The 68,943-nt window shown below is 55.7% G+C and overlaps 2 protein-coding genes and 2 long non-coding RNA genes across 4 annotated transcripts; 2 read left to right on the top strand and 2 right to left on the bottom strand.

Annotated features, from left to right (window-relative positions):
• Window positions 1–2,333: 2,333 nt before the first annotated feature.
• Window positions 2,334–3,665, bottom strand: LOC123806019. The gene is made up of 2 exons (XR_006783409.1): window positions 3,245–3,665; window positions 2,334–3,149 (listed from the first exon to the last, which is right to left on the bottom strand). It is a non-coding gene; the product is annotated as an uncharacterized LOC123806019 (long non-coding RNA).
• Window positions 3,666–13,988: 10,323 nt separating this feature from the next.
• On the bottom strand, window positions 13,989–30,480 carry SALL1 (spalt like transcription factor 1). The gene is made up of 4 exons (XM_045818838.1): window positions 30,446–30,480; window positions 29,314–29,406; window positions 16,702–20,153; window positions 13,989–15,595 (listed from the first exon to the last, which is right to left on the bottom strand). The coding sequence occupies exons 2-4, from the start codon at window positions 29,387–29,389 to the stop codon at window positions 15,155–15,157; spliced, it is 3,969 nt and encodes a 1,322-aa protein (XP_045674794.1). The 5' UTR covers window positions 29,390–29,406; window positions 30,446–30,480; the 3' UTR covers window positions 13,989–15,154.
• On the top strand, window positions 30,057–61,931 carry LOC123806137. The gene is made up of 5 exons (XM_045819146.1): window positions 30,057–30,060; window positions 30,171–30,324; window positions 59,158–59,239; window positions 61,271–61,419; window positions 61,551–61,931. Exons 1-5 carry the CDS (start codon window positions 30,057–30,059, stop codon window positions 61,894–61,896), a joined length of 735 nt encoding a protein of 244 aa, XP_045675102.1. The 3' UTR covers window positions 61,897–61,931.
• Window positions 36,899–55,810, top strand: LOC123805940. Its single transcript, XR_006783396.1, has 5 exons — window positions 36,899–37,158; window positions 37,658–37,893; window positions 54,263–54,392; window positions 55,316–55,424; window positions 55,697–55,810. It is a non-coding gene; the product is annotated as an uncharacterized LOC123805940 (long non-coding RNA).
• Window positions 61,932–68,943: the final 7,012 nt, after the last annotated feature.

Genomic DNA, 68,943 nt, shown 5'->3' with positions numbered 1-68,943 from the left:
ATGATGTAATAGGAACACGGCGGGAGGCAGAGCTGGGACGGTCACGTCCCCCGAGCTGTCCTGCATCAGGGGTGCGGCCATGTGCTTCGCATGATTTACCTCCTTGGAATTGCCTTCCGTCCCGCCTGCCTGGGATAGGACAAATCTTTCAGCACGCAAATCTACTCCAGGCAAGAGCCTTGTTTGACTTGGTTCCTCGGCATGCGTGAAGCAAGCTGTGGTGGGAAGAACCTAGGAAACGGGAAAATGGGACAACCCTGCGTGCTGGTTCCCAGTCTTTCGATTACCAAGGTCTGTGACCCGGTTACGTCCCCCCTGTTGAAGGCCTGTTTCTTTCAGCAGCAGGCAAAACCCTTCTAGGGCTAAAGACGCTGGAATCGTAGTCCTGTCAACTCCATTGATAAGGACGTTTCCCTTTGTTTTAAGGACTCCGACTCACAGAACTCGTCATCTGCAGGTGAGGAAGAAGTGTCAGCCACAAGCTGGACTATCCGGTCCACCGGGAGACCTAGTGGCAGTGACTGAAACAACTTAAAAAAAAAAAAAGGCCCTGGCTGGTGTGCTTCAGTGGATTGAGCACCAGACTGCAAACCATAGGGTCGCTGGTTCAGTTCCCAGTCAGGGCACATGCCTGGGTTGCTGGCCAGGTCTCCAGTAGGGGGCACTTGAGAGGCAATCCCACACTGATGTTTCTCTCCCTGTCCTTCTCCTTGCTCCCTGTCTAAAAAAGCAAGGGGCAATTCCAACCCTCTTACTTAGAACTGAAAAAAGCCAGCTGGAACCAGGACATGATCCCTTCTGTTACGAGGGTGGACCCCACTTACATTCTCATTCTTGGGGGGAACGTGGGTGTCATATTCCTGGGGCATCTCCCTGGTATCTGGCAGGTAGGGAGATGCTGCCGAAGGACTTGTTTGATCAAAGACAAAATTGATCCACCTACTAACTGATGGCGGACCCATCGATCCACCAGAATTGATCATGCATCATCAGACAAATGGGGTAAAGAAAATGCGGTGTCTGTATACAGTGGACTACTGCTCGGTTATACGGCAGAAGGGAATCTTACCATTTGCGACAACATGGGTGGATCTAGAGAGCATGATGCTAAGGGAAGTAGACAGAGAAAGACAAATGCCGTATGACTTTACTGGCCTGCACAATCTAAAAAACAAAGTAGATGAACAACAAAACAGAAACTCACAGACACAGACAATAAACGGATGATCACCAGATGGGAAGAGGTTGGGGGGATGGGTAAAAAAAACTGAAGAGATTAAGAATTACAAATTGCCAGTTTAAAAACATGCCTTGGCAGGTGTGGCTCAGGGGATTGAGCGCCGGCCTGCGAACCAAAGGGTCACTGGTTCGATTCCCAGTCAGGGCACATGCCTGGGTTGCGGGCCAGGTCCCCAGTTAGGAGGCGTGTGAGAGGCAACCACACGCTGATGTTTCTCGCCCTCTCTTTCTGCCTCCCTTCCCCTCTCTAACAGTAAATAAATAAAACCTTAAAAATATAAAGAGATAAAAACAGTCACGGGGATGTACACACAGCACAGGGAACATGGTCGGTGTAACCATAACAACTGTGTGGTGTCAGGTGGGCACCAGACTTATCGGGGGTTGCTTCGTACGGCACAGAAATGTCTGATCGTTCATACCTTATAAACCTTAATATTGTACACCCACTGTCCTCGGAAAGTAAATTGAAAAGATTACAACCTGCAGACTAGATTGTACAACATGCTAGATGCTCAAATCTGGAGGAAAGGTTGTAACCTGGAAGTCCCCCACGCCCAGAAAAGGATACATTCATTAAACTAATAAATCAAGATCTGACCCCTCGGGGCTTTGACTCGAGCTGAGGCATCGTGTCGAGCCGTTTTACAGTTCGGACGTATGTTTGTCTGTGTTTTAAACTTGACTCCCTTTCTCGCCACCTGTTCGACACATGTCCTTTCCAGTCCAAAAGGCTGGAGCCTTGGGTTCATCTGAACAGATGCAAATCCCACTGGCCACACGGCCTAGTTTATAGCAACCTCTGGTGTGTGCATGCACGCGTGTGCATGAGTGCACGCGTGTGTGTATGTGTCCTGTCCGTGCCGCCACCTGCGTGTCAGGTGCCTCTGTGTCCCTCTGTGTCCGCGGATGTGTCTCTCTCGCCAGCGGGGAGCGGACCTGCCTCTCCACAGCTTGCACATTCTGAAAGCCTCGGCCACATCCTCTCCAGCAGCTGAATCAATATTTTAATGAAAAATTAAAAAGAAAACGAGTACAGTACTTGGACACCAAAGGTTGCTGACCAAGAGCAGAAACATAAAGGATGGCACATCACCTAGAAGAGAGACCGGAGAATTGACCTCCCATCCATCTCTTTTATTCCCGTGCTCATTTTACAGCCAACATACTCTCCTTCAGCCCGTGATTGCTTATTTTAAATTGTCTCCCAGTCGCGGGGCCCTGTCTCCCCGGTCTCCCCCCACCCCCACCCGCCCCTGGCCTCCCAAATGATAGAGTCTGTGCCGTCAGCTGCTGTAGCGGAGGAGGGTCCGGACTGGCTGCTCGTGTTCGGCCAGCCCTGGGGAGAGGAGATGAGGAGAGGGGACAGTGTCTTCCTCCTGGAAGACAATCTGACGGCAAAGGGACCTCCATGACCCCTCCCCGCGGGTCCCTGGCTCTGCAGATGAGCCGCGCGAAACACCGCAGCGGCCGGGTTGTCGACGCATGCGCACACAGCAGTGATCCGGGGCCGAAGCGCCCATGGATCTCGGGCCCCGAAGCCTGACCTTAGCCCACGCTCGCCCCCTCCGTGCCGAGTCCCTGTTAACTGCAGACCACATTTCCATCGTCACAGCTTGGAAAGCGACCTCTGGTTCTGCCGGGTTATGTCTCTTCCCCAGCACCGACCGGGGAAGGATTTTTGTGTGACCTTTTAAATCCCCGAAACACAAGTCGATGCGTTTCCAAGTTAAACAGCTCTTCCATTCACAGCAAACCCCAGGACGAGTGTGGGCGGAAGACGAGAAGCAGCGAACATGCCCCGTGTTCTGCGTGTGCCCGTGGCATTCGGACTGTCTGCAGGGAAGCATCGTGACCGTCTGTCTCCACGCCAGCTGTCTCCACGAAGGTCACGTCCCCAAGAGGGAAACCTGGGATGAAAGAGACGAGCATGGTTCTCACCAGAAGGGACGGGGGAGCTTTCAGGGACTTTGCTTGCTGAACCGGAATTCCTCAACAAGCTCACCCATCGCCAGAGCCGCAGGGAAGTAACATCCCGGATCGGGGAGAGGTACAGAGGAGAGGATGCCAAATTTAGCCAAATTTAACTAAGTACTCATCAGAATGCGTCGTCATCCAAGTCCCCTTTGGAATTTAGAAACTATTTCTGTATCCGCTGAATCACTTCTCTGCCTGAGGAACTGTTCTCTCCCGAGCCCGACCAGTCGCCGGGGACGATGCAGTCACGTGGTCTCCGGGCCTCCCAGCGCTCATGGGCGTGTGGTCCCAACGGGGACCAACTCCAGAACCATCCCATTCATCCTGGGAGCTTCACTTAAAAAATTATCATCTCCCTGGCTGGCGTAGCTCAGTGGATTGAGCTCGGGCTGCAAACCGAAGTGTCACAGGTTCGATTCCCAGTCAGGGTACATGCCTGGGTTGCAGGCCGTGACCCCCAGCAACCGCACATTGATGTTTCTCTCTCTTTCTCACTCCCTTCCCTCTCTAAAAAATAAATAAGTAAATAAATAAATAAATAAAATCTTAAAAAAAATAAAAATTATCATCTCTACATTCAAATTATTATTATTTAAAAATTTCGAACGCAGTTAAAAAAAAAAAAACAACCAGAAAGTCATTCCAGATTCCACTAACTGGAGTTCTGACTATGCCAACACAGGATTCCAGGGCAAAGTCCTGCCCTTGAATGGCGGAATGCTCATTTGAATTTTAAGTGGATGTTGAATATTAACCCCGACACTGTCCTGGATGGCAGGTTTCTCAATCTCAGCACTATTGACGTTGTGGCCGGAGAGTTCTTTGTCGTGGGGGGCCGTCCCGTGGGCCGCACGCAGGACGTGTTACAGCAACTCTGGCCTCGACCCAAACAAAATTGTCTCCTGACAGAGCTGAGCGTCTCCTGGGGCCCAAATCATCCCCAGCTGAGAACCACGGTTCCTCTTAAGGGGAAAAGCCATTTAGTAGATGTTTCTATTGCACTTAAAAAAAAAAAAAACAGAAAGCACAAAGTTAAAGCGCTTTTCTGGGCTGTCGAGTAAAAGAAATAAAGAAAATAAATTATGTATTTCCATCCATTGAGTGGAATAGTAAACAACCATTAAAATATGGTTTTAAAGATACTTTATAGGCAGGAGAAAATGCTCATCTCATAATGGGAAACTGAAATAAATGAAGACACATGCCTTTCAAAATATTCTCAAGAGAAAAACACAAAAATAAAACCATTGGTATCTATGGGTGGTAGGATGATGCAGTATGTGTTGTATTATTTAAATACTTCTCTTTTCCTAAACTGCCTACCATGACCACATAGTCTTTATAATTTTAGAGGAGACACGGGAAAAGGACAAGACTCTTGCCTCACAGAGCACACACACACAAAGCTGCACACACTGTGCCCCGTCTACTCCTAACCGGACTCCCCCCACAGCCTGAAGGAAGCGTGGCTACTCCTGTTCCACTCACCTGACCCTCCCAGCTCATTAGACCCTCTGCCAGGACCCAGAGACCCCGTGGCAGCCCTCCTCCTGACCCCGCCTCGTGCTGTGGGGTCCCTTCTCTGAGGCGTTCATCTCTTTACCTTGAAGGTCTCTGCGTTCTGTCATCCCACCCCAACTCTCCTTCACCGAAGCAAGGAGAGGATGGGAAGTTGCCTCCACCCCTAACCCAATGTACTTCTGCCTCTCAGCCTCCTGTGTCTCGCCTGCAAAAGGAGCTGATTGGACCACGTCTTGGGAGAGACGTCAAACGCAGATGGCGGCTGGCGGGCTGGTGGACGGGGGGCAGGTGGTTCGGGCGAGAATGCCCGTGGACGCTGGTCGGTTCCATCCGAAGGGGACGGCCACGCCCTCGTGCCCGCCCGTTGTTGACATGTGAGAAGGCAAGAGCCTTAGATCCTCCAACATTAAAAAAAAAAAAACACAAAACCCAGGAAATGGGAAATTCGAACTTTTATATGAGATCTCCTGACTTTCGAAGGTTGGCAGCGCTTTCACATTCGCTCACTATGCCTGGTGAGCCCAGTGAAACACGTGGGCCGGCCGAGCCTGGCCCGGGAGCCCCGACCCGGTGACCGCAGGCCTCCAGGAGTCTCTCTCAGCTCTGAGAGCCACGGCTTTCCTGGGGCCTTAAATCTGCTCGAAAACACCCGAAGCTCCTCTCCCACCCTTTCTTTTCCCCTCCGGTCCTCTTCGCAGCCCACCCCAGTGACCGTGGCAGCCTCCTCCCAACCCTCGGTCTCTGCCCACCTGGCCCTTCTTTTGGACATCGGGCCTTTGGGAGTACAACTCACGTAGGAAGCGGTCATGGGAGTGGGCCCTAACTCACTAGGACGAGTGGCCCTGAGGGGAGAGAGGAGACAGAGGCAGGCGCGCAGAGGGAAGACGACGTGAAGACACACAAGAAGAACGCCGGGGGGTAACAGAGGAAGAGCTTGCAGGGACGTGTCCGCAAGCCAAGGGCTGCCGGTCGCGTCGGAGACCGAGAGAGAGACGTGGGCAGACCCTCCCCTGGAGCTGCCGGAGGGGCCGGGGCTCCACCCACAAGACTTCCACAAGAGGACGTGTTTTCTCCCGTGTGGCAGCAGCCCTAGGACCTAAGGCTCCGGCCGGATCAGCAGCCCCATCCGCCTCGTCCTTCTGTCCTGCCCCATGGCTCGTCCAGACCGTGAAAACCTGACCCTCCTCTCGGATTTCCTAAATTCCCTAACATTTTAATGATTTCTCTAAACACGTCTTGATTTTCCAAAGATTTTCCAGTCTAGCTTTGCGTGCATTAAGAAAACGTGAATCTCATCGATCTTCTTCGCGGGGAGACAAAAACAGACCCGCAGCTCTTGTCTGCAAACTATTTCTTCTCTGCGATGATCCAGACGCAACATTCCCCCCGCCACAAAGGACCCTGTGGCTCGCCGTCTGTGAAAGGCACAGGAAAAACAGGTGATTCGTTTTCCCACGAGAGAGGGGAAGCGGACGGGGATAGAGCCCCCGACATCGCACAGTGGCTGGATCACTCTCGCCGTGGAAACGATACAACAATAATTTGATCTCTCAGCATTGGCACGGTCTTCACAGAGCAGATAAGCATTGTCAAGGGCAGGACGTGACCAGGGCTCGCTGAAGGAAGGTACTGGAATGAGTGTGTGGACTCTCCATGAGTGCGGGTCCCTGCTAGTTCCGTCCACACTGCACGCTGAGCATGAAGGCCCCTGGATTCTGGAAGGTTCTTCTGTGGGGAGGAGGTGCTGGGAGAGCAGATCTCTTGCCTGGGAATCCGGGAGGATCCTGCCTCTCTGGAGACCTAGCCACTGCGTAGGGAACAAGGGACAGGACTGTCATTCGGGAGTTTAGTTACAGAGAGCCTGGCTGTGCCCAGTCTTCCCAAGGTCGCAAAGACTTTCTCAGAAAGACAGGGGACAGGGTAAAAGTCTACCACGCTGGTTAAGAGCTGAGCACCGCGGCTCCAGAGCCTGGTCACCATGGGTGTGTCCTCAGGCACCTCCTTTAACCTTTCTGTCCCTTAGTTTCCTTAGCCATAAAATAGGTGCAGCGGCAGCACCCACCTCATGGGGGCGCTACAGGGATTGACTGAGTTAATGCTGGCCAAGCATCTGGAACGTCGTCTGACACAGTGTCATGGATCATCGCATCTGCTTGAAGTGGTTAGCTGTGGCTCCAGGGGCGCTAAATAAGGAATCATCTGCAAGCTCAGCCCCTTCAAGCGACGCCCACCTATTCCCCTAGGTCCGTGGGTGCGCTCTGCTCAGTGGGGCTCAGGCGTCTGCCGCTGGCTAGGGCCTGGCTGGGGCTTGGCTGATCTCAGCTGGCTGTGGCTCTGGTGACTGTGTTCCTTGTGGCTGTTATTCCTTTCTTGAGACCAGTGGCATGGTCTCGTGGTGATGAGAGAAAGCACAAGGGCGCAAGTAGAAACAAGCAGGCATCTTGAGGCCAGGGCATGAGGCTGGCACACCAGGGAACCTGCCTCCTGCTATTGGCCAAAGCAAGTCACGTGCTCATACCCCAAGGGGCAGGAAGTACACGCTGCCCCCGGGGCAGCTGCTTGTTACCAGGCAAAGACGATGGAGAGGAAAGGGCTGAAGGACTGACTGCGATGACGTGAGCCGCCATCGTCACTCTTAGTGTAATTCGCATCAGCAGTATTGGACGCGAATGCAGGGGGAGACCCTCTCTCTCTCCTGACCTTCGGCTGACCTTGGGGCAGGCACTTCTGCCCCCAGATTGAGAGGAATAACTCTCAATAACTCAGACCCTGCCCTCACACTAACTTCTGTCCATCCAAAGACGTTCCTTCCTGGCTCCCCTGGCTCTGGAGGTTTGGGTGGAAATGCGTGTGTGCACCTGTGCGTGTTAGTTAGACTCTGATCTCTGTTCAAGTCCGCAGACGACCCCGCCATCTGAGCGGGGTGTCGCACAGGGCCCTTCCAGGGGCAACTGATCACCAGGGACCACATACTCTTAGGCTATGGTGAGCCCCATCGTGAGCCCGGTGACTGAGGGTGCTTAGAAATGGCAGGATTTGGGAGGGAGGCTAACTTAGTTAGCTAAGAGCTGGGGCTCGATTACCCATGGGGGGAAGCTCTTAAAGGGAAAGCGCAGCTTGGCCCAGTCATTAAACTTTCCTACTCAGGTTTTGTTTTTGTGTGTTTAAGGAGAAACCCCCTCTACGGCAAAATGCTATTCAAATCCTCCAGGTGCAAGCAGTGCAGGGGAGCCCCCTCCCTAGTCTGTCTTTCCTTGCCGCTAGTCTGTCTTTCCTCGCCGAAGCAGCGACTGCATCCTGGGTGGACGGTTGCGGAGTGAACGGGAACTCTGTGTGGTGTGTGTTCGCCGCCGCCGCGTTCCCCGCTCCCAGACCTGCCTGCCAGCCCCTCTGCAAAGCCCCTGCGTTTGTGATTTCAGCTGAGGAACAGCGGGAGACACATCCTTTTCAGGGCCTTTGTCAGTGGCTTTCAGACTTTTTGGTGGCAACTCGTGCTGAGAAGTACATTTATCATTGTGGCCTGGTGTGCAACAGGTGTGTGTGTGCGTACACACGCATACAGCTGTAACAAGAACCTCAGAAGGCACCGTTGACCATTACTACAGAGTGTGAGGGCCTCTGATAGGTTCTGTTCTGTCCCATTGAAAGAGTTGTGCCGGGCATGTCCTCCCAGACTGGTTTCCTAACACGCTGACAGGCCCCAGCCCAGCGTCTGGAAAGCTCTGGGCCAGGCCCAAAGGGCTCGTTGGCAAGTGGGGGGGCGGCGGCGAAGGGGCCAGGAAACAAAACTCTGTAAGACCCACAGACCTCAGACTTGCCTAGAGCGAAGCACGATGGGTTAGGAGAAAAGCAAGAAAGGACGTAGCTCCGGGGAAAATCGGGATGTGTCCGTGCTGCTCTGCTGTGGGGCGCATCCCCGAATAGACACGGGCCCTGAGGATTCCTCCTGCACGGGATAGCAAGACTGCTGGAGAGCATCGAACCCAGTGTTCCCGCTCCCTGGTAAAAATAAATATACTTCACTTTTCAAAAGGGAGTAACTTCCATGAAATTAACAGAGAAGCACAGGTTTCCCCATGATCCAGAGGGAGAGCTTTCCCGGGGAACCTCTCGAAAGTGCGATGCTGCAAATGGAAGTTACCTGCCTTTGGCTCACCCGGCAAAACGGCAGCCAAGCCGACGTCCAGGCGCTTGCAGGCGCAGCTCAGAGCCGCGGGGCCTGAGCCTGCGACGTCGGTGTGGTCCCTGGGGGGGGGGGTGCTCAGGGCACTGCGGCCTCTCGGAGAGCTCCTTGCATAGAAAACGGTGGACGATGTCTTTGCTTTTTTGCCTTTTTGTAATAGTGAAAAGGCTTTTTGGATTTCCTTCGGCTGAGGCATTATTGTAGGTCTTTTGTAAAGCAAAGCAGTGCAAAGCGGACTTCTGGAAAGCAGGGGATACTGGCGGCAGGGGAGGTGGTGTCCCCGTCGAGTGGAATTGTGCACGTGGTAAGGCTCCTGTGGAGCTACTGGGAGATGAAGGAAATCGACCCTTCCGTGGTCCAAACAGGGAAACTGGTCCGTGGACCAGGCCAGGTAGGGTTGCACCTCCGGGCTGGCCCTGGAGCAGGTGACAGCTCCAGGTTTCCTGGCGTCCAACGGCTCCTTCTCTGCTCTCTGGGGTCTCAGTTGTGCCACCTGGTGAACGACAGTGGCCCGCAGTTCTGAGGACTGTTACGCAGTGAGATACGTAGAGGCACCTGAATACATTCTGAAGACAGACGCAACTCTGCCGGCCGACTAGTGTCCCCCTTCCTGTCCCTCCCTCAGGAGAGGGTCTGCCGTGCTGACACCTTACCCAGGTTTACAGGTGACCATCTGGGCCTCATCCTGACTGTGGCTGTGAGGACATGACCTCTGGCCTCTCGGCATCCAGGCCCCAACAGACGGATGACGCTGTGTCATCGGGCTTCAGCTGCCCTGGGGAAGCCAGATGGGGCCCCACCCTGGACCTAACAAGGAAAGGGCGACTTGTGCCACCGTTTCCAGACCCCCTGGCAGAACATGAGTAAAAAGCCGATCCCAGCACCGCCCTCTGTGAGCGAGCAACCCACGGTCCCACACGGAAGGTGGCCTGTCGCCGGTGGTGTTTATAAGAGCTTGCTGCAATCCCCCACCCCCATTGCTCCGGCTTTAGAGAGGGCGGGGGCCCAGCGGACAGGCGGTCCCTGGGTCTTTGCTAAACCCGAGCTCAGACGGACGCAGGAGCACGAGCAGAGCCAACTCACATGTTTAAACAGTTAAGAGGAAACCGGGCTCCGCAAGGAACGGCAACCCTGGATTTAGCCGGGGTGAATTTTCCTTCCCAGGGATTTCCCGTCCCTTTTCTGGATGTTTCTATCTATCACACGTTCCCTGGCAGTTGGTTTTAAGGCCATCAACTGTGCGGTGAAAGAAAGCCTTACACAGACGGTCCTCCGGCTGAGCTGCTCACGCATCACGGCTGCTGAACGGGGTCGACCCAGAGCCAGGCTTAGAGGACCAGCCCCCGTCTCTGCCCGTCTTTGGTGGAAGGAGAGCCCATGCCTGTAGACGGGGCTTAAGGAACACCCAGGCCCAGAAAGGCCAGCACACACCCCAAGGACTGCCTGGGGGGCGGGGACAATAGCACTGGTGGGGGGGTAGGTCCTTAAGGAATGTAAAGTAAGTGAACCCAACAGTCGACCTCCTGCAAGTTCTTAGACTGCAGTTAAAATTTAACAATTTTTTTTTATGTAAATCATCTGGTATGCTCAATTGCATGGGGTGGGGGGCGGGGGGGCACACAAAGAGGGAACAATGGGCTGGGATTAGATAATTTACTTAGTGCGAAAATTCCAGGAAGTGCGTGTTGATCTGGGCCTGGATCTTGTTACTTTTTAGTTCAAATCTAAATCTTTATCTTCCTCGTGCAGTTGAGAGGACATTTTTTTTTACGTAGTCATTTTTACAGTTGTAATTTTTACCCCCTTTCATCAAATAGAGCCTGTTAGATTAGTAGCTCTTAGCACAGAGATGAAAATATTGGTGGAGCCCATTGGGCCCCTGGGTTGTTTATCCTAACGGAGCAGGCTTTGATCTGAACAGATTTCCTGGGGTCTGGAGGAGATGACCTAATTCCTGTCTTATCCGTCTCCACTTTCTGTGAATCTCAGATTGCGCTTTGCTGTGGAGCCCTTTGAAATTCCCTTTACATTTTTTCCCACTTTGTTACCCCCTCCGACGGCGGTTTCATTTGGGGCAGAACGTGTAACTCCCAGTAAAGACTCCGATGCTTTATTTTTCTAACAGAACTGCAAAGTTGTAACAGAGTGGCAGCTTTTTTTTTTTTTTAAGTTCTCCTGTTCTTGACATTTCACGACACGCCAACAACAATAAGCAAATAATCTCCTGCTCAAAATTTATGTGGACGGCACATCATTTAGGGTTTTCTGCAGGGACACACTTTTTTTTTCCCCCCTTAACTTAAAAAGTTTGTCCCCTCGCCCCCCATCAAAGTCAGGTGACTGAAGCCCCCCCCGTCCAATGTCGATTGAGATAGGAAAACTCAAAGCTCGGGGAGCCTCAGGAATCTCCCACCGGCCTGCATCTGTGGGAACCTGTAACTCCACCGCCCCCCCCGCACCCTCCCCAGCCACTGGCATGAGGGGTCTTGGGCGGCTTGAGTCTGTCATTGGTCTCTTCCCCTTTTTCCTCCCTGGGTCCTCATCATTCACAAAACTCCTCTTCTGAGGATCTGTTCTAGAAAGAAGGAAGCCCTCTGGGTGTGCGTAGGGGTGGGGGTGAGGAGCACTGGGGAGGGAGGGGCTGGAGAGAAAAACCACCAAGAATGCGGGGAAGGAAAGACACAGGAAGAGAAGGGACAAGAGGGGGACCGACAGCGGCCCAGTGAGACAGAGAAAAAGAAAAGCAGTTACTAAAAAAACCCAGAATTAAAAAACAAAACAAAAACAAAAATGGACACATGGCTCACATTTGTAAATTCTTTGTGATGGGCACAAGGGGGGTGGTTCCATGATTTGTTGCACTTTTCTGTGTCTTTATAATTCATGTTTTTAAAGGAGAAACTGGGGGACAGGTCACCAAGATGAATATTTTCAGCTCAGACACTGTTGTGAACCTCGCTGCACTCCTTCCAGGCCGGCACAGCCCGGGACGCTCGGCTCCTGGGGATCCCAGCGCTCCTTGGAGGCACCTGAACTTTCGCAAGGGGAAAAGACAGACAGGCAAGCGAGGCGAGGCTGGGCGGGAGGCAGTGAGGGGGTGGGGGAGGTGCCTTACGTCGTCTGCCTTAAAATAAGCTCCGTCGCTTTATAAATATAACCATTTCTCTCCTTCAGAGGAGCCCGGCCGAAAGGCTGAGTGTCCTTGTCACACGGCGGGAGGAGGCAGGGCGGAGGGTGATTTCTGGCTTTGGAAATGCGCAGGTGACGGCCAGCGGATGAGAAAGGTCCCCCGGTAGCTGGCTAGGCAGGGACAAAAGACGCGAGGGCGCAGAGCGGCAGGCGGAGACCCCGACGCTCCGACCTTCCTAAAGGCTGCGAGTGCCTCGAAAGTCTAATTGCCCCCCTTCGCTTCGCTTTCAGAAAACCCGAGAAGGGAGAGAGGTTGGTGGTTAGCGGAAAAAGAAACTCGCCTGGCCCCCGCCCCGGACCGCCCGCCTGGCGGAAATGGACGCGCAGCCCGCGGGGGCGCAGGGCCGCGACACTGCGCCCGCTGGAGTGCGTGCGCGGGAGCCCGGGAGGTGGGGAGCGCGCGCGCTGCGGCGACAGAGGGGCGGGAGAGCGGGGTACAGCTGCTGACCCTGCCCTCGGGGTTCGGCCCACTGGGCTTTTGGAAAGGCGGAGGAGGGGCAGGGCTCGGGCTGTGAGCCTGCTTCCTTCGGTGTGGCCAGTGGCCCTCTGACCTCCCCCCCAGCCCCCAGCAGGTCTCCAGTCTCCGTTCCGGGCGCAGGGGCTACTTCTGAGAGAAGCGTCCGGACCCTTACCACGTGGGTGTGGGCACTGGGTCCACGTTGCGCCCAGGCATGGGAAAGGGCTGGACGCCCCCTTAGGATCGCGTCGATCAAGAGCTTCTAGCCAGAATTCCGGCCTTCTCTCCCTCCGCTCCTCCCCACTCTTGAGCAAAAAGGCGGCTTGGCCCGGCCTGGAGAGGCTCAATGGAGAAACGCCGCCCCTTGAATGTCTGCGTGCAGCAACGTCCCAGACTCTGCAGCCATGCACGCCCCCATCCCTGCCCTCTCCTGGTTCAGGGGTGCCCACAGCCGCACCGCCCGGGGCCTGGGCTCAGCGCCCACCTTCCAGGAGGCCGGCCTCACCCCCAGCTGAGCTGGGGCTTCGGGCGCCCCCTGGGCGTGCAGACACCGGGTCCCCAACGCTTCTCCCTGCCGTGGGAGGTGCGTGGGTGCAGAACCCTCCGCTGCTGGTGGTTCGCCACCTCCGTGGCGGAAAGAAGTGCGCCTACCCCTCTGGACAGGGACCTTCACCCAGTCTCCTTTGCTCCCCCGAGAGAGGGCTCAGGACGAACACATGAGCCTGTGGAACTGAAGGGAGAGAGGGAGAATCAGCCTGAATTTTGATGATGCAACATTCACGTCGGTTCCACAAATCCTTGGTAATGGACTTTTCCTTTCAAAAAAAAAAAAACAAACCAAACCAAAACAAAAAAAAACACGCACGTGTTTCAACGCCTACATGACTAATTGAATAAAGCACACGTTGTTGACCTCTCTGGGCTGCGGCGGGTTCCGAGTCAGGTTATGTAACCCCTCTGCCTCCGGCACTGTGCAGCAACGCTGCTTCCTGCGGCCCGAAAAAAGGCAGCTGTGTCCAGGGAAGTGAAACCAGAACAGCTGGACTGAAGCTGGTCTGAATGGGCACCAGTGTCCCCCTTAGGGACACAGACCTGTGTGGGCAAAGCCTCCAGGAACAGCTCTGCATTCTATTTCCCCCTCTTTTTTTTTCTTGGGTGGGGGTTTGTGGGAAGAGTGGCCAAACAAGGAATAGTTATTGGAAAAATATCTAGATCCCTGAAATAAAAAAATAGAAAGAAAAACCACAGGCCCGTGCAAACCCGTTTCTGCTGTGCCTTTTACAATTCCTTACGTAGAGAGAAACATACACATTCACATATATAATTTACGGGTGTCTGGGGAGAGGTTAAAATACATTTCAGGGCCTGGCTAAATAGAAACTGCACTTTAAAAACACAGACACAGTATTTTGTTTTATCTGTTGCAAAAAAAAATGTATTTGATTACTTGAGTAAAATTACAGTATCTCTGTTGTTAGTAAGTATTAAATGTTAAAGAAATTTGACCCCCCCAGCTTTCCTTTCAACTTTCCAAGAAAGTGCATGTAACAGTCCAATTTTTTTTTCTTCTTCCATACCTAATACAAAATAAACCAACGCTATACCTGCTCTCTTGATCAAGAAGCATTTGCTCTTGGAAGGAACATATGTACATTTTGATGAACGTGATATTTCTGACTATGTATACGAGAGCATCTACCGTTTCCTCACTGAAGGTTGTTCAAGATGCTATACGTAGCAGCACTGTGAAATTCCAGCACACGTTTGCTATTGCGAATATACCTACAAGGCAAAATGTTACGTCTCAGTTTCCACTACCAAAACAACACTTGTATTTTCTCTAAAGAGTTCTGCGTGCTTATTACTGTACAGAAACCTATGGACATTGAGGACGACTCAAGTAGAAAGCACAATACAAATAGCAGTTCGGAACGGAAATGGTTAAATCTACAAAAAAAAAAGCGCAGGTTGAGTTTTAGAATTAAAAAACAAAACAAAAAACAAAACAAAACAAAACAAAACAAAAAAACCCAAACCTTTCAAAGAACCACACTCAATCAGTCTGTACTTTTTTAGTCCTTTTCCTTAATTCTGTTTCGAAAGATCAGACCATGTGTTTGCTGAGAAAACGTTCCAGCAGGATCAAAGTGTACGTTTATATACAGACTTTATTAGAGATCTAATATATCACGGAGGCATTGCATCAACACCAGATTCATATTAAACTGGATATAGAAAATAAGTTAATGCCGATTAAGACCGCCTAGCAGGGCAACTTGTGATTGCCATAAATGTTACAGCAAGTTTACGCACTCCTAGTCCATTAGTATTTAGTCCCAAATACAGAAGACCAAAGTTAACGCTTGCATTCGGTTTGCAAAGCAAGGGTTATACCACTAATAAATAAGCTTTCTTAGAACTCTAGAAGTTGAACAAGGTACAAAAAGAATGTCTTCGTGATGTGGTTGGTCGGTGATCCGGGGGTGGGGGGCAACCAGAAGGTAGGGAGGGGGTGTGGGGCCGAGGAGGGGGAGGCAACTGAGGGCCTGGGTCCGGACAGGGACGCTCCTTCTCTGGGAAGAGTCGCTTTAACTTGTGACGATCTCCTTGCTGTCCTCCACGAAGCGGGTGAACCGGAAGCTGGTGGCGTTCTCGCTGCCTGCCATCTTCTCCAGGCCGGCCAGCGGGGCGCTGGGCTCCGAGCTGGGGAGCTTCTCCAGGTTGCCCGTCAGCCCGCTCAGGGGCGAGCTGCTCCCGCTGCCCAGGCTCCCGGGCACCGGGGGGAGGCCCCCGTTCTGGATGACGGAGATCTCGTTGGCCTTCATGGCCAGCCCGTTGGAGAGCGCCGCGGCGTACTGGTTCCAGAAACCGGACGGATCTCCGCTCCCGGACCGGGCCGCCAGGTCCTTCTGGAACAGCTCCGGGAACTTGACGGGGTTGCCTCCCAGAAACGTCATGGGGCCGTCCACGGAGAGCCGCCGGCCCCGGCGCGCGGGGGTGCTGTTCCACATGTGTGTGCCCATGTGCACCTGAGAGGGGGGAGGGCGAGACAGAACAGGGAGAGAGAGGGAGGGAGAAGCTTAATAGGTGACTCGGTTTCAGCGCAGATCCCGACAACACTCAGCAAAGCAAGTGGCCTCGGTGTCTATTCTCATTACGGGCCAGACGGCGGAACGGGGCGGGAACCGGACCGTCCACTCTGAAGCCAGTAATGACCTGTTCACTGCCTGTCACCCAGGGCCGCCTCGGCTCTCCCTGGGCCGAGACGCCTTACTTACTCCTTTTTTATTACCCGCATTTAGCTTATGATGGCCTCCCGCGAGCCAGTCAGTCGCAGATAGCTCCTTGCAGGGTTAGAATTGTTATGTCCACTCTCATTGCCATGGTAAGTATTGTATCTGACACCCTTTACCCTATAAATGTCCTTTTCAGACGGGAAGAAGGGACCCCTCGCTGATTGCCCATCGGAGAGCCCGTGCGTGGAGAGAAAGGCCAGAAAGTAATTATTCATCTCACATTACTGGCAGCAATCTCGAGAGGAATGCTCTGTCAACAGAAAAATGTACACAGTCAGAGTGCTCAACTGTTGCTCTAGAACTTAAGCATATTTGCTTTATTTCCAACACATATCAGTGGGACGTGTTGTCTAATCAATTATCATAAGGCCCATTAGCCGAGGAGTGACGTGATTGTTTTCGGAGAAACAGGCCGCGCTGGCCTGCATGGTTATGGAGAGGAGATGCATGGGCTGGGGAGAACTGTAATTATTAAGTGATCCGGGCAGCCCACAGGCCCCACGGCGGCTTTAATCAATACCCCATGGCAACGCCGGGCTGTCTTCCTTGGGAGGTGACGCCATTCATTTGGTGCACTTAGCGAGACAACGGAGACGGGCCGCTGTGTCGCTTAGGCACCAAAGTATTTATTCAACGCGCGCTGACCTGCAACCAGCCACGGCCCGGCCCGGTCCCTGACGGGGTCTTGACCCACCGTGTCACCACGGCCTGCCGCGGGCAGCAGCTTCCTTGCAGAGCTCTGTCTCCCGGGGCGTTTGGGCCGCTGAGCCTGGGGTCGGGGCTGAGAGGGGAGGCTGGGGGGGGGGGCGGGGAGAAGGCCCGGGTAGGCAGAGAGGTACCTTGAGATTGCCTTTTGTGGTGAAAGCTCTTCCACAAATAGTACAAGCAAAGGGCTTCTCTCCAGTGTGAGTTCTCTCGTGGATCTGCAGGGCACTGGACGAGGAGAAGGTTTTGCCGCACGTGTTGCAGTAGTGCTGTTTGGGCGTTCTCCTGGGCAGGGCCGGCAGCAGAACCGGGGACGTGGTGGAGGACGACAGCGGCCCCGGGGGCACGTGACTGGCCGCGGGGGCGTCCTTGCTGTCCTGAGGGGTCACGTGCACGAAGCCGTTGACCTCTGTTTTGATGAGAGATGACAGGGAGTTGGCGGGGATCACCGCCGAGTTCTGATTGGGGCCGAGGTTGGAACTGGGCTCGAAGAGCTGGGACGGGAGGTCTCGCATCTGATGTGTCAACATGTGCTGCTTCAAATTACCCTTGGTGGAAAAGCCGCGGTTGCAGACTGTGCAAATAAACGGTCTCTCTTTGGTATGACTTCTGTAGTGGATGTCCAAGGCACTCTGACAAGCAAAGGTTTTGCCGCAAATGTCGCAAGCAGTGTTTTTAAATTTACCCCGGTCTCTGAAAGGGAAGAGGATCCCCAGAGCATCTTCTTTGATGATCTTCTCTGGGTGGCTCGATGTCAAATCCAAGGCCCCGCCGTTCACCGGGGTGGGGGACAGACCGTTGGCGAACTCGCCGGGGACCGCCCTCGGCGGCTTCTCCTCCACGCCGGGCGACTTGTGGGATTCCTGGGTGCTGTTGGAAGGGGACAGGGCCTGCATGGAAGAGGTGGACTCGGACATGGTCGGGCTGCCGGCGCTCTGGCTCTCCACGTCGCCCCCCACGGAGGACGAGTCGTTGGTCAGGACGTCCCCTTCCACGGACCCGTTCTCCACCGACTTCAGGCTGGCCTGCAGCTGCTCCGCCAGGCCGGCGTTGATCATCTTCATCTGATTCTCCAAGGCGGCGATGCTGGACATCTCCAGGGGCAACGGCGAGGAAGACAGGCTGTCCTGGGACGCGTCCGCCGACCTGGGCGTGTCGGGGATGCTGCCCTCGGGACAGTCCTCCATGTTTTCGTCGGAGAAGTTGTCTAAGTCGTCGAAGTTCTTCTCGTCGAAGGAGCCCGTGTCCGACTCCATGGACTCGGGGTAGCCGTCGGGGACGGGGGTGTTGGGGATCTGGCCGCCCATGTGCATGCGGATGTGCTGCTGTAGCACCACGGCGTTGGTGAACTTCTTCTGGCAGATGGGGCAGGAGTGCTGCACCCGCAGCGGGGGCATGGCGCGGTGGACGCTGTAGTGGGTCTTCAGGTTCCCTTTCGTGGTGAAAGCCCGGCCGCAGATCTTGCACTTGAAGGGCCTCTCCCCGGTGTGTGTCCGGTAGTGCATCTTCAGGGCGCTCTGGCAGCTGAGGACCCGGTGGCAGATGATGCACTCGTTGGGGTCGGTGGCCTTCTTGTCGATGTTCTCCACCAGCTGCTGCAGCTTGGACGTCTCCGAAGCCTGGGCTGCTGAGTCCAACAGTCCCCCGAAAGGAAACTTCGCCTTGAACTGCTCGGACATGAGCGGCAGCAAGGGGTTGGTGAACGCGGCGGCGCTGGTGGGGCCGCCGTCCACCGCCGCCGCCGCCGCCGGGGAGCTCAGGGTGCCGCTGCCCGTTGCCGTGGCCGAGCTGGTGACCACGCCGCTCTCTTCGCTTTTGCCACCAGAGGGTGGCACGGCGGACCCTTCCGCTTCCTCTGAGAGCCCACCCAGGTTTCGTGTGGCGGGGTCTGGGGCCCCAGAGTCACTTTTGACAGAGCCCGGGGGGCTGGCGGTGCCGTGGCCGATGGGGATGGGGGCTGGCTCTTCGGTCTTGATGAAGGAGGCGAGGCTCGGGAGGGTCGGGGGCAGCGGCAGGCCCACCGAGGTGGTGAGCGTGGGCAGGACCGGCTTGGTGTCCAGCCAGCTGGTGACTGGCTTCTCCGGGGGGATGGACATGCCGTAGGGGATGCCGGTACTGGTGGGGATGTTGTCCAGATGCTCAGGCACGGGGTAAGGGTTCATCTGGATGTGAGGGTACTTCTCTTTGTGGCGCTGAAAGTGGACTTTGAGGTTGCCCTTGGTGGAGAACCTGTTGCCGCAGATGTTGCACTTGAACGGCCTCTCGCCCGTGTGGGAGCGCAGGTGGATCTGCAAGGCACTGTCGCTCCCGAAGACCTTCGCGCAGAACCTGCACTTGTGTTTGAAGAACGCCTCGTCGGAAGCGCTTTTCGCTTCGAAGGCGGTGACATTTGGTGGCTTGCTTTTTCTTTGCTGGACCAAGGCAGACACGGGGTTTAAATCCTCCGCGGTTGTTCCGACGCTGGGCAGAGGGCTGGGGAACACGGAGTTAGCAGGGGCCGGCTGAGGTAGAAGTGGATTAGACGCAGGACTCAATAAGCTGCTTATTGCGAAAGCTGGTGAAGAGGATGCCGAGACCACCGGGCTGCTGGCGTGGGGGGCGCCAGCGCTCGAAGCCGCTTTTTCCGAGGACGGGGTGGTGACTGCCGTCGCCAAGATGTTGACGCTGGGGGAAGAGCCGCCGTGGGATGGGAGGACGGCGCTGCCAGAGCTGCTCTGAGGTAGCTGGACCGGGGGTAACTGTTTCACGCCGCCAATGCTGGCAGACTGGCTGGCCAGGCTCTGTGCTAATCCAGCTGCAGCTGCCAGCTGCTGAGATAAATGGGAACTTAGTGTGGACAAGGGGTTGGCAGATGTTCGTAAAGTACCTTGAGAAGGACTCGAAGATGTTGGCAAGTCTGCGTTCTGAGAGGCCAACAGCAATATTTGGTGACGAATCTGTTCGATCAGCTGCAGCTGGTGGATCTGCTGCTGCTGCAGCGCCAAGAGCTGCTCCATGAGCGCCGGGACGGCCAGCTTGCCGCCCGAGGCCCCGCCGCACCTCGCTTCCTGGGAGAACTGGGCCACCGCCACCTTGGTGCTCTGCAGGTTCTCGATGATGACGTTGCTGTTGATCACGGAGAAGTTGCCCAGTGTCGTCAGGTCCCCGAGTTGAGGTAGAGAGGTTGTGATCGCTGAGGTACCTGTGGAGGAGCCGCCGGTGCAGCTGGGGGGGCCACCGGCGTGGCCGCCACCCAGGCCGCCGCCGCCACCGCCGCCCTTGCCGGCCCCCGGGGCCGCCACCTCCATGGGCTCGTCCCCGTCGTGGAGCCCGTGGTGTTCCGGAAGCTCGCCGCACTCTACTCGGTCTGTCTTGTTCGCCGTGTCCCGCGTCTGGTCGCCGGGGTTCTCGGGAGGGGGGCTGGGGGAGAAGGTCTCGCGTGGGGAGGCCGGACTCTCATTGACGATGAGAACTAGTTGGTTTTTAGTACAGCTCTTCTTGTGGAGCAGAAGATCAGATAACTCGAAGAACTCGGCGCAGCACCGACCACAGACGTGGGCGTCCTTGCTCTTGGTGCCACGGTTCGGCTGTCCCTTCTCTGTGTGTCCTGCAAGCATCAAACGGTGCAGGGTTAGGGAGGGGGCCGGGACGCACAGCCACCGTGGCTTCAAAACGCAAGACGGGGTGGGGTGGGCTGGGGGGTGATCAATTGCTTCCCACCTGCGAAACTCAAAAAACTGTCACCCCAGAAAACCAGTCAATAGTACCTAAGAGTGTTCATAATTACAGCTCAAGGATATCGGAGGAACCCCTGTCCACCTGGTATCTCAGAGAGTCGTGGCCTTCAGATAATCCATCAAAATATAAAATGCTATGAGCGGAAGACAGGGGTGCATAATGAAATTCCATAGCTAACCATCGATTTCCAATACTCTGCACACCTTATTGTGTGCTCATCCACAGAGGGTCCAGCAACCACTCGGAGGACTTATTAGGCCCCCGAGTTTCTGTCAACCTTATTCCTTTTCAACCGATTCAGAGATATCTGTGACAGCCCGGGCTGTCACTGAACTAATTTGTAGTCATTCGGGTTCCAGTCAGTTGTTGACAAGGGTCGGGGGGATGTGTGTCACCCGGCGGAAGACTGACAACTCGGAGATCACCTCCAGCCCCTACCTAGAACCCAAGCTAAGTCAGAGCCGCGACACACACACACACACTTGAGTCACACCAGTAACAAGTCCTCCCCGCGGTTTCGCAAGACCCAGTTGGATACAAAAGAGAAAGCAACACACCCACCCACCCACCCACCCACCCACACACTGAAGAGAAACGCAACAATCATAACCCCTCACGAAGCCTGCCTGGCGTCTATATATCACCCTGCGGCATGTTTATTTTTAAAATTAAAGAATGCAACCCTGGCTACCACTCCACTGATCAAGGAATATATATCACCAAGGCTCCAAATGGCAACATTATGCCTCTAAATATTTCATCAAAAGTGCTCCTTCTATCTGTAAAGCTGGCGCAAGATTTACATTCCCGATTAAACACCAACTTAAAGAAAGATGTGCGGTGGAGGGGGAGCGGAGAAATAATTCTTGGTTTAGAGTTTTGCAAAAGCTCCGCCTTCCTCCTCGTCTTTAAAAACAGTTTGCTCTTAACTGTTACCGATGGTTTAACAGATTGTCCTGAACTTTTCATTATAAAAATCCTTTCATTTTGTGTTTGTTTCCACTGGTTGCTCAGATTTCTTCTCCCTAAGATCCATTTGTAAATTCAACAGAAAAATCTCCAGCTCGGAGCTCTCGTCCTATTCAAAGGCGGGCTGGCGTCCCATTGTCTCCCAGCATGGGGAACACCAACTCCTGTTGTACCGATGGTGTGTGGCCATCTCTGAAGGCTGTGGAAGAAAAAAAACTGTTTAATTCAAGGATTACCTCCCTGCATGCTTTTCTGCAGGACTGAGTCAGATAATAGTTAGTTTCCATGACTTCCAAATTGCATCTCCCAGAAAACTTGCAGGGGGAGAGGGAGGAAAAAAAAAAAACCCTAATTGTAAATCTGAATAAATGCAAAATCAAAATGCTGCTTTTTTTCCCCCCCCCCGGAAAACTTAAAGAGTCAACTCGAGAGAGCCAGGCATTTGCCTTTTTGCAGGACGCATCCCCAAGCAACAACAACAAGAAGCCTAGAGTCGTTTTTGTATTCCAGAAAAGATAATTAATACCCAGAGACGAACTTCTGAAAATTCCTCGAGTCTGTTCGCCTTGAGTGGTGCCGAAGCTGATGAGAAACGCTGGTCAAGTGAATGCACACTTTCTTCCCTGGGAATGTTATTTGAGTAGCTAAGTTATACTTAACAAGCTAGCATTCCTAATACCCACCTTTTAATCTCCAGGAGGGTAGGGTGCAAAATGCATTCACAATACCGAACGAATCTCAGTGGTAGCAGAAAATACCAATAATGATTCTGTTCTAATTTAATGTTTAATCATCCTAATTGGCCCCGGAATCCTGTGCACAGTGGAGGTGCTGTGTGGAGCTGTCTCTCTGCCTCTCTCTCTCTCTCTCTCTCTCTCTCTCCCTGCCTTAAAATAATGTAAACAAAATATTAAACAAAAATTCGCTAAAGTTATGTTGCTTAACTTGGGACAAAAATAATGTGACAAAAATTCTGTTTAAAGCTTCGTATTTTGACAACCGATCTTAAATGATGCATCCATTTCAGATGCTTATTTTAAACGAGGAAATGCAATCCCTAATATATTCAACAGAAATGTTATTTCTTTCTCTTTGCACATTTCCATATGTAATGGTTATGTTTCCATCTACTTTTACAGCCAATTATGAAGGAACAAAAGCTATTCTGTTTGTTCACACATTTTCAACAAAATGCATTAAAACTATTATGTCAGCATGTTCTATTAAGCTCTGCATTCAGTGGAAAATACTTTTCAACCAGCTCACATTTATCAAAACATAAAGCCACTTTAAAACACAGTTTTGCTTGGTCAGCTGGGCTTAGACAAATAATGACAGATTCAGAACTAAATAACTAGCCAGGGAAATCAGAAAACTGACTTCATCAATTGTACACATTACAATGTAGTCGCTTCAAATATTTAGCACATCTGTGCTCACGATTAAAGGGCATTTTAATTCTTTGTAACTTGCAAACATCTGATATTCTCATAATATGGAGAGAAAATAAAAAGGTTACTCCCAGGACTTAGCCGATTATTACTTTCCTGTGCTCAAGGTCTGCATGTGTGCTGCCTCGAGACCCACTTGAGAATTTCCCAGTCTTTCAACCTGAACATTTTTATATTTAAGGTGGTGCTAACTGGATGGAAAATATAGGTGCCTAAAATAAGTGCCTGCTTGCTTCTAAGGAGTACGCTGTGTCCAAGAGCTGCCCGGATTTTAGCTTACATTTTCGCAACATTTTAATAAGCTGACATTTGATCTCATTGTAGAGTCAACTAATTTAATTTCCTGATGTTTATGAACACGGAAAAAAAATTTCCTGGTATCTATTTTGATTTATTTCAAAAGCAGGTGTTGCTACACTGTACCAGTTCTTAACTTTAAATCTATCTGCATGCTGAACAGGATTCCAATGGAACAGCTTTTTAAAAAAAGATAAAACATGAGGACTAGTTTGAATCCTTTCACTATGAAAGGGAACATTTTAAGTCTGAACAAGATGCACGCACGCACGCAGACAAACTAACACGTTCTAATTCATTTTCCCAAGTGTCTGTTACCTTGTATGTTGCTGAATAATCGGCACAGGATTGCAACTGGTGACCCCATGATAGGAAATATGGTTAGTAGCCTTGTTCCCTGCTCTGTGGAGAAAATAACATGCCAATTCCTTTTGTATGGATTTTACATGCAAATTAAAAGTAATTCTGTAATCCTGGTCAGATAAGAAGATTTAAGAAGTAGAGGTTTTTTTTAAGTATGCACGCACAAAAAGATATTTGAAATTTTCTAGGTTCTTTTTTTTTTTTTTTTGAGAGGGGGATGATCTTCCAGCTTCATCCAATTTACACGAAAATCCCCAATGTTTCAGCTCCTGTTGTACTATTTAGGAACTTGACGCCTAATTCAAATGTGTCAGCTTTTCATCATCTGAACCCAACGCTGGAGAATGGAAAGCAGAAAACTGAAGTGTTTCAGGATATCTGTGTCCTGAGAAAACAAAAATAAAACTCTGCCCCACACAGAAAGGTTTAGCCAGCAGGGGGAAAAAGGCAGACCCAAATCAAACAACACTCTCCTGCTACATTTGGGCTTTTTTTTTTTTTTTTTTGAGCCCCTCCGAAAGAGCCTTCCCTTTACTTCCCCTTAAGTTAACTTCACATTCTCATTTTTAATAGAACCTCTCCTGAGCCTATAATTTTAACAGGCTCTTCCTTCCCATGGGCCAACGCAGAAATAGGCTCTCACACACATTTTTGATGGATTGGTCTTTTATTTTTTTTCTCTCCTTTCCCCTTTTCTTTCTTTTTTCCTTTTTTTTTTCTTTTTTTGCACAGACCTGGGAAAAGCCTGAACATGAATGTCCAGCTTAAAATTCCCAAGAAATTTTCAACACTGCAACACATGCTGTGCATATTTTCGGTCACGTCTTAAGTTTCCTCTCTGGGATATGCAACCAAATGACAAATTTCCTGGCACCTTGCAAGTTTCCTCCGTGTTCCGACCCAGATCAGTGCCTTCTCCCGGGGAAGAATACAAGTGAAATCTTTGACAAAAAAAAAATTACATGACCCTCCCTTTGCAAACAGGGACTCGAGCCCACCTAACACACACAGGGAGTGAAAAGGGGGAAAATGTCTTCTCCTCGGCTGAACCGACCTCAACGCTAGATGGGGTTCCAGTTGCAAGGGTTTGCTCAAAAACTTCTTTGTGGCTTTCCTATTCCATTGACGCGTAAAAGACAGACTCCTCAAGGCGAGACCTAAACTTCGACTACATAAACATTGGCAAAGGCACAAGAAACTAAATCCCTGTTGTTTGAGGGTAAAACGGAGCTATGGGAACTACTTGTCAATCTTCCCCTTTGGGGGTCTGGCATCTGAGGGTGACCGGGGAGTGGGGTTAGGAAAAGAAGCCAAGCTGATAAGGTGAAACTAAAATAAACGACGAACTTCCTGCTAAGTGACTAGCAAGGCTCAATTTGGGGGTCACTGGGAAGATCCTGAAGGACATATTATGATCTGGACCTTGTCACCTTTGCATGGGAGGAGGCTGGCAGAGGTTAAAACAGCCCCGACACATCTTAGGTTTTTCTGAAGCCTGGCCCCACAAACTTTTTTTTTTTTCCTTTTGTGGGGGAGGGGTGGCGGTTCTTAGGATAATTTACCATCTCCTTGGCTAACCGGCTACATCACTTCGGTTGGGGTAATCTAAGAATATTTTGGAAGACACGGCTAGCTGCACGAGGGCACGTCTTGGAAAAACCGAGTTAGTTAAGACTGCAGGAGGAATTTGGTTCTGGCTGTGACATAGAGCTGGGCTTCTAACAACTTCAAAAAAAAATACAACAAAACAAAACAAACTTAGGGAGCGACTCGCCTACCAATTCCTTGCCCAGTTTCCCAGGGAGATTTCCACATTAAAAACCACCACCACCACCACCACCAAACCCAGGCTGGAGGCTTCCGCCTTCCAAAGGACTGTTGGTAGAGGTCACTCACTACCTGCAAACAGAGAAAGGAACGGAACCAAGTCCCCCAAGAATGACCTATAAACTGGCATTGCACCTCTGAATGTGAGGAGGAACCAGATGGACACAGAACCCCCAAACAGGTAGAATCCCCCAGAGTCCCTCACGCCCTCCATACCCTTTGCTTGGGTGTTTGTTTTTCAGCTTTTAGGGAATCTCTGCAGCCAGCCCACCAGAAGCAAATCCCCCCCCCAACAACCTGCATTTTCTCACCCAGAATTTTCCATTCTGCCAGAAACTTAAAAACAAGCCTCATTCAACAGAGATTCTTCGCAACTGCCCTGTCTCACAGGTGTCGGGTTTTTTTTTTTTTTCCAGAAAAGACCAGTTCTTTGGCATTCTCTCTAACCTTCTGGGCCCAGAAATCCATGGGAAGCCACGAAGCTGCTCCCAGCGAGGAAATTACTTTGGTAAATAATAGAATTTCCTTATTAATATAAATAAGAGGGATTTTTGTGATACTTTATATGACAGCCAATGTTTTATCTGCGGCTCATGAAGGTTTTCTCTCCCAATATTATCCTTGTCTTGAAAAAAAAAAAACAACAGCACCAGAAAGCACCAAAATATTTTTCTTAATAAATGAATGGAGATTGAATGGGCCATCCATGTAGTTACAGGAATCTTAAAAACAACCACCCAAGGAGGAAAAACCCAACACACACACACACACAAACACACACACACACACACACCCAAATTTCTAGTAAATAACCCATGTGCAAAATCATTAGATCACAATATTCCCTGTCCTCACAATTCTTTACCCCGGTCAACACTTTTTCCAAGGCAGTCGGCCCCCCACAAGTAATTCAAGACTTGTTGAATATCACTGAAGAGACCAGTCATATTGGTCATACTCTTGGTTTCATGAGAAACAGGAAAATTCCCAGGTTCACTTGAGGCTGCTTCAGCTGCTCCCCTAACGTAAAATTGAAATGGGAACACGGTTAAGATGGATCAGAGAATCCTGTTCTCTTGAACTTGTTCCAATGAAGTTATCGGTGTGGCTGTCCAGCAAAGCCGGTTGTTTCTTCGTACGCACGCACACACACACTCAAACACACGCGAACACACACAGGCACAGCCCACAGCCTGGGGAGCCGCTCGGCTCCTGGAAGGGGGGGCCCACGAACTTTTCCAGCCCCCACGCTGGGCCGCTGAAGTCACACAACGTGGAGGATGAGCCTGCGAGCAGGGCACCGGCCGGATTTAACCGAGAAGTCTCCACAGTGCGCGCGCCGTGGTAGAAGGCCATTTCAAGACATAAGTAAAAGCCACCACACTGTTCGAGGGAAGGGTTGTCTTCCAAAAAATGTAACCACCTTTTTTTTATATACGAAAAAAAAAACACATAAAGGCCCTAAATGGGGGAAAACACCAATGACACCACAACAAAACCCCAACGAGCCTTGGAAGCGTTTGTGACGCGTGGGGAGAAACACGGAGATGGCTAAACCCTCCGCAGAAACGGTGGTGACTTTCTCAAGGTAACTGGGAGACGTGTCACAAACCCTCGGCTCCACGGATCTGCCAGCTGCCCCCGGATGAAAGGAGCTGCAGTGTGTAAGGCCCTCCTGTAAGGCAGACCTTGAGCAGGATTAGTTGTGTACTAATATTATTACAACACACTAAATCCTGTAACCCTGTTACAAAATCTACCCTCTGGGCAGCTTCTCCCAAACTTATTGTTCAACCATGTGAAAACGGTCATAACCTAAAGCCATTACTACCGAAGGAAAAGGGGGGGGGTGGGGAGAGGTGAGAAAGGGCCTGGCAGGGGGGGTTCCCAGCCCCTCACTTGACTGCTCCTTAGGACAATGAACCAGCTTTTGGGGGTAAAAGGAAAGAACGTAAAAGAAAAGAGAGAGAGAGAGAGAGAGAAAAGAAAGGAAACTTGTTTCAGTTACTTAATTAACTTACCTCCAAGCTCAAATAAACTTAAAAAAAAAAAAGAGGTCCTAATAAATAATAATAGGAAGAGGCAGTGAACCCCTTTTATACCATGGCTTTATGAGAAGCCTTAACTATTAAAGATTTAGGATTCCGAAGGCGACGGAAGGAAAGGCAGAGAGATCAGGCTATAGCATCACTTTTCCGCGAAGCCCGAGTCCTTTTTTTTTTTTTTTTGAAAATGTGTAAAACCAGTACAAATTTACAAACTTACTAAAACACTCTTTTTTCTCCTCCTGTCTGCTCGGTGTTTCCTACGTACCTACCGCTAACTTGCACGGCAGCGCGGAGGGTCTCACCTGAAACTTTAGGGAGGATGAGTTTGGGGGCGAGCACCCAGAAACCCGCGGAGAACACCCGCAAAAAATATTCGCAGCTGCTGCCGCGGCCTGAGGTCATTTCACCTCGATTTACCTCGCGGACCCGGCACGGCTGGGGACGGATAGGGGGGGTTCGGAGCTCTTCTCTGGGGACGGGGAACTCCCAGAGACACTGAGTAAGGAAGACTTGGCGCTTGAGAAAATACTGGGGCGAGGGCGACAAACAGGGTAAACAATTCTCCAGATCGGTCTCCGTGCTCCCCAGTTCCTTGCAGGGAGCCCCAGGATGGATGGGGGCTCCCCGTCCCGGCAGCTAGCCTGGGTGAAGGCGGCCGGAGCCCCCCCCCGGCTTCTCCGCGCGGGTCGCTGCGCCCCGGCTCCGCCGAGGAGCAGGCCTCTGGGGAAGGGACGGGCAGCGTGGGGCCCGGGCGGCAGCGGAGTTCGGTGGCCAGAGGTGTGGATCTGGGAGCAGCTTCCGAGCCCCGCCGAGGCCCAGCTCCCTCGTGCACGCCGCACAACGCCGCTCGGGCGTGAGCGTCCCGAGAGACACCCCGAGCCCCGGAGGCCGCCCGGGGCTGCCCCTCGCCTCGTCCGCACCGCCGCGACCGGCGGGAGCTGAGCCCGGGCGCCGCTCCATCGCCTCCGGCGCGCGGCCTGGGAGCTCGGAGGGCCCTGAAGTGAAACATCTTCAGGGGCAAGAAGGGAATCGAGGTGTCCTCCGCCCGCACCCCGAATTACCTGCCCCGTCTCTCTCTCTCTCTCTCTCGGCCTCGGCTCCTCGCACCAACTTTGCCCTGGACTTGCTCGCTCCCTCCGGGACCCCGCAGCTGTCGCCTGCACTGGAGGCGGCGAGTGCCTCTCTGACTCAGGGGGAGACTCTGCTGGCTGGAGAGCCCCCCGGCCCTGGGAAATGACCACTGCGACTCCCGGGAGGTCGGAGTACCACTATCTCGGGGGACGCACACCGCATCGAAACATTTCTTGGGGCGGGGGTGCGTGTGTTGGGAGAACAGCGGGCAAACTTGGGGAGCCCGACCCTTTCCCCGTCCGCCGGCACCATCTCGGGAGCGACCGGCAGCGAAGGGCCCCCTTCACCCCGCCGCGACCCCGGCGAGTCCGGCGCGGGCGCCCCGACACAGGTCCCCATCTTCTCGCAGCTCTGAACCCCCCAAGGCGCCCCATTCGGCAGCGCGGGCCCAGGTGGAGTGGGGGGGGGGCGCGGGGATCTCCTCAGCCCGGAGTTCAGCGCGGAGCACGGAGTCAACTTCCTTCCCGCCGGCAGCAGGGCCGGGCGGCGGAGGCCTGGCCGGGGGCCCCGGGCGCCGCGCGGGGAGCGCAGGAGCCCCGCGCAGCCGGTGCAGAGGGCCTCTGCCGGCCCCCGCGCCCCGCCGGACACCCGAGCCCCGACCGCGGCTCGGCGCGTCCCCGGCTCCGGTCCCCGGAAAAGCCGGGACGGAGCAGCAAGGCCGGCGTGCCCTCTCTCCGCCCCCAGGAGGACCCAGCAACTCCGGGAACGTCCTGCCGGGAGAAGTGTTTGCTTTCTCCGGGGTGGCGGGAAGCCCAGCGCAGGCAAATTGAAAATTAGAAAGAAAAAAGAAATGCGCCGAGTCGCCCGGGCCGGCGGGGCCGCGGCGGGGGCGGCGAGGACGATGGGCGCGGGGGCCCGCTGCGTGTGCGTGGGTCCGGGTGTACTTGAGTGTGAGTGCGTGTGTGTGCGTGTGTGTGTCCACGGCGCGGGCCGGAGCACTCACCATCTCGCCGGGGGAGCGAGGCCACTTCGGGGTCGGATTGGAAATGTTGAGGCTTCGCTTGCTTCCTCCGCGACATGCTGGCTCAAACATCAGCTGGGGCAGAATAAAAAATTACTAAAAAAAAATCTTCTCAAAATTACGGAAATCGAGCGGCGGCAGCGGCGGAGGCTCCCCCCGCCCGCCGGCCCGCCCGCCCCCTCCCCGGCTCCCCGGCCCCGGGCGCAGCGCGCATGTGTCCTGCTATAATTATGATTATCAATAATGCATTGCGATTAATCATAGAGGGGCTCTTTGAAAGGCGATTGGCACCGGGCCAGCGCTATTCAAACCCGCTCGCCTTAATCAATTAGTTCGTGATTTGCTGCAGACCCCTGTCTCTCCGCGAGCCGGCCCAATAAGCCGGCCGCGGGGCTGGCTCTGCGAGCCGCGCCGCCCGACGCTCGGTTAACCCTCTTCGCGACCGCCGGGGACTCCGCGGCCCGGCCGCCGGGGGCCGGCCTCCTCGCCTCGCCTCTGCGCCCTGGGCGCCCCTGCCCGCGCCCCCCTCCCTCCCTCTCGCTGCCTCCCCCCCATCCCAGGCTGGGCCGACCCAAATTAGCATGCCCTCCCCGGAATGAAGCCTCCAGGGCGGGGGGTGGGGCCGGGCAGCGGGGGCTGGGGACCCGGGCTGCGGGCGCTCAGCGAACTTCCCAACTTGGGCGCTAGGCGCGCCGGCTCGCGGGGGGAGGGAGTCCCGTGGCGGGATGGGTTGGGGGTGGGGGTGGGGGGGGAGGAAGTCCCGTTTCGTGAGTGTTTCTTCGTTTCTTTAAGAGCTACCAGAAAGCAGCCCACCCCCACCCCCATAAAAAAAAAATAAGCGAGTGGGGAAGAGCCAGCCCCACGCCGGTCCGCCTCCCGCCCGCGGCCCGGCCTCCCGCCCGCTCGCCGGCTGGCTAGGCGCTCCTTCGCCCCGAGTTCTCCATCCCCTGGACCCCGGGCTCGCGGGGGCGCGGAGAAGAGGACCGAGGAAAGGTTTGGGGACGTGATGGGTTTGGGCCTTGGGGGGAGGGGCTGCTCTCCCGCCACCCCGGTTCTCCTCAAAGGGCCCCCGACCCTTCAGCCTCTCGCTTGCTCCCTCTCTCCTTTTCTCTACCTTGGCCATTCCCAGGACAATTAGGGCTGAAGTTTTCGGGAGCAGCCACCCCGAGCCCGTGGGATAAGGGGCGGCCCGGCTCCGCCCAGGAACCCTCCCGACCTTCCCCCCCCGGCCGCCCCGGTTGGCTGCAGGGCGCGTCACTCCGCGGGGAGGCGGCGGCGGCGGTGGCGCCGCGGAGCCCGGGGCGGGCGAAGAGCAGGGACCAGCCTGGGATCCGAGTTCAGCTCCCGCCGGGGGGAGGGGAGGGGCCGCCGCGTACCCTGTGAGCTACCACCCGCCCCTGGCCGAGGGAGGCGAGGCCCTGCCCGGCCGGGCCCTGGGCTAGACCAGTCCCCAGGACCCCCGGGCTCGTCGCCCTGGGGGAGGGGGCCGCGCCCCGGGCTGCTGGTGACTAGGTGGCCTCGCCGAGTCGGGAGTGAGTGAGGGGGGAGGGGTCCCTGTCCACAGCTGTCTGGCCCCGCGGAAGCTCGCCTGCACCTCGGGCGCTTGCCGAGCGCGGCACCCAAACTTTTCGTACGAGCTCCATCCCCCCCCCAAGGTGGGGAGGCAGCTTCCCTTCCCGCGCCCCCGAGCCCGGAATCGGGAGCCCGGGCCCCGCACTCCCTCCGCTGGGTTCGGGCGCCCGCGAACCTGACTCAGTCCTCGGCTCAGCCCCGCTCTTCCCCCTCGCTCCTCAGGGTCTCCTCGCTCCAGGGTTCCCGAAGTCCTGCGCCCGACAAACTAAACTTCGGTTGAGTGATGGGGAGGAGGGGGGTGCAGATACACAATCCCTACCCTATCTCGCGATCGGGAAAGGAGAGGGCTCATAAGGACGCCCCAATTCGTGAGCGCCCTTCAGTCTGGGTAGCGCCACAGCCGGTTCGCGCGAAGTGGGCGCCCGTCTTGCGAGCAGAGTTTCGGGTGCACCGGACCATCGCGGCGCTCCCCCGAGAAAGGACTCGATTTCTCGTTTTCTCCCAGCTTCTTCGGTCTCTCTCTCTCTCTTTTTTAATCAAACCTTTTGTGTGAGGATGAATGTTTCTGTTTTCCTTCTGCCGACCCCCAGGGTTTTTTTTTTTCTCTCTTGCTGTAACTTCTTTCTTTCTTTCCCCTCGTGCACCCTTTCGTCACCTTTTTCTCTTGTCCCTCTTATTTTTCCTCTCTTCTGCCCTCGCCCAGTGCCACACACACACACACACACACACACACACACGCAGGCACCTTCTCCGCCTCGCTCTCCCTTTCTCCCCAGGTCCTGTTGGTTACAGTAGATTTTGATAAAAAGACAAACGAAGCTATCAGTGGGGCTGATGTTGAAGAATGAAGATAATAATGTTTCCATAGGTGGTGCTTCAAATGCCATTATTTCTCACTGAATATTTAAAGAGATCCCTCAGCCAAGATGGATCTGCGTGCTCCTGGGGTGCGAGCCGCTCGCTCACCCCAGACCCCCGGGGAAGCGCCCAGGAGCACGTGTGACTCGCGCACCCACCCCGCCTGCCCCCCGGGTCCTTCCTGAACACACCAACCGCACTCTCCCAGGTACACCGACGCGTCCCGAGGCACTTGCACACTCGTTTCTCGAGCCAGCCCGCGTGCGGAGCCTCCCGCATCGGTCTCTAACAACCTTGGCGTCTTGAAAGTCCGGGCCTCGGGCCACCGCGTGTTGCCAGGAACCCAGCGGAGCTGGCGACCCTGCAAACCCTTCTGCCCCCGCGACGCGCCGCGTGCGCCGCGGGAAGCTCCCGGGAATAGCTTCACACGTGTTTGTGACTTGCTCTGTGTGTGACTAAGGGGTGGTTGGGGGGAAGGCTTTCCTCCCCCCGCCGGCACAAACAACCAAACGAACGCACGTGCAAAATCAGCTTCGCGAGGTTTGATTTCAGATGGGTGAGCAGAGGCGACTAACCCGGGGGATCGAAACTTGAATAACTTTTTTCGTTCTCTCGAGTCCTCGACGGCGCAGAGGCGGGCGTCTGGCTCCGCGCGCGGCATCCACGGCTAATTCGTTTGTTTTCTTTCGCTCTCTGGCCGGGAGAGAGGAGAGAGGAGGTGGGGGAGGGGGTATGGGAGGAGGGGGATGGTCGGAATGGCGGGGAGAGGAGAATTGGCCTTTATTGTTGATGGCAATACATCAATTACAGGCCATTGTCTCCGGCCCAAGTTCCATGGTTCGCTGACGCGGGCCCCGCGATGCCAGGGCGCGGGTGAGGCTTCGCGTGCCGCGGGGCAAAGAAATAATTAAATTAATAAAAACGGCGAGAGCACGGGGGGCTGGTTTTTACTTCTGAGGGGGTCGAAAGACAGCGGCGAGTGAGGGGCCGCCGCGGGACCCCGTGCCCGCGACTTGCTCACGCCGGAGACCGGCGCGCTCCGCAGGGGTCGCGCGGGGCCCGCTCTGGGTGGGGCAGCTGCTGGGGGAATCGGGGTGGCGGGGGTTCCGACTTGCGGATCCCGTCAAAGGGCCTGACACTCAGGGACTGATCCTCATTAGGCGAGGAGGAGCGTGTCCCGGAGTGAAGCAGAGGCTGCGTCAGGGTCGTGACCTCGTGGGCCGACGGGAACCGCACCCCGGAGAGACGCGGGACGAGTTGTGCAAACTCACATTTGGGGGGGCTTGATGCTTGAGTTTCTACTAATACGTCCCCTCAGGTTTCTTGAAACCCCTCAGGTTTCAGGACCTAGGGCATCCTTAGGAACTTGGCAGGCGGAAAGGCTGTGCCCCATGGCGGTGGGCCACAACTGAGCTCCCAGCCAGCGGAGGGGTTCCCTAGCCCCCCAGATCCTGGAGAGAGGAGATGTTGAGCTCCCCCCGCCCCCCCCCCACTTCCGAAGGCCTGGTTCTTCCAGCCAGATGAGAAAACACCTCATCCTGGCCCACTCTGATCCCAGCGTCTGGGGTGGAGCCTGGAATGAGGCCTGGCCTGGGCCCCGCGTCCTCTTCCTCTTTCCACCTGGGATGGTTGGGCGCCCACACACTGACGGACGCCCCCACGCGCTCCGCCAGCGTCCCCCGAGACCCTGTGCTTCCTCAGCCCCCAACCCCCAGCCCCAGGCCACGCTGGGCCTCGGCTGAGACTTGGAGGGCAAGAGAGGAGGTTTCGTTTTCTTGTGCCAAGCGAAAAGCGGCGAAAAGGCGGCTGCGGCGCCCCCCGGGCGGGGGTGGAGGCACCCCGATGGTATCGGCATTATTGATGGGGAACCGTTCGAGGCCGGAGCCCGGAGATCAGGTTCCCAGTCCCTCCCCTCCCCGGAGGTGGGAGGGACGGAGTGAGTGGTGGTGGCGGAGGCTGTCGCGTGTGTGTTGGAATGGGGGGGGGGTGGTGCGCGCGCCCAAATGCACCCGCATTAACCACTCGGGGTTTATTTGTATTTTTCTCATCTGAAAGTTTGGGGCTGTTGGGGGGGGGAGAAGAGGGAGGAAAGATTCAGGTGCTTAGTACCCTGGCCCTGAGTACTCTTTCCTGAGGCTGGGGCTAGAGTTGGGGGGGGGTGTAGGGAAAATGACAGAAAGCCCTGACCAAGATTGGAGAGACTTCCGCAGCCTAGGTTATTTTCCCAGCCCCGGGACTTCGCTTCCCCGGGAGTTTCAGAAACTCCCTCCTTCACCGAACTGCTTTCACTCAAACCCTAACCTCTCCTGGGCCACCGGAGAGGCGACCCCGAGGCCTGGGGGAGCACGCACGGTGGGTGCAGCGGCCCCGCAAGGCCCAGGCCCGGCCCCAGGGGAGTAAACGCAGTGCGTCCTCCGCGCCTTCGCTCTCCAACCGCCAAGTCCCGGCGACGCGAAGGCTCCTTTTCTGGGGACCGCGCCGCCCGGAGCTCAGGGCTATCTCCCGCCCCCAGCGCCGGGTGCGGCGCTGCCAGCGGCAGCCCAGCCGCCGGCTCAGGCGGGAAATACAGCCGCGGTGAGCTGCGGGCGGTCTCGGGGACAACCGCCCCCATTCCCAGCGGAGGGTCCCACGCCGCCTGCCCGGGAGGCAAACTTCGCCGTCTGTCTTTTCCAGCAGGGCCATCCCCACACCCACGCCGGCATTTAGAATCTGGCTCCGCGGGCGACCGAGAGTGCCGTGCCTGCGAATTTTCCTTTCCGTCCACCTGGAGCGTCTTGCGCTTCCATCCACTGCGCCCCGCGTGCAACAGTGCCCGCCTCGCCGCCGGGCGTCCGAGTAGGAAATTCCCCACCTAAGGAAATGTCTCGAGGTAGAGAGAGTGAAAAAGGCTGGTCGAATTTATAAAAAGAAAACCTTTGCTTCCTTTTAGTTAAAACCCCTTGGTGGTTTTCTGAGCGTGAAAAAAAAATCACCACCATGCAATACTGGAGCTAGTTTCTGGAACCTAGTGGTAAGGGGAGAGGGGTGTCCAGGGACTCTGGGGGGGCTCACAGATTCGCATCTTTGTGCTCAAGAAGTCGGATTTTGGGATGGATGCAGTGAATAGTGATCAGTTCTTATATGCCATCTGTTGGGAAGGGGGTGAGCTCGGTGGAACCTCGAATGCTGTGTGCATTTTGGGGGGCGGGGGCTGCCTGCAGTCTGCCGGAAACATACTTTCATTCATCAAGGTAGTCCCTTCCAGTGACCTCCCAGGCGGATGCCTAGGTGAACTACTTTGACCTGGTGCTTGCAACAAACTTAAAAAAATTATACTCTGCCACTTGCTCTAGCAAAATGTCCCCTGTTTCCAGAACAGATCCCCAAGTCTCAAAGAGACGTGTCTCTTGGTTCTCATGAGACGCTCGTGTGCCGGGACCCCTTCCCTGGGGATGCCGGCTCCTCAGTCCGTGCTCCTGGGGGAGACCGCCTGTTGGTTTCAGTTTGGTGGAATTCACACGTCCAGGTCTGGCGTGAGATCCCGCTGGCGTCCTCCTCCTGTGCCTGCCTGGGCTCCAGGCCTGCCCGTCACTCACAGGATGTGATTTACAACCCCCGCCCCCGCCCCGGAGTGTCTGCCTCCTCCAACTTTCATAGGGAATGTTCTCCCGAGTTTCTGCCTCCCGAGACAGCGTGGGCTCCTGGCGGGGAGCGAGGCTTTCCCTCGGGGCTGCCGTTTGCGGTCGGAGCTGTCACTGCACTCGGGGAACCACAGCGGCCTCCGGTGCGGCCTCCGCGCCCTGTGCCTTTCGGAGCTGCATCCTTCCCACCTTCTGTGCAGGGAGCACCAAGGGGGGGAGGGGTGCGGGCCCCATCTCTTCTCCTTCTTTCTCCTTTGCCAGCTCGACAGCTTTCCTGACGATGGCACTCTCATGTCTTCCCCTCCGTGTTCCCAGTCCAGCCCCGGGAACAGCCTCACACCCGGGTTCTCCCCAGCTTCACGCCCAGGCGGAGGTGGACTTTTCAGTGGAAGGGCTGGCATTTCTCGGCTCCAGACCCGTGGCCCTCTGTCCCTTGTGCCTTCTCAGAACAGAAGCCCGAGCCGTCGGCACCTACGCTGTCCTGCCGGGGACGAGCTCCCACTGTCCCTTCCGCTTCCCACGTGTGCGTCTCACGCTGCCCTGGCCTCCACTCCTTCATCCTGAGCCACCCCCTAAGACTCTTTCGAACGTGTTTTGTAGTAAAACCCAGACCCCGAGAACCCTCGCTCGGAGCTCTGCTCGGGCTGGAATGGATGTGACGTTTGCTTAGCGCTTGGCTCAGGACCTGCCTTGTGGCCTTTGCCCAGGAACTCACAATGGAGGGAGGTCAGCCACTCTCCCCTTCTCCAACCCAAACACAGTGATTTCAGGAGAACTGGCGGGTGGGACCTCCATTTTCCAGGTTGGTTATTATTTTCTCCTTCTTTCCCGGACCCCCCCAGAACCTCCAGTGTGGGGCCAGCAGTCCTGAGAAAACCAGCCTCTTATCGCAGCCCTGCTTTGACATGTGCTCTTTCAACAATCTCAGATGTTTGCTGGGGGGCAGCTTTTTGCAGCCTTTCCTCCTTGGGCGTGGGGGTCAGGCTGTTGGGGTTCATGTCAGGGCTCTGTGCCATTTAACAGGGTCTTCGCTGGGCACCCCTGTAGGGCAGCCTTGCTCCGATCGATGCTACTGCCCTCTGTTCCCTGTCCCTAAAGTGCAGCCAGTGGACAGGAAGCATCCTGGGTGCCCTGCCTCGGTCCCAAGCAGCATGGCCTCCATAGAGACCTCCAAGAGTTTCTTCTTCCGGTAAATGGAGATAATGATAGCCCTGATTTCATAGAGCTCTTGAGGGTTAAAAGAGTTAATATGTATGAAGAATTTAGAGCGGTGGCGGGCATGTAATTAGCGCAATGTAAGTGTTAACTCTTATTGTTATTCAGAGGGTTGTGGTGAGCATCAAATGGTGCGATATGGTGAAACTATCATTACGTGTCTATCCATCCATTTATCCACCCGTCCACCCGTCCACCCGTCCACCCATCCACTCCCTCTGCAGAGTAACGTGTGAAGTATGGGGAGTACCACTGCGAAACAAGCCCTGGCCTTCCTTTCCTCGTTGGCAGGCAATCCATCAAAGGGATGACCTCCTGGGGCCGGGCCGCCGCCTGGCCCAGTGCTGGGCGTGAGTAGAACGGCCCAGGAGCAAAGGCGAGAGCAGTGGTTGGCAGTTCCCACCGGCACAGAAAACTGGAAATAGAGCAGGTTGGGGGTCACCGAGGCCGGGGACAGACCGTCGTCATGCTTCTGGAAGGTTCAGGAGCACCGATGGACTGAGACAGTGGCCCGTGCCTTAGGGCCCAGCCTGTATTCACCTGGTTGCTTTATTCAGCTCAGGTATTTGTTTGTTTCTTTGTTTGTTTGTTTGACTTTGCAGAGTCTTCTGAAATGTGCAGGAAACAAAATGATAAAACAGGTGCTATTTTCCTGGGGGCCCCTTGAAAAGTATAAACTATGGACAGTGTTAACTTAGGCCTTACTTTTCCAGCCTTTTCGCTTTCGGTTGTCAGATTCTACAAATTAATCACAGTCTTGACAATAGGGCACCTTGCAGCCCAGTCTAGCGCGGGAGACCCAGAGCCCTCCCCTTGGCCCGCCCCGCCCCCGCAGGGGCGTGCCCAGTCTGGACGCAGACCCTCGGATGGCCGCTGCGTGGACCACGCCGTTGTTAGTGTTATAACCACACTGTGACCAAATGCAGTTTAACATTTACTGGCAGATTGCAAAGTGCTTTTGAGAACACCCCCCTGCCTTGTGCTTTGAGATTAAAACACTTTTTTTTTTATGGTCAGAATCTGGAAGAAGAGTGTTAAGTCTGAGCAAAAATCCCTGTTAGCCCACAGGCCGCGAGCGCCGCCCTTGGGAAGCATCTGACAGCCCGCGCCGATGCGGACGCTCGCCGTTGACTCGGGAGCGTGTTGACTTGGTGCCCGCGCCTCCGCTGGACGACCCCTTCACCTGCTGATGGACGTGTGCAGCGTTCCCAGTTCCTGGTTACTGTAGATCAGGTTGCTCCCAACATTCTCATTCCCAGAGAGAAACAAGGCGGTTGCAGATGTCAGCGCGTGGAGGGTGAGCTCTGCTTCCCCCTCGCGCTGAGGGAGCAGACTCGATTGAATCTGTCACTCCATGTCCTCCTCCTCAAAAATAGTGCCCAGGGGCTGCCGCAGCCTTAATGTGGAGGCCTGTAGGAGGCTGGCAGTTGGTGAATTATGCACGAGGGTCCCTCACAGCCCCGGTGGTCACCATCTCACGGACGTGAACGTGATGTAGTGTTTCAGATGATTTGTGGGAGCTCGGGAGCAGCCGGGGCCTTGGAGAGCTCCCCCCACCCCCCGGGCTGGCGTCTCCCCGTTGCATCGAACAGGTCTCCACCTCCTGGCTGCTCTGTCCCGGTTCCTGGCTTCTCAGGGGGTCTGTGAGCAGCCCCCCGTGTTGGTGGGTGGCCTCCCAAATGCCTTTCCTCCATCAGGGAGTTCTGAGATTTTTTTTTCCTAACCAAAGGTTTCATCACTTTGAAAAAAAAAAACAAAACAATTTAGCCCTGGCTGGTATAGCTCAGTGGCTTGAGCGCAGGCTGCAAAAAAAAACAACAAACAAACAATTTAATCTATAGTGACTCTTCACTTTCTCATTAATTCATTCCCTTATCCATGTATTAACTGACATTTATTGAGCACCTACTGTGTGCCCGTCCGTATTTCAGGCATGAAGGGTATCACGGTTAATGGGACAGATAAGGTCCTTGTTCTTCTGATGAAGGGGACAGACATAACAAAAAACTCAATAAACCCAGGGAACGGCGAGTGCTTCAGGGGGGACTGACAGGGTGGGGCTCGGGTGGGGGCACAGGGAGGAGTGTTGGGGGGTGAGGGAGGGCCTCTGAGGCAGTGACTTCTGCGGTGGGGACGATGAGAAGGTGTCGGCTGTGCCTGGATCTGGGCGTGTGAGCATTCCGGCCAAGGAGAGAGCTCGCACAAAGGTCTTGAGGAAGGAACAGGTGTGCAGAGGTTTGCTCTGTTTTTCTCTCCCCGGCCAGGTCCTCCCCACTTTGTTATTGTACTTTCAGGGGAGTTAGGGAGATTCATTTTCCTTATTTCTGTTTTAATCCTCACCCCGAGAATATGTGTAGCGATTTGAGAGAGAGAGAGAGAGAGAGAGAGAGAGAGAGAAAGACACTGTTGTGAGAGAGAAGCATCGATTGGTTGCCTTCTGTACCTGCCCCGACCAGAAATCAAACCTGGGCACGTGCCCTGACCTGGGGTTGAACCCACAACCTCTCGGTGCATGGGGCGACGCTCCAGCCAGTTGAGCCACCCCACCGGGGCTATTTTCCTTTTTAAAAATTGTTTTTTCCACTTGAAGGGATAAAACACATTGTGGACTATCCCTACAATGGAATACTACTCCATTCTAATGGAATAAGAAGGAACAAACTGCTGATTCTTGCAACGATGTGGATTCTCTAAAGGCTCTGGCCCCTGGGTCAGAGTCCTGCTGCGGAGTGTAGTGTTTGGAGGCTGCCTCATAGCTGCAAGGGAGGCTGGGAAACTGGATGTCTGACCTCTGCACCTTTTGTCTCAGGGGTGCTCTAAGGCGCCTGCAGCGGGGAGGCTGCCGAGCTGGGCCGAGGGGAAGACGGCCAGCCGTCCCTGCAGACTCTCACAGCCCTGTGTCCCTTTGGAGAGTTTCGCAGCTGTCTTCCTAGCTTCCCGCACTTCAGAAAGGCCTGCAGAACACACTGTGAAGGTGTCGGGGAGCTTACTTTCAGGCCCCTGGGGCAGCCTCGGCCCTTCCGCGGGGCTCTGTCCTCTGCATCTGAGTGGGGCTCCCTGCCTTTGTGCTCCCAGCAGCCTCAGCTGATGCACCGCAGCGTGCCGAGGGAGGCTCGGCGGGCCCCGTCTGCCCTCAGCAGCCCCCTGGAATGTCCTCAGACCACAGGGAAGGGGAAGAAGGTAGCTGCCCACTGTTGGTCACTTGCCAAGACCCGGGCTTGGGGCTGAGCACAGTACGCACGCACATCAGCTCCACAAATTCCCCCCGGGACTCTGGGAGACACTGCTGCGTTTCCATTTTACAGATGAGGAGACTGAGGCCTCGGGTCTACTCCGGCATCACAGAGCTCTAGAGCCGCTGGATGTCTCAAACCAGGTCTCAGGGCATCTTTCTGAGAAAACAAGACAAAACTGAATGGGACTCAATGACAATAAACACGTTTTCAAGGTGTAGGAAGCCCAGGCAAGGAAAAGACTCAGGATAGGCCTTTGGTCCTAGTGCGGCCCTTCCTCCCGATTGAAAACGATAGGCGGATGTAGTTGGAGGGGGAGATTCACTAAAACCTCGGGAGCTGTGGCCGCAGTGTGTTTTCGTATGGGCGGCCCCCACCTCCAGCCCCCACTCTGGTCTTCAGTCGGACTCAGCGGTCAGGACAGGCCGAAGCCTCGGTTCCTTTCTGTTGCCCCCGACGATGCCGTCCACAGGTGCAAACAATGGCAAGGGGAGGAGCAGAGAGAGCCAGGACCTAGAAAGAGGGCGTCTGAGTCAAAGCCCTCACGCGGGTTATTAGGAGGATTTCCCCCCAAGTCTTCGTTTTCCTTCGTCTGTGTGGTCGCCTGTCTGGAGGGTGGGGGGGGCCGCCAGACTGTCCCTGCCCCACGGGCAGGACACACAGTCAGAGGTCAGCGCGCATCTGCGAATGAACGAATCCAGCGAGAGTGGGGCTGGGTTCACGGGGGCTTGGAGTGAGCTCTGCGTGCGCTCTGCGTGCTGACACGCCTGCAGCATCTCCGTGCTGGGTGCGCTCGGCCATGACCCGGCGTCTGGTTGGAATGCAGGTTCCGAATCAGGAGGTCAGGGGTGGCATCCGAGATTCTGAATGTGCACCCGGCACCTCGGTGACATGGACACTGCCGGTCCTGGACCACGCTTTGTGCAGCCAGGGGGCACGTACGCGACCAGCCCTTGTTCAAGTCTTGCCGGGTGGGCGTGAGGTGGGGGCGGGAGTCACCTGGGCCAGTGATCTTCCAAAAAGAGCATGGCTCAGCTCCGCCCCCCATCTCGGGTCCAGAAATGCCCCCGTCTGACACGACACCTGTGAAGGGACACGAGGCACACGCTCTTTGACCTCACGCCGATGCCCCAGCTGTCTGGCCGTGGTGCCTCATGTTTGCCACGTTCGCGGCAAATGACGACTCTGGCCGCCCGTTCGTTCCTCTGGGTCCCCCCTGCACGGGGCGCGAGCATCAACAACCGCTAACGCTTGTTAGACAGGGTGTGGGTTGAGCACTCAACACTGGCTGAGCACGTGACAGTCACTTCAGAAGAGGGAGCTGGTGGGGACGATGACAATGACGACGACCACGATGATGATGGTGGTGACGATTGTTTTATGAAAGCCTTTCACGTCGTTGAGTTCCCTTGGCAACTTGATGCCGTGGGTATTGACTGTTCCCGGCTCTGCATTGTCTGTCTCTAGACCCTGGACGTACCAGGCTCATTCCAGCCTCTGCCCCTTTGCTTGGGTTTCCTCCTGGGGGAAATGTCCGACCTTGGGGACCTTGGGCAACCTCTGGAGACATTTTTGGTTGTCATGACTGGGGGCTGCTATTGGTGCCTGGCGGGCAGAGACCACAGGGGCTGCTGAACATCCCACCATGCACAGGACAGCCCCCCCCCACAACCAGTACAGGGCCCCGAAGGTCACGGCCATCCCACTGAGGCTGAGAAAGTCCGGCGTGAGGGGCTCTCCTCTAGAGAACGCCTTCCCCCCTTTTACCTGCGAATATCCCGGCGAGCTGTGACCAGACGTCGGAGTGGAAGAACCTCATTAGGTTATTTCCCCAATGTTGAAGGCTCAAAGCCTCCTCAGGCTGTGAATTCAAAACGCCGGCAGCCAGCGAGGGCTGCCCTGCCATTCCCACCCCCTGCCCCCTGCCTTCCACGGCCAGGCTGTCGTGGGTGGGGACACTCGTTTTTCCGTCCAGCCTGTGTGAGGGGGACGGGGGAGGAGGGCCCCAGGGGGCCTGTGCCTGAGCCGCCGGCTTCAGAGTGGACGCCGAAGGCTCTGAGGCCGCTGCCTGCCTTGTTCGGACAGACGGAGATCAGGACCCCGCCCCGCCATACTGCCCACATCCAAACGTGTTGGTTTGTTTGGTTTGCTCTTTTCTTTCAAAGGGAGAAGAAGAAAGTTAGGCAGCTCGTTGGGCAGAAGGATGCCCTCCCCTCCAAAAAAGGAGGAAGGCTGATGAGGTGCCCCCCACCCCACCCCCCTGAGGAATTTGATCTGGACAGCAGGAGGGTCCCCGGCACACCTGCTCTGGAGTCCCCCCCATCCCTGCAGCAGCAACCCCGTGAGAGCCGCTCTCTCACGTCAAACGTGCAGGCCCTGGGAGGTGGCCTGGCTGGCACCAGGGAGCCTGGGGCATCCGTGGGACAACAAGGAAATGTCAGTGGGGACGTGGGGGGCGGGCTGCCTCCTGGACGCGGTTTCTGTGCTGCGGGCTCCCGCGGGGACGTTTGTCAGAGGGGGCGGCCGGCAGACAGGCCCGCGCGGGGAGGAGCCTCCATTCCGTCTCTGGCTGCCTTCGACCGCTGGCGGCAGGTGCCACCCGTGTCCGGCCTGAGAAATGGCCGTCCCGCGGGCACCTCCGTGAACATGTGTTATCGATCGGCTGTGTTCCCGCCCCGCCCCCGCCCCCAGAGCCAGAGAAGGGGAATAGAGAAGGCAGGGCCCGGCAGTGGGGTATCGGGGGGCTGCGGCCACCCCCGGGGGGAGACCATCTGCCTAACAGTCCTCACGGCTGCCCCCCTTCCCGTCGCCGTCCTGGCCCCAGAGGGACAACCCAGTGACCCTTCAGAAAGATGCGTGCCTCCTGCCATGTTTTATCCTCAGGGCAGTGGCGTGGCTATGATTCATTTTTCCCACCATTGACACATTGGACCTCCGTTAAATAGGACTGAAAGCAATTAATCAGGGGCAGAACTCCTGAGAGTCCCATTCATAAATAACCTCTTCCTTAGCCTCCCCGCCCCCCCACCCCGCCCACCACCTCCCCTAGCCCTGGGGTGTGCAGGGAGATTTACAAGCCCAAAGCCTGCAGGCCCAGCGTGCAGAAAAGAGTGTATCCAGCCCTCTGACTTTGCGTGGGGGGTTAAATGGCTGGGATCGATATATTTCCATAAGCACCGAAGGGACATCTTTATGGCTCGTACATTAGAGTTTATCATGTAGAAGAGGCGGGATCCGGCGCTGGCCCCAACTGGGGCATAAAACCCATCTTCCAAATAAAAACATAAAGACACTTTAGCAAAAAACCCTGTTCCGTGGCTGTGAAGGCTGCAGAGCAGGGTCTGGTGGGAATAAGGCGGGCTGGACCAGAGTCAGGGCGGGCGAATGTGTGTGTGTGTGGGGTGGGGGGGGGGGAGGCTTCCTTGTGCCGGCGGGCTGGGGTGGAACTGAGTGGTCCCGCGCCCGGCCACGCCTGGCGGGGGACGGCAGACCCATCTCCCGGGAGCTTCATGACCTTGGGCAAGGTCACTCCGGCTCTCTAAGCATCGTGTCTTCACGACAGCAATGGCGGCCGGCCTGATGAGGCTGTAAGGATGAAATGGAGTCACGTGCGCCAAACAGGTAGCCCCTCGCTGGGGTTTAGTCATGGCTCCATAAAGGCGCGGAAGGAGAAAAAGATGTCATTGGTGATGTGGGTGGCAGCGACCAGCGGGTGTCCGGAAGCCACACGCCTCTGACTGCGTGGCCTGCGGCTGCCCTGCAGGAGGCAGGGGCCACCACTCTGAGGGGAGCTCGCTGGCGGAGAGGTCAGGTAGCACGTCGCCAGGACATGTCCCTGCCAGGACTGCTCCAACTCCGGGGCTGGTCTCGGACCCTTGCCCTTGAGCCCTTGTCCCTTCACCACTCTGTCTTCCTCCCCCTGCCCATCGGCTGGTCACCTGAGACTCTACAGCAACTCTCACGCTGGGTCTAGCAAACCACGCTTCGGACGGAGAACTTGTCACCAAGGCTATCACTCAGCGTTCTGGCGTGCTGGGCGTGACCGTTGGACAGTCTGTGACTTCATTCCGTCGCGTTCGTCCGGTGATGCCAGTTCACGGTGACTGTGGCGCGCGGGAGACCCCGAGCAGCCGGCGTCAGTGCGGAGGGGACGGCTGCCAGTTCGGCCACTGGGATTCTGTGTACCCCTTTTGGGTCAATTACAACCTTGTGTGTAACTCAGATCCTCCTTTATGGGGGCCATCTGAGTCTGTGATCCTCTCAAGAGCTGACGTGGACTGAGCCAGGCGTTCGGGGCTGAGCCTGACAAGAGCGATTTTAGTGCAGCTTCCCAGCAGCCTGACAAAGGAGGCCCTTTCATCCGGCAGCCTTCTTGGCTGCAGGCAACCGAAGCCATCTTGCAGTTCTAGAAGCGGGGAGTTTAGTGGAAAGACACGGAGGGCTTCCGACACAACTGATAAAACTGTTGCGACTCCGGAGGATATCTGGCCCCATGGTCACGGTCAGAAGGCCGGAGCACCAGGCGGTGAGCAGGGGCAGGGACCCCGTGAACCCCAGAGGGCCAGGTGGCAGGGGAGCTGTTCTGCTCCAAACAGCATGACGCCTGGGCCTCTCCACGCCCAAGAGTCACTCAGCTGGGATTTGCTGAGTTTATGTCAAGACCTACCTTGTGGCAGGAAAAAAAAAAAGATCTTGTCTGTTAAGCATCAATAATGCCAAGTAGTCTCTATCTTTCAAGAGCGGACACCGTGGGGGTATCTCCAAGAGGAGTTTCGAGCAGGGGGTGTCTGGGTTCAAAAGGGGGTGGCTGGGTTCTACATGGCCCCCACTGGCAGAGAACCGCGGCAGCATGGCTCCTGACCCCACTGGGCAGGTCGACTAACGGATGCTCAGGGAGGAGGTGGATTCCCGAGTCTCTCTCAGGCACCAGTGGGCGGAGCTGGGTTTGCTCTCAGAGTTCTCGCACACCAAACTCCTCCCTGCTGTGACTCCTGCTTTCACTGAGGATTGCATCCGTTAGGAACTTTTGCATAAAAAACGCCACGCCGTTCTCGGGGCCACGCCCCTGGATGGACGGCAGGCCTTCAGCGTGACTGCGTGTAGTTAGAGGCGAGACCACGGAAGGTTCTTCTCGCTGGAATTCGCTGTGGCCGTTCTCACCCCTCCCTGGGAGAAACCCCCGAGGATGCTCACGCGCGAGACGCTCGGCTGCACTTGTCACAGCCTGCGAGGCGGTTCCAGCTCCCCGACGCCAGAGAACCTTTTCTGTTAGTCAAAACACAGCTGCGGAGGCCCGCGGGATCCACTAATGGGCACCCCGGCTCGGGCACGTCTGTCTGTACCTGGGGAAATGGATATAATTAGGAGAACAGATATCATACGTGTATGCAAATGCAGCAGGTAGAAATGACTGGCCGTGGGACAGGGCTCAGCTCTTGCCAAGTCCCCTCCGGCGAGACCAGCCGTGCGGCTGCACCCGGGGCCCACCCCGTCCTCTCCGGACCCGGCTCTGGGGCCCTCTCTCCATCCCCTCTGCTTCCCGACGCTGCTGGGGCCCTTGTGCAACTCACTTTTCTTTTTAAAATACTAAACAGTGAAACCCGTAATTTCCTGAAGAGGAAGTAGCTCCCATCTTCCGAGGCCGCAGGGGTCCCAGCCTCTGAGAGGCACGAGAGGGGAACAGGGACAGGAAGGGAACGGACACTCAGGGTCCCCAGACGGAGCGCACACGACCTGACCAATCGTTAGGAAGACCGAGTCTTTCTGTTTGTGTGTTTGTTTTCGTTTTATTCTCCCAACAGGAGGGCCCGGAAGTTTGATGTCGGGAGTCAGAGGGCTTGGGTTTCGGTTGCCTTTTCCTGGTGGTGCGACCCTGGGCAAAGGCCTTCCCTCTCGGTGCCTGGGTCTCCCTCACCCTAAAATGGGCGTAATGACAGCACCCCCTCCCAGGGCCGGGCAGGCCACCCGTGATCCTGTGTGATGGGTCCGTGGGAGGGCCAGGAGAGGCCGGGATCAGGCCTAGTGTCCTCGCTGCACTCTGTGGCTTCATCCACACGACACCAGGTACATCGCTTTGCCTCTCGGACCCTCCATCAGCTTCCTCAGCTGTACACCGGGGGAGTGGAGCCTACTTTCCAGGCAGGCAGTGGATGGGTGTCCCAGTGCTGTGTGGCTGCAAACAGCAGATGCTGGTTTTGTATGTGGAACAGCGGTCTCCGCATCTTTCGGGAGCCCAAGGCTGAGGGGATGGGGACAGTCTGTGTGTGAAGCCCAGGGCCTGATGGGGTGAAGCTGCCCTTGATTGCCCGCGGCCTATCAGCGGGGCCACGCACTGCGAGGGGGCCCTGCAGGGGGCGCTCACTCTGACCAAACTGTGCTGGTGTTCAACATGGGCATCCAACCCAACCCAACCCAACCACTGGGGGTCCCCCCGGGGCTCCCAACTTTGTTGTTGCGGCTGGGACCTAGCCTTTCTCATTTCTGTGCACCTGCGCCGGCCACGGGGCCTGGTGCATTGCACATGCTTACGAGGTATTTACTGGTTTCCCGAGTCAGTGGGTGCATAGATGCCGAATTACACTGTAAACCCATTTCTCTGCCCTCTGGCTGGAGTAGTGACCGCTGCCCGAGTCCTGGTCCCTCTGCGGACAGTGGCGGCAATGCCCGTGTCACGCAGGCGGGCTGTGGCCTCGGAAGGCCATGACCCCATCTCAGTTCTGCCCTGTCCCAGCAGCGGCCTCGTGTGAGCTGGGGTTTAAGAAAACATGCTGCGAATTCAGTTTGCCGCGTCTGTAAAATGGGGACAAAGTAAGACGTCCTTTATCAGGTTACTGCGCAGGTGACTGACACACGTACACGCCCGTGCCTGACACGTTCATAAAGGAAGGCCACGGAATGGAAGTGGATCTTCCCGCCCCTTCCCCGCACCCTTCCCCACACGGGTTCTGGGCTGTTTCGCCCCAGTCCGGTTCCAAGCCCCAGAAGGGAATCTGATCCTTTTTATCTTATCCTGGAGGCGTGGATGGTTTTTATTCTGTCGACGGCACCGATATGCGTTCAATAGCATTTCTTAAATAAGCATCTAAACGAAGCATATTACAGACGAGGAAAGTCATTTCCGCGCGGAAGATTATCTCCCACGATCCTGTTTCTGTTGTTATCTGGGGCCTCGGCAGTTGGCAAATCTCCACAGCTCCTTAAACGATAGCATTAGTCCTAATACCGTGTAAAATGACTAGTTCCTTGGGGTAGGGTTAGTTTTAATAGTGTATGTCAGCGGCAAATAGCTTGGAGGACCCCAGAGGAAAAAGCACAGCCCCCCTCTCACTGGAGCAATGATATGGATATATTTAATATCTATGTTAAAAAGCTCTTAGGCGCCAGGGCGACATTGCACCGGATAGTTAGACACATGCAGGCTAAAACCCCGGGCTGTTTATAGGGTACGACACGGTGTGCATTACAGAAACCTTCTGAGGTTGTTCAAAGTCAAATTTGGGCTTCAGAAATCGTTGACAGACATTTGACCCCAGCAGTAAAATGCCCTGAAACAAGCTGAGAGAATAAAATTGCTTCCTTGTTTTTTTTTTTTTTTTTTTTTGGTGAGTCTGTTGATAAGTTTGCTGCACTATTAAAATGTTTAATCACTCGCCTCCAGCGAGAGCAATCTTCCATCTGAAGTTGCAATTTATTAGAGCGCCCGGGACGTACTTGGTATTCGCCCCGAGGACGGCCAGGGAGCCCAAGAGGGAAAGCGAAGCACAGTTTGACATCGAGCGAGAGTCTCAGCGGAAGGGGCCGAAAACAAAAACTGCTTTGGAATTAATGTCGAGGGGGATCAGGTAAAACTTGCACCAATTTTTTATTTTTTTTTACCATAGTTCTTTTTAAAGATTTTATTTATTTATCTTTAGAGAGGGAGAGGGAGAGAGAGAGAGAGAGAGAGAGAGAAACATCAATGTGCTGGGGGCCATGGCCTGCAACCCAGGCATGTGCCCTGACTGGGAATCAAACCTGCGATGCCTGGGTCACAGCCTGCGCTCAATCCACTGAGCTACGCCAGCTAGGGCCAAATTTTTAATTTTATTCCAAATGCACATGGTGAAACCAGAGTCCCCACGGGTCCAGCCTGTGCTGAGAGGCCTGCCCTGGCAGGGGGTGGGGCGGGGAGAGGGCAGCAGGGGGCGGGGCTGCGTACTGGGGGCACGCCCTCCAAGAAGGGGCGGTCCTCTCGGCTGCAGGTTGTGGCCGGAGAGGCCCAGAGCAGAGGCACGATGAATGGGAGCTGATTTCCGCAGACGACCAGGCCCAGCGTTCCCCGCTTGGCCCTGGTAGGTGTGGGCCTCACTCCAGCTTTTCTTACTTAATTAACCAAAGGCAAACAGTTCCGTGGCGGGGGGTGAGCACTGCTAGACTGCGGAAAGTGCGGGCATCTCGGGTTGTCGTCGTGGTAGGCGCAAGGCCAGGGACCCCGCCCCCGGAGGGAGGGGCCTGTTGGGTGACCGCGAAGAGTTAACTTCCTCTGGGCACTGGTCATCGAGGGCTGTGCCTTGGAGGCAATGAGTCAACCGAGAACGATCAGGTCACAATTCTCCAAAAAAAAAAAAAAATGGATGATTAGTGATAAACAAGGCATTTTCTATACAGGGTGGGGCAAAAGTTGTGAGTATTCGAAACACAGATTTCATTCTTGTGTTATTATTTATTAGTGATTGGATTGTTTTTCATATGAACCGTGGTAAGCCTACTTTTGCCCACCTCGTGGACCGTCCCGGGGCCCTTGCCTATACACATAGCTGCAATCCCTTTAAAATCTTTGAAAATTCTATTCCGGACTGGGCTACAAGGAATAGTAACAGGTGTTCTGTCAGAGAAGGGTGCTAGGGGTCTAAATTTGGTACAGGTGCGCCTTGCAGGGCCACGGTGGCGTCGTCACGGCTCAGGCATGTCCTGACGGGGACAGTGAGCCGACGACATTCCCCCCAACTCCCTGGCTAGGAACTCCTTTCTTGGAAGGAAGTCTGTCTTCATCTCACCCCCGCCCAACGAGGTTTAAGAATCACCGTGCTGTGGGCAGAATTCTAGGGATGCTCCGTGCTTTCTGGGGCTTCCTGCTGGTTTCTCACTCAAACCCCGGGGTGGGCACCGCTGGGGAGGGGTTTTGCAGACGTGAGGTTGAGTAAGTCCACCCCGCGATGCCGAGAGAATCCAGGCGAGCCCGACCCCCATCCGTAGAGCCCTGGACCGAAAGAGTGAGAAGGACTCGAAGTCCCCTCCCTGCTTTTGAAGGTGGAAAGGACCACACGAGAAGGAAGACAGAGGGCAGCCCCCGCTGACAACCGGCACCAAAAACAACCCAAAGGGACCTGCAGGCAGATTCCGCCCAGAAGCCCCCAGAGGAGAACCCAGCTGGCCCACACCTTGAGTCTGGCCTTGTGGGATTCTCCGTGGAGACCCGGGTGAGCCGGCCGACTCCGGACTCACGGAGCAGTAAGATAATGCATGGGTGTTGCATTAAGCCACTAAATTTGTGGTAATTCGTTATATAGCAATAAAAAAGCAAAATGGTGCTGGATTAATTGTGGTGCTCTCTTCCCTGCCCCATTACGTTTACAAGGTGTTTTACATGTAACAAAACACCTCCGTCGGCGGGGGCAGACCAGCAAGGCTCGCTACGGCGGGGCAGGCGTCTCCGTGTTTACAGGTGAGGAGGTAGGCTCGGGGAGGTGCAGGGGCTTGCCCAGGACACTCAGCCGGCGAAAAGGAGGCCAGGTGACTTGCGCAGGGCTCTTTCTGTGACTTGGTTTGAGGGCCTGGTCTTCACTCTCTCTCGCTATCGAATGGGAGCAGTGTGAGCCTTTGGAGACTTCGCAGCTGGGAGCTTGCAGAGGAGGGTGAGACAATTCCAGAGGAGGACGCATCGGGGGAGGGGTCCACCTGCTTCCCCAGAGGGGTCCTTTCTTGCCTCTCTGGGCCGTGGCCAGAAGAGCGTGGCGTCAGTGACCGTGTGTGAGGGCCCGGTGCCGGGCAGCCGCAGGACGTGGGCGCTGGGGAGCTCGGTCTGAGTGGTGCAGGGCAGAGACACGCAGACCTGTGACGTCGAGAGGCGTGGGGTCTGCAGGCTGACCTCCCCGGTGGGGGGTTGGCTGAGGTGGGGCTGCAGGCGCAGGTCACCCGCTTTCTTTGCCACAATCAGCATCCCTCCCCACGCGTGCGCCCGAAGCCCTTAAAGGGGCCCTGACGTAGCATCATGGAGCAGAGCATCATCTAGAACCCTGGACGCCAGGGGAGACTGAGGTTCAGAACATGGACTTCTTCAAGGTCACAGTCGCCTTGACTTTCCATGGAAGGGTCCCCCCAAACAACATACACACATGCGAGTGCACGAACACACACACACACACACACACACACTACGCCGAGCTGTGTTATCATGGCCGTTCTCCACGTTGGTTCAGGATCGCTTCCCGATGAACCAGAGTTGCTCACCAAGCAGCTGCAGTGTGTGTGTGCGTGTGCTGACCTCTGCGTGGGCCAGAAGTGTGTATTTACTGCTGTCCGGTGACAATAGAGTCCAGCACTGACCGAATGCAGGCCCTGGGCTGGACACTGTCTCGGAAGTGCCAGGAGTTAACTCACGGACTCCCGACAGCAAGCCCATGGGGCCACAGGAAGTCACCGGGGCACTAACACGTGTTTTTGGCAGAGGCGGACCCAGGTTTTGTGTGAACCGGGGTGAGGGGGATTCACAATCTCACGGCTCTTTCGTGGTGGGCCTGGGCTACGAGACCGTGTGTCCCAGTTCCCCAGGGGATGTGGGGGAATGGTGGGGACCTTTTGTAAACTGCACACTAGTCCCACCCCAAGGCAGAGCCAGTCAGCTGCAGCGGATGGCCGTCACCGGGATCGTGCGGGTTTGAGCTGGGTGTGGCCGAGCTCCCCTGCGCCAGGGGAGAAGGGGCTGTCACGGGGCAGGGCTGCCCGGAGGCCACAGCTCTGCCTGGGCTCTGGGGCGAGGCCACGCTGTCCCCATGTGCCCGGCCACCCCTTGGGCCATGGGTCCGTGGGGCTGAGCTGGTCCTGGGAGAGCCAGCGCCGTGGAGAAGGTTGTGAATCTGAACTTGAAGGTTTTGACAAAGAAAGTCACGGATGAGCCTAGTTAGTGTCCAGCACGTGGGGCCTCCCGCGTCACCCCAGACATTCCCAAAGCGCGGGGAGGACTGCGAGTGCCCCGGAGGGTGCAGCCCCCCCCCCCACTCCCCGGAGGTGGACGCCTGTAGGCGAGGCGTTCGGGAAGTTGGGGTACCTGAGGAAACGGGGCCCCGTGCTGCGGGGCTACTCAGGGCTGTTCACAGGCCACAACCTCCGGGCAGCTCCTGAGTGTGGAATCTTTTTTTTTCTCCTTTCCGCCCCCCCCAGAATCTCTTGGAAAGCATGTACATGAGAAAATTCCTGGAGACAGGCTGTCTGATCTGCGGCTTCTCTCCTCACCTCTCAGCACCCTCATTTGTTTCTTGACAGGTGTCTCTTACGATTGGAGTTTTCTCTCACCAGGAAACGTTTCATTTGTCTGCCTAGGCATTGGTTCAGAAAAAGTTAGGTGGTCCAGGGGAGACCCGGGGACGTCACTGTCTGTCCCTGGGACCGCGTGTCCTCGGGCTCTCCAGGGTGGGCGCTGGCTCTCTGCGTGTGCTCCACTCCGAGAGCCTTTCGCTGCCGGGATTCCCAGCCCTGGGCCGGGGCGGGGGTCACTTTAAGGCCCAGGGACAAAGGCCGTCGGGAGGTGCCAGCCTTCTAGAGGAAGCCCTGTCTTGCTGGCCGGGGGTGGGGGGTGGGGGGGACGCGGACTGGGGGAGGAGGGAAAGGAAGGGGAGGAGGAGAGAAGCCCCTGAGTGGTTGACCCAAAGGGGCCCCTTTTACGGCCTTCCTGTTTATGGCTGAGAAGTAAACAGCTGGGGAGCCAGGTCGTCTCCAGCCGCAGCTGTGGCCGCGAGCTGGCCTGGGACCCGGGCTCTCTGGGTGGCAGTGGGCGGGGCATCTGCCAGTCACGCCAGTCTCAGGGGGCACTTCTCTTTAAACAGAATCCCGGGGTCCTTTTCCTTTACCTCACGCCATCTGCTTCTCCCACGCCCGCGTTCCTGTTCCTTTTGGGGGGTGGTACAGGGGGATGGGCTTGGGGTTCAGGTCCCGGCTGTGCCACGGAACAGCTGTGTGGCTTCAGGAGAGCGCAGGGCCTCTCTGGGCCTCCTGTGCAGTGAAGGACAGGGGGGACCTGAGAGGAGGAGGAGCTGGGGCCGGGGAGTGGCACTCCCGACCTGCCCGGCGTGTGTGGTGAGTGTCAGTCCGTGCTTACCGGCGTGATTATTATTTCAGCGGTGCTCCGGCGGAGGGCCGTCATGGGGTGGGGGTGGGGGGGCACACCCCCCTCTGAGAGAGCCCCTGGCCTGGGTCCAGCAGCCGCTCTCTCTCTCCCTCCCTGTCCGAATGGGGGCCCGGAGCACTTCGCAGGCTGTGATGGACGAGGAGGTGCCCAGACTAAGATGGAGAGCGTGGGCCGGGGGCAGCCCACGCCGGCAGATCAATAGACTATAATTATCGAGAACGGGGTCTGCGGGAAGTAGGGAGTCCTGCAGACGGAGAGAGACGCCCGCGAGAGGAGACAGCGAGGGCAAGACTGATGGGCGCAGACCAAGCGCACGCCCCAGGGAGCGTGGGCTGCGAGTGCGACCTCGCGGGTGGGCCCGCCCCTGTGGGCGTGGCGGCAGGAGCAGGGGCGGGACCTGCACACCTGTTCAAGCAGGCACCGGCGCCGTCGCCCGGGGTCGGCCCGCATCAGCCCTTGAACTGCTAACGCACACGGCTGCACGGGCCCAGACACAATGTCTGTGAAGACTGCTGTGTTCACGCTGGGAGTGAAGGTGAGATCTTCTCACGCCCGCGTGCCCCGCCCACTCCGTCCAGGGAGCGAGGCTGAGACGGGAGAACCAGGCAGGCTGCCCCGTGTCCGGTTAGAACTCCTCCTCCGACGTCGCCCCAGGACGTCACTGCGCCCCGGGGTGGAGGGCTCCCTTCCAGGCCCTCCACCCGAGTGGGCCCTCGACCCTGGAGTCTGTGCCCCACGCTGTCCGTCTCCAGGACGCGAAGGCCTGCGGGCTGCTCGAGAGTCCCATGACGCAGACGCGTCCCTAACGGCTCCAGAGAGCCCTCTTGAAAAGTCGCTGTTCCCCTGACACCCAGCACTTGAAACTTTGAGGCCTCCCGGCAGACAGGGGGGTGGAGCCCGTGGGCGTTTTCTTGGCCCTGGGCCCCACACCCCCCCACCCCCATTCGGTCTGGCAACCTTTGCCAGCAGACGACCGGCTTCGGCAGTGGCGGGCACTAGATTGACGTGTCCCCTGAGTGCAGGAGAGGGACCCTCACGGGAGGCATGCTTGCGTGTCCCTTGGCCAACGGGTGGAGCGCCCCCTCTTTTTAAAGGTGATATGTTTGAAAACAGAAGCACACGCTCACTCACTTGTTCGACGTTGGGCTTTGCCGCGCACCTGGCATGGGCGGTGGCTTTGTGAGCATCAGCCTCCCGGCTCCCGGGGGTGCCCGTCGGAACTATCTGCCCCTTCGCTTGTGGGTAGGAGCACTGGGCGGAGGCACTGCCTCCCTGTCACCGAGCTCGCAGATGGCCACGGTGGGGGGGGGGGCATCCGAACTGCATGGGACCCTGGCTGCTGTGGCCCAGTGGACTGAGTGCCAGCCTATGAACCCAAAGGTCACCGGTTCGACTCACAGTCAGGGCACAGGCCTGGGCGGCAGGCCGGTTCCCCGGTTGGGAGCACGTGAGAGGCAACCAGTCAATGTGTCTCTCACACACTGATGATGTTTCTCTCCCTCTCTCTCTCTCTCTCTCTCCTGCCCTTCCCCTCTCTTCTAAGAAGTAAATAAATAAAATCTTTAAAAATAGTTTTTTTAAAAAAGAATGGCATGGGAAGCTCAGGGTCACCACCCCCTTTGTCCGTGAGGAAACCGAGGCCCTGACAGGCTAACTCCCAAGGCCTCATGGCGCAGGAGCTGCCACCCAAGGAGGCTTGGTCTGGTCCTCTGGCCGGTCCTCCGAGGAGGAGCCCAGGAGAAGAAGACGAGGGACACACAGGGAGCCCCGGCCTGCTTCGGGGGGAGGCGGTCTCCAGGATCCGTCTCACACCCCTCCACCCCTGGCTCCAGCCCTGCTCGCCACCCAGAAGTGTGTGCACGCCCCCAGCCCCGGCTCTAGGTGACCCATTTTACATACCGGTCAGCCCCCTGCGCTCGGCTGGGGAACCGCACGGCGGCCCAGGTTCCCCAGAAGGCCAAGGGCAGGAGCATGGGCCTGGCTGGTGGAGACGCCCAGGACTGTCTCTGCCTGTATGTGCCCTCTGAATTCTGGCTTTTCTCTCTGAGCAGCACCACCTGGAAAGGCCTCTGCCATCTGGAGGCAGAAGCAAGAACACTGCGTGTGCCCATGTGGCCGGGTGCAAAGGGACCCTCCGTGAAATGACTGTTCTGCCACTTGGGTGGTTTGTCCTGCACACAGGTGCGCAGGTGCCCCCACCCCCCAAACCTGCCTGGTGGGGGAGATCAAAGAGGAGGAAGGAGGGACCGCGCAGCAAGGGGGTGGGGCTCTAAGCACAGCATAGTCTCGCTTTTTAGGAGAAGAGGGTTTCTACTTTGCTTCTCTCCTCTTTCTCTTTCTTTTGTCCTTGCAAGTTGCCGCTGTGACCTCGGGCAGAGTGCTCCAGGGCGCCTGTTGATCCTTATCTTTTCTCTCGTGTGTGTGTGTGTGTGTGTGTGTGTGTGTGTGTGTGTGTGTGTGTGTCTAAGCCCTGCTTTCAGCTGTAGGAAACTGTGGAAGAGTTTCATTTGGATACAATGAAGCCGGAGACAAGCAGCTACCTACCTTTCCTCTCTGCTCTCAGAACTTGCGGGATTCTTTCCCTCTCTCAACGGCCACGCACCGTTTTCATTTGGAAACGTAGTTTTCTGCCTCTATAGGATATCCCTAGAGAAAGTGTGGTTTAAAAAGAAGGGGTGTGTGTGAGGGTTTCTGCTTTCATTAAAAGGAAAAGCCACACGAGGTCGGTCCCACAGTCGGTTAAGACACAGGTTTCCCGAGCGCCCCGCACAACCCCCCGCCCCCCCAGGGGTGAGTGCGGGCTTGGGAGCCGGGTTCCCCTCGTTTCTTCAGAAACACCAATGGGAGACGTCACGCAAGGCGTCCCATGGGTAGGATTCAACGTGGCTTTGTTTTTCTGAATCGAAGGCAACTTTAGTTGCAATAAGTGGGATACATTTTTTCTGGCCACTGCGGCCTGTCGGGGGCTGTTTCGCATGGGGAGAGGTGGCTGCTGTCTGTGGAAGGCGAGGAGCTGTTTCCAGCACAGGTTTTCTGGGCCGGAAGAGTAAAAAGGCGGGGGAAAAATGATGCCCGTTATCGACTGTCTCTGTGTTTTTTTCCAGCGGAGATTGTCTTCCTCCTTCCCAGGTGGCTTCCCTCGCCACGCCTGTGGCCCTACCCCCTGCCCTCCCCATCCCCGCGAAGCAAGGCCACGGGCTTGGACGCCCACGGGTGAGGGGGGCGCGGGAGGGAGGGCCGGAGGGGAGGCTGTGGGAGCGGAGCAGGGTCCACAAGCAGAACTGAGAGCTGAACGTCAGCTGGCCACAGGCCACCGTGCCGAGGGGAGACGGGCCTGGAGGTAGCAGCCGCTTCTTCTCCTTGAAACGGAGTTCCACATCCCGACCCCAGGGAAGCTTCCCCTTTGGGGCACTTTAGGAGATGAGTATGGAAATTGCAATGGCTGATGCCGCGTTTTTAAAAGCCTCACTTTTTTTTTTTTAAAGATATTAATTTGTTGGAAGCCTTTCCTGGAGGCAGGCGGGAAAGACACTGGAGGAACAGTGTTGTAGCTGAAGTTATCGCCAGCTCTGTTTCCTGATGGGACGGCTTATTCTGACCCCTCCATCTTGTTCTGTTCTTCACAACCAAACACGTGTAGGAGAAGGACTTGGTTTCTTTTCTTTTCTTTTTTTTTTAAAGATTTTATTTATTTATTTTTAGAGAGGGAAGGGAGGGAGATAGATAGAGAGAGAGAGAAACATCAATGTGCGGTTGCTGGGGGTCATGGCCTGCAACCCAGGCATGTACCCTGACTGGGAATCGAACCTGGGACACTTTGGTTCCCAGCCCGAGCTCAATCCACTGAGCTACGCCAGCCAGGGAGGACTTGGTTTCTGATTTGTCCTCCTTTCTCCCAAGGGCTCCTCAGTGCAAGGGTTCAGAACCGTAAATGGATGCATACACGAGACATATGCTGGCTGGCTGGGCAACCCCAGTTTTCTCTGTGGCTCCCCCTAAAGCCCCCATGGTGCTCTGTACACGCCCCCACCCCCACCCTTGAAGTGTACATCCTGGCGGCCCTGACACAAGCTGAAGGTTTCCAGCCCTTCCCAAGTTCCAAGATGTCTCCCTCCCCACGCCCCCTGGGTTTCTCCCCGTCTCTCTCTGGGCATGGACCAAACGCCCCCTGTGCGGGCTGATTTATAGTTGCATTAGGGAAAACTCCACAGAAGGTATAAAATACAGTGTCCCGTGCCAGAGCCCCATCTTACATGTTATCGGTGATTGCAAGTGCGTTTTATAACCCCGGTGCCGAATCGAAATCAAGGTGATTGGCGCATCAATCTCCCAGATACGATCGGGGCATGCTCTGCTGTGTTCGACCTTCCTGGTGCCTTTGGCTGGTCCGGCCTGTCTAAGTCCCTGGGACCATTACTCAGGGAAAGTTGGAAAACGCAGCGATAATGGCCAGTGTGGGACCACCTAAAGGCTTAACCAGGATAGATAGATAGATAGACAGACAGACAGATAGATAGATAGATAGATAGAAGGCAGAATGGCGTCTGAGAGACCCAGGCTGCTGGCCAGGTGGGGGGTCCCTGAAGTTGCTGTCCCTTGCTCTTCTTCGTCTGCACCCCCGAGCTCTCGAAAATCTAGAAAGAAAAACGTGGAACTTTATGAAAAGCTGGCAGATGCCTGGGCCTCAGACAGGTCGGAGAAGGAGCTGAGTTTCTGGAATGACTGGAGGCGCTGAGACAGGGTTGACATCGGTGGCCTCTGTCCCCTCGCCGCCCAGCCTGGGTCCCCCCGTGCTGATTTTCCTAGAAAAGGGTCTGGGGCTTCCGGAAAACGCCGTCTCCTTCAGGAGAAGTTCCGATCCTACCCCCAAATGTCGATGGGTAGGCTCCCAAGGGCCCGGCAGGCAGGGTCCAAGATATTTTGAACGGATCCGTGGAAATTATAGATTTTTAGAAGCTGAAGGCTCTTGGAGGGATGGTCAGAGGGTATATTTAAGGTAAATATTTTCAAGTCGGGGTTTTATGCCTATAATCTGAGCTCCTCAACTTATATTTAGCCCAAACTTCTTTGGAAAGTAATTCCGTCTCTTTTGATTCCGCGCCCTTTCATAGTCCCGGGGAGGAAGCCGGGCTGGCTGGCTAGCGGCGAATGCTGCTTTGCAAAGCCTCTGAGACATGCTAATGTGCACGGGCTGATTATTAAGATAAATGCCTTGTGTTGGAAACTGGAGTTAATTATAATATATATAATTAGTTGCTGGTCAGCCTAGAAGTTATAATTTATTGTTCCCTAATTTGCATTTATTATCAAAGATATTTAATTGGAAGGAATTACCCAAAAAAAAAATAACCTGATTTGAGCGGTTATGGAGATGGTGGGATGGTGGGCATTTAGCAAACTTCAAAACTCCTTCGAAATAAAAAAAAAACACAACTTTTCTGAACCGGTTATATACAATTTCAGGAAATAACACGGCGGCCCCCGGAGAAGACTTGGGCCGGTGATTAAAACGCAGGGAAGCCGTCTCTACGCGAGCGGCGGTGCCGTCCCGGCTTCCAGACCCCGGGTTGCGGGGCCCCAGGTGAGCCCGAGGGCCGGGAGGGCCCGGGCCGAGGACGGGGGTGGCGCTCGGGGGGGACGAGGCCATGCTCTGCGCCCCGTCGAGGGGGGAGAAGACAGTGACACGCAGGTGTGCTCCCTTCCCCCGGACAGGTAGAGTTTTCACGTCCCAGCAGATTGTGGTGGTACCTTTTCTGCAGCGTTTGCAGAAAGCGCCACTCGCCTTCCAACATACCGCTTCTCTGCGTTCTTATTTTATTTTTATTTTTATTTTTCATCCGAGTCCTGCCCGGGTTACAATGCTGGGCTCCTTCAGCTGCACATCAGTGAGCGATTTTGGGGCGACCCCTTCGCCTGTGAACTAAGTGATAGCCCCCAGTCCCCCGTCTCCCAGGAGCCCTCTTTCTAGTAAACATGCGGCAATCTGACTGCCGTGAGCCGGCGTGACGTGTGTCCGCAGGAGGCGTGACAGCCCCGGGCGGTCAGATTTTCCCGTGTCGAGGGGAAGGGACCGACCATGCATCCCAGGTCCCTCTCCCCAAGGGTGCGCCCCGTCTGGTTTCCGTGCTGCCGATGCAGGTCGCCCGGCAGCCTCTCGGGCGTGATTTTGGAGCTTGCGGAATGCTGAGATCCGGCTGCCACTCCCTCTGCCCCCGCCGTGTCAGCGGTCGGAAAGGGGGTGTTTGGCCTTGTGGCTCTAGAGGCGGGGGTGCGGCTCAGTCGGCGTGGGAGTGACCGGAGTTCTTCCTGCGGACAGACATTCTGCTCTTCCTTACAGAAGGAGAGGTTGGGGCTGAGGGTGGGGAAGGGCTTCTTCAGGACGAGACCTCAAACCACCCTCGTGGGTTCCCGAGGGAGCTCCCAGTCATTTCTGCAAAGGGCCGCCGGGTCCCCCCTGCTCAGGAAGCCCCGGTGCGTAGTGCACCAAGGGGGACGTGCATGCAGCCGGAGGTCTATCCACTGCAGAGAACCTCAAAACAAATACCAGCCAAGAGAGTCTGTCAGTGACACGCACATCGACTCCGCGTGGGGGTCCAGATCCCCATTGCCAGGCCGGGGCGCCTCTCCCCAGCCACTGAGAGGGTTGCCTGCCAATGGCTCAGAGCTGCCACCTTCCCTAGAGAGGGACTTCGTCCCTGAGGGACGGTCCGCCACTCAGAGTCTGCGCCTCTGGGAGGCCGGGCTTAGCCCTGGCTCCGGACCACGTCCTGGCTGAGCCCCTTTCCTGTCTCTCTGCTCCCGGCCCTCCCTCCAGCGTCCCCTCAGCAGGCCCCATGCATTCAGATTCCCGTCTCGGGCCATGCCTCCACGGAACCCACCCGACACTGTGCGGCCCCCAGGCAGGCGCACTCTGCACAGGACGTAACCTGGCCTCTCCTTTCCCTAGGTCCGCCTCCGATCCCAGGGTGCCCGGATGTCTACTTCCTCCCTCTTTGCCTGCAGCCGCCACACCAACACCCAAATTCCTGGTGCGTTCCGTGTCATCTGCGGAGTCACAGAACTCCGAGATCCCTGGAGGATGTGAGTGTTCTCTTCTCGAGGGCTCTGTTTGAAGGCCACGGCCAGCCTCTGGTTGCCAGAGAGATCTGGGCTGAGTCCAGGCTGCCACTTACTTCCTGGGCAATATCAGGCCAGGGAGGGAACCGATGCCACCATCACCCTGTCTTGGTGAGACACAGAGCCAGTGTAGGACCCAGGAGTTCCGGTCCAGAGCCCCTGCGTTTAGCCACTGTCTGGAGGCAGCGGAGGTGGGTGGGCCATCAGCGCTGGGGACAGTCCCCAGCTGCTCAGAGAACAGTAGCGGTGGAGATGATTATCCTGTTGATCAGATGATGAAGATGATAATGACAATAATGACAGCCATAAGGTCAAAGGAACACATCTAGATAAGAGAGGGCAGTAGACCAACTGAATTTCCAGAGATTCTTCCCCAAAGGCACATTTTGATGAGAAAAAATAGAGAGAAAGAAAAATCTAAACCTCAGGTTGGTGGAACGAGCACGTCTCGGAGTCAGAGGACCTCGTTGATCTGTGCCTCAGTGTGCTCATCTGTACAATGGGCCGCGATGTCAAAGTTCCACGAAGAGAGATCCTGGGTACAAACGCTGAGCCCCGTACCTGGCGTGGGAGGGGCCCTGCAGGTGTCTGCTGGTCAGAAGAAGGCCGTGTCTTAGGAGGGGACTGCAGGTGCGTCAGGGTCACTTGCAAGAGTTCCCGGGACAGGGCCATGGCTGTGTCGGCTCTTGTGACGAGGACCTTGAGGACCTGCTGCTTCCTTGAGTTTGCCGTAGTGATTTCTCTGCGTCCCAGGGTTCCCTGCTATTTCCAGGCCCTGTTTCCACACACTTGGCCTCCTTTTCCTGAGAGTGAGCTCCCCACACAGTGCCTGGGGTGCGGGGCTGAGAGGTTACTCTGTGTCATTCATTCATTGCTGCACCAGACGGCAGCTAGCACATACTAGACACTCGGTAAGTATCGTTGAGAAACCGAATGTTATCAGGAGCCAGGCCTGAATGTGACAGCAATGAACACTCATTAGCTGTCACGAGGCCACAAAGCATGTCCTTCCTCTGCTCTGTGGCTTTGGAGAAACCACCTCCCCCCACCATGGACTTGGTCCACGTAGCGTGTCAATCAAACCAGCCCTGCTTTACAGGGTTGGGACCGTGCAATGGACTCATACTGCATCTTTGAAATTTAAGAGCTTCAAGCTTGATCTGAAAAGAACAACTTTCAGAAATTTAGCTGGTCCTAGAAATTACAGTAGGAAATATTTCTAGAAAATACGCTGCCAATATTTTTTTTCTTAGAAATTTAAACATACCTTTCCAAAGAAATGGTTGGATTAAGAAGTCAAAACTGGGCCCTGGCTGGCGTAGCTCAGTGGATTGAGCGCAGGCTGTGAACCAAAGTGTCGCAGGTTCGATTCCCAGTCAGGACACGTGCCTGGGTTGCCAGCCATGACCCCCAGCAACCGCACATAGATGTTTCTCTCTCTCTCTTTCTCTCTCCCTTCCCTCTCTAAAAATAAGTAAATAAAATCTTTTTTTTAAAAAAGAAGTCAAAACTGAAATAATAAACTACTTATACGTTAATGGCACCATGTACCAGCACCTACAAGATGTGGCCAAATTAGTGCCCGGAGAACAATGTATAGCTGTGGTGGATTTATGGAGACAGAAGATGAAGAGTACATGTTCTCAACACTCAACGCAAGAGGCAGGAAAACAAACACCACCGCCGTTACCAACATTCACACATGTGCTCACACACACCGAGGGAGGAAAAAAAAAACATCTTTCACGGATTTTTTTTTCCATGGGAAAGTCTTATGACAGTGAGATGTACCTGTACGGGGAGATTTTTCTAAAAGCGATCACCAGCTCACGCAGGTTCCGCGAATCAATAACATGTAATCGTACATTGCCCTCGGCAGAGGGTGAAGCTTTCCAAAGGATGGAGTCGTTCTGGCATAACCAGTTGTGCTTTGTTTTATCCAGACCGTTGTGGGGAACGTGCCAATTGACGAGGATGAAGAGGAGGATGGTGGCGAGAGCGGAACGCTGGCCCTGGACCACGTGCAGAAGCGTCTGCCGGTGGTGCCGTGTGTACAGTCGGGTTGCGGCCTGTGGGAGGACACGGAGAGGACGTGAGTGTCCGTGGGGGGGCGGAGGACTGTCCGCCCGCCAGCCCGCGGGGTTTCCAGGGACACAGGGGGTGCGACGAACAGCGTGCTGACTTCCTCTTCTCCTATTTGATATTTATTCCGTTGACTCCTAGGCGCCCAGAGGCTCCGCTCCCTGACGCCACCCTCCGAACAGCATGCTGGGGGTGGGAGACCCGTGGGAAATCCCACCTGGGTCGTGGCAGAGCAGCACTCAGACGCCGCTGCTTCAGGGGGGACCCGGCTCTGGTCCTGTTCACAGCAGCCGCTCAGGAAGGCGCTCAGCCCCCCCGTGGGGTGTTCACTACACCCTGGACAGCGCCTACGCCTCCTCGCCGGTTGGAGGAAGGAATCGGGAAATGGGATGCTTTCCAGGACGAAGTCTTCACCCCGTTCAAGGGGGGTGCAGCTCCACCACCCCGGCCACCACCGAGCGGCGCGGAGGCCCCGGGCCGTCTGTGAGTCTGCCTCTGAATCAGCCGCACCACCGCCGGCGGGGGGGGCAGCGTCCTTAAACCGAGGTGTCCGGCGAGGTCTCCACCAGCTGATCCAACCTCCTGCAGCCCTGTTGTTTGTGTCTTTGACCTGTAAAGTGTGTAAAATGTCTTCGTCTGTTCAGGCTGCTGTAACAAAACAGCACAGACCGGGTGGTTCACGGACACTAGATACTTATTTCTCACATTCTGGAGGCTGGAGGCTGCAGGCCTCTCCCGGTTACTAGTGGTCTCATTGTATCCCTTTGTGGGAGGAGCATAGAACCCGGGCTGGGGTGTGGCTGGAGGGAAGGGGTTTCTCTGGGATCCTTTTGGTAAGGGCGCTAATCCCATTCCTGAGGGTTCCACCCTCAGGGCTTATCACCTCCCAAAGGCGCCCCCCACCTCCTGTTATTATCACCTGGGCGGGGGGGGGTGGCATTTCAACCTGTGAACTTGGGGAGGGCATAGAACATTACCTCTGTGGTAAGTGTTCCTTCAAGAAATGGTGTGAACCATTTAGCGTCATGCCTGGTTTAGGCCGAAACTCAAATTAAACGATAGCTCTCTGTGACGTACCCCTTTTTGTGCCAATTTTCTTATTTGCAAAACAAGATACACAGTGCCCATCCCGTTCTCCTTGGGGAGGGGGTGTAGGTACGCACGGTTGAGTCGCATGAAATAGTCGGTGTTTGATTCCTTTTGAGCTCTACACACAGCAGAGCCGCGTGGGCCGGTGTGACGACCCGCGGTATGTCAATTCATATCTGGGGGGACTCGTAACTAATTGTACACACGGATTGTTGCTTTATGCCCTCTCCACTCCCAGTGCCCCAGGGAAGGCACACCTCTGAGAAGAAGCAAGCCTGGAATTATGTTTTGTTTTTTTTTCCCCTCTCTTTGTTTCATTGTACACTCTTCCCCTTCTCTCCCCTGCACTCGCTCATGATCCTATTTCACCAGGCTCGGGAGGGGCGGGCTCGGATCATCAGACACAGCCCAGGGAAGGGAGCAGATTCGCTATCTTCTGCGTGAAGTCGTTAATTGATTTGATAATTGCCTAGGAGACACACACAGACGCACGCGGGCGCAGAACCACTGTCAGGCCACGCACACACTTCTCCTGACAGTAAGATGAAGATGTTTCAGTTATTGGAACTCAGATGTCACCTACCAGAATACGAAGAGGGACCGGGTGAAGAGAGGGGAGTGCAGCCGGCTTGGGGAGGGGGCGGGGGGGGCAGCGGGGGGGGGGGGAGGCAGGCCATCCCTCTTGGTTATCAAGCGGAATGACTCCCCAAATATGACAATAAATCACCGCAGGAATCAATCGGACGGGAGGCCACTGCGCCACGCTGATAATGCATCAATCAATATTTAATGTTTACACTTTAATTAATCCACACTCGGGGAGCGTCTTCCAGTGACAAAAACAAAGAGATGAGAAATAAAACACCTTTTATATATCAAGGCGCGGAGGGCCCGCTGCCCCGCTGCCTGTCTGAGCGGCTTTGATTGGACCTGCCATTGATCACCTCGGGCCTGGGCAACCTCCCGCTCGCATCTGGATAGAAAGCTCGTGTCGGGGAGGGGCCCAGAGGCGACCCAGGGTGGCACAGGGAGAGGGTGACTCCCTCAGAACTGCCGAGGAGTATGGATTTGGCAGGAGGCCGGGTGAAGCCGGAGTGCCTATTGGATTCTGAACGCTGGCGACACCCCCTCCCCGGAAAAGGGTTCTGTGGCAGAGGGTGACCTGTAACTCGCGGGGCAGGGGCGGGGTGAACAGAAAAGTCACGTGTCCTTCCGCTGTGACGAGTCCCCGTGTCGTCCCGGACACCCAGATGCCGCTGTGCCTCCCAGGACTGGTGCGTCACACTCGCAGCCCGTCAGCCTGCTTCCCACACTCCGCCCTGCGCCTCCCACCGAGCGTGTAAAACCCCCGCACCCCACGCGGACTGCAATGCCGGCAGAGCGCCGGCACGTGAATCCGTGTGCGCTCTGGTCGGCCGGTTGGCCGCCTGCCGTTTCGCAGACCTTGGCGCGAACACGTGTTCGGCCTGGCAGATCTCGGCTGGCGTGTTCAAGCCGATGCCTTTCCTTTCGGGCCTCAGACCTCTTGCCGGCCTCGAGAAGCTCGGGGCCCGCGAACACAGGCACAGAGAGAGGGTTGCTGTCAGGGAAAGGGGCCCCATGGACAGTGCTGGGTCTGGGCCCTGAGACATGGCTCAGCCTCTCTCTCTGGGAGCACCGCAGCGAGGTAAGGACAAGAGGTAAGAATGCCAGAAGTCTCCGTTCGGGTTCCCCCAGAAGGAGGCCCTAAGATAGGGATGGGAGAGGAAGTGGTTTGCGAGTGAGACAGGGAAGGAAAACCAGACCCCCAAAGGGGAAGTCGCCGCGATGGGGGACAGGGGACCCGGAGCAGACTCTCAGCTCAGGGTCAGGTCCTCTGCAGGGCTCGGAAGCTGGGTCTGTGCGCCGGCTCTCCGCCCCTGGCTGAGGGCTGCTTGCGGGGAGGTTCGTGGCCCAGCGCGCCCCACTCTCCAGCCCCCAGAGACAGCCCCGTGCAGGGAACCAGGTCTCCCCCCGAGGCGGCCTTCAGCCCGCAGACTGGGATGATGCCGGGAGGGGGACACACGCCCGCCGGGACCGCACCATCCAGACAGACCAGAGGTGACAGGCGGTGGCTCTGGCTGCACATGTGAACGAGTAAACAATAACACATTCTTTCAAACCAAAATGTGTCAGTGAGCTCTTTGTCATCCTCTCGGTAGGTCCTGCCGGGTTGGAAGCCCCTCCGTGCTGGAGGTCAGCGCACGGTCAGGGGCCATGCCCCCGAGGAGGCAGCTCAGCTCAGGGGCCAGGTGTGGGAACTGTGATGTCATCACTGCCCTGGAGCCAGGTGGTCACCCTGCGAGAGGCACGGAGACGTCGGGGCTGACCGAGGGGCCGGGGGGTGCACGAGTCCCACGTCCCACAGCTTTGGGGGCCACCCTGTCCTATTTAGCTTTCTCTCTCCGCCTCTGTCGATGCCACGCTTGACCAGTACATTTCCGGTCCGACACGCTTCTCTGTGTCTCCGTACAAATTCGACGCCACCACCCCAGGACCCGGGGAGAATACTGAGCTAATGGCTCCTGGTGTCGGTCACACCCTCCAGTTGTCAGATGCTGACTATATTGATTTAATTTTTTCCTCTTTCACAGTAAAATTGCATCCCTCCCCCCACCCTAAGTTCCCCTGAAATTTACTAAATTTACTTCAGTGGACCTGTCATTGACCTTGACACATTTCCTCTGGGCTGAGCAGGGTCTAATGCCCCAAGACTCTGGTTACAGGAAGCAGGCCCAGTCTGTGTCACTCTGCGTTGTACAGACTCTGCTATGAGGTTCTTCGCTTGCAGATAACGGAGACTGGGCTGCATTAACTTAAGCAACAAAAAAGGGACTATGGGGGGCCACTGGCCAGCCCCAGAAGGTCTCTGGTGATCTCAGTCACGACCCGTCATTCTCAAGGGCAGCCTGCACCCGGCCCAACCCCAAACACCTGTCCGCACGCACCTCTCCTGGGGAATCAGACTCCTAGGAAAGAGCCTTTGCAACCAAAGAGTGCCCTCTCGTCACCTGTCCCAGACTGAGGAGGAGTCAAAAGCGGCCCATTCCTCAGAGGAAAGGGGAAGACTCTACCCGGCAGGTGGAAAGGAACACTAACCTTTTTAGAGCGAGAGAAGTCTCGCCTTCCTACCGTTTGAATGTCAGAGGAGACTTGAGTTGAACACACACGCCCTCCTCCCTCTTGCTCTGTTTTTAAGTTTTTGTTCATTTATTTCTGTCTGGGCCTTCACTATTTCTTCTTCTGTCCACTTTGGGCTTCATTCATTCTTCTTTTTCTAGTTCCTTTAGGCGTGAGGTTACATTGTTTATTTGGGATTTTTCTCGTGTCTTGGAGTGGCCCTGCGTGGCTATGAACTTGCCTCTTAGGACGGCTTTTGCTGCATCCTGTACGTTTTGGAAGTTCGTGTCTTCGTGTTCATTTGCTTCAAGACAGTTTCTGATTTCTTGTTCGATGTCCTCGTTGATCCCTTGGTTGTCGAGCAGCGTGCTGTTTAGTCTCCACGTATTGGTGGGTTTTTTTCCCCCTAGTTTTTTTCCCTGCAGTTGATCCCTAGTTTCATGCCAGTGTGGCTAGAGGAGATGCTTGATATGACTTCGATCTTCTCGAATCTCCCGAGGCTTCTTTTGTGGCCTGATATGTGATTTATCCCAGGGAAGTTTCTATGTATCCTTGGAAACCGTGTATTCTGCAATTTTTTTGGATGAAATGTTCTAAAAATGCCTATTAAGTGGATCTCTACTGTGATGCTTAAGGCCATTCATTCATTGTTAATTTTCTCTCTGGATGATTTACCCATTGATGTGAGTGGGGCATTAAGACCCCCTACTATTGTTGTATTACTGAGGATTTCTACCTTTATGTCCATTAAGAATTGCTTTCTGTATTCGGGTGCTTGTATGTTGGGTGTGAGGAGAGTTGCCATGGTCACATCCTCTTCTTGGGGTGACCCTTTTATAGTTACGTCATGTCCTTCTTTGTCTGTAAGACGTTTCCTTTGATTGTTTTGCAGTCTGTTTTGTCTGATACAAGTATTGCTACCTTAGCTTTCTCTTCGTTTCTATTTGCATGGAGTATCGTTTTCATCCCTTCGCTCTCTGGATGTGTCTTTTGCTTTGAAGCGTCTTGTCAGCAGCGTACAGATGGGTCGTGTTTTTACACCCATTCAGCCACCCTGGGTCTTTTTACTGGAGCGTTTCATGCCTTCACACTTAAAGCGACTGTCGGTGACTATGGGTAGGAATGTAGTTATTGCCGTGTTGTTCGAGGTCTTTAAGTGGTCCTCCGTCCCTTTCCTTGGCCCCGGTGGTCTGCTGGTTTTCTTTGGTGCTTTATTCAGGCTCCTTGCCCTCTGACCTTTGTAGATCTTATGGAGACACCCTGAGGTTTATGTGTATCAGTCTTTGTCTATAGCACCTCTTCTTAGCTGATAGGCATTGAAGTTTGAATACAATCTATGTTATAGAATCTGTAAGGACGACGTTTTTATTCCCCCTCCATGCTCTGTTATTGATGGGATATTTTAGATCTTCTGTGGTGTGCATCTCCTAACTCTTTACTGCAGTTTGAATTGAGTTTGATATTTTTTCTTTTAACTTTTCTGGTAACTTTTTTTAAAAAAAGATTTTATTTATTTATTTTTAGAGAGGGAAGGGAGCGAGAAAGAGAGAGAGAAACATCAATGTGTGGTTGCTGGGGGCCGTGGCCTGCAACTCTGGCATGTGCCCTGACTGGGAATCGAACCTGCGACACTTTCTGGTAACTTTTTAAATGTCTGATTTGCGTGGTTCTTCCTCACACTTTCTCACTCTTTGTCGACGTTCTCCCAAGTTCTTCTCTTTCTCTCTCAAGTCTGGTGAGCATCCTTACTTACGACTGGTTCTTTGAATTCTTTCTCAGGCAACTTGTTTATTTTTGTTTCCTTAGGGTTTTCCTGGGGATTTTTCTATCCCTTCACTTGAGAGATACTCTTCTGCCTTTACATCAGTCTGACTTTCTGTGTCCATCCACATGTCTTAGACAAAAGAGCCGTCTCTCCCAGTCTGGAAACGTGGCCTCGTGGCACAGAGCGGGCTCCGTGGAGACCCGGTGTGGGGAGGAGGGCGGGTTTAGGCAGGAGAGTGGGAGTGAACAGGTGCCTGAGGCTCTGGGCTGGGGCTGCAGGCCGGAGCAGCTGCGGGTGGGAAGGGCAGGTGCGTGCGGTAACGCCCTGCGGTCCCGCCTGCCCTCTCTGTTCAGGCTGAAATGGGCTCAGGGGCCGTGTCCCAGGGCACACTGCAGGGACCCTGCAGGGGGGGCCAGAGCCCCTGGGCGGAGCTCCCCATCCCCCCTCAGGAGAAGGAGGGGGCACAAACTCGGGTGCTCACAGGCCCCCAGAGCTGGGGAGTTCCCGCAGCTCCCATCCGTCCCTATGTGGCGTCCACTCTCCGGCTTGTTGCACAGAGAGTGTCCCATGTAGAAGCGACCTCTGTGCAGGCTCCTTGTGCCAGATAGTTTGCCAAGCCACTTGGGGCTGGGCAGGCACTTGTGGCCCCAGGGGCACAAGCAGGCATCTTGGGTGCCTGCCGGCACCCGCAGCAGCCCGGAGCCCAGGTGAGTGAGTGCGTGAGGATGCTCCGCTCCCGCTTCCTTGTGGGGAGGCCGAAGGCTTTCAGCGACGCTGACCACGGGGGCCTGCGGGCCAGTAGGCCACGCCCCGAACACAGCCCAGCCGCACTCTGGGGAGGCTGGGGGGCGGGGCGTTCACAAACAAAGGGCTGCTCGCCTGCTCTTCTCACTGGGGGCTTCCTGCCGCTCCCCTGGGCTCTGTGGCTTTCTGGCTTCTCCCTCAGGTCTCTTTCTCTTGTCTGCTGTCGGGAGCTGGGCACACAGCGCAGCTCGGGGATCTCCAGAAGCAATTGCTCCCTGTGCTTTTGGGTGTGTGCTTGTGGGAGGGAACAAGGTTAGAGTCCTCCCAGGTCACCGCCCTCTTTGATATCCCCTGAACTCCTCTCCCTGACAGGTGTTGGGATAAAATGGTGAGCACCATTGTTCTAATACAGTTTTTGCACTCCTTAGTCTCAAAAGACCAAGAGAAACGTTGGTCGGTGCGTGCACACCTCCACAGTGATTGTTGAAAGCACGTGGGAGAAACAGGTGTGCAAAAGAGCAACGTGGCACAGAAGCTGGTGTGCCTGAGCCCTGATCGCGGGCAGACCTTACCTGTTTGTCCAGTTTTTGAGCCCCTGCGTCCCCTGGAACCAAGCTGCCCGCTATTTCCTTGTCGACGATTCGTTTACACTTTCTTTAAACTACCCAAGAGCCTCCGGGGATTACTTTAGCCCTGTGGTTTCAGCCAGGGGCGCCCCCCCCCCCCCCCCGCCCGGGTCTGAGGACAGTTACTGACGCTGCAGGCCGTTTTGGTCATCACGTGGCGTGTGTGTGTGTG

This window comes from Phyllostomus hastatus, unplaced genomic scaffold, assembly GCF_019186645.2.
Source record: "Phyllostomus hastatus isolate PE091 unplaced genomic scaffold, TTU_PhHast_1.1 phas_scaffold_345, whole genome shotgun sequence".
Taxonomy (NCBI): domain Eukaryota; kingdom Metazoa; phylum Chordata; class Mammalia; order Chiroptera; family Phyllostomidae; genus Phyllostomus; species Phyllostomus hastatus.
Note: the sequence above shows the minus strand (reverse complement) of the source record. Positions and strands in the feature narration are given on the sequence as shown.

Excerpts from the sequence above, each read along its gene's own strand:
- SALL1 (XM_045818838.1), bottom strand. The coding sequence starts at position 29,389 with ATGTCGCGGAGGAAGCAAGCGAAGCCTCAACATTTCCAATCCGACCCC. Across the intron at positions 20,154-29,313 it reads CTCGCTCCCCCGGCGAGATG|GACACACAGAGAAGGGACAG; the intron begins GTGAGTGCTCCG and ends TGATGCTTGCAG. Across the intron at positions 15,596-16,701 it reads CCACAAAAGGCAATCTCAAG|GTGCACATGGGCACACACAT; the intron begins GTACCTCTCTGC and ends CCCCCCTCTCAG.
- LOC123806137 (XM_045819146.1), top strand. Across the intron at positions 59,240-61,270 it reads CACCAACACCCAAATTCCTG|ACCGTTGTGGGGAACGTGCC; the intron begins GTGCGTTCCGTG and ends TGTTTTATCCAG. Across the intron at positions 61,420-61,550 it reads TGGGAGGACACGGAGAGGAC|GCGCCCAGAGGCTCCGCTCC; the intron begins GTGAGTGTCCGT and ends GTTGACTCCTAG.